This window comes from Cryptomeria japonica, chromosome 4, assembly GCF_030272615.1.
Source record: "Cryptomeria japonica chromosome 4, Sugi_1.0, whole genome shotgun sequence".
Lineage (NCBI taxonomy): Eukaryota > Viridiplantae > Streptophyta > Pinopsida > Cupressales > Cupressaceae > Cryptomeria > Cryptomeria japonica.
Window position 1 is genome coordinate 135,299,273 of NC_081408.1, and position 72,089 is coordinate 135,371,361.

Below are 72,089 nucleotides of genomic sequence, written 5' to 3' on the forward strand. Positions count from 1 at the left end.
TTAGAAAGGCCACACCAAAGAAGAAACTGACACCCAAGAAGAAGAAAAGGACAAACAAAGACCTGGCCCCTCTTGATATACTGCTGAATGAAATCACAGAGGAAGGTAAATTGAAGAACATAGAGAAAATATATGACACTCTAACAGCTGATGAGAAAGAACAAGTTGAAAATAGTGTTATATTGCACATGGATATGTACAAGAAATTTTTTATGGAAGTAGTCAATGAAATTCCTGATGAACTATTCAAAAGACTAGAGGCAAGAAGACAGGCAGTGATAGAATTGGATAAGAAAATAAAAATTGAAAAGTTACTTGTTGTATATCCGGTAAACTCTCCACAAGAAATTGATGACCTAATTGCTCAAGCAAATCGGACAGTATTTTCTACTGCACACTGGCACGTTGCTTTAATGGTAGGAAGAGTTAATGAGGTGACAGAGGAAATAGAAAATGGTTGGGATATATTCCTTGTTGAGAAAGAAAAACAAGAAGAGTACAGGAACCCCAAACTTATAAAGGTATACTAGAAAGATAGAGACAAGGGGAAAGGAAAAGTTGGTGGACCACCAAGTATCAAGGTTAGAGACAACTTACCCCCACCTCCTTTAAATACTCCGCCGGTAAAAACAACAACTACTGAAGATCAATCGGCAGCTGAGAGTATGGATGTAGAGGATGGAAATCCTAATACTGAAGTTTTATATACTATGGATGTTGATACTCAGAAGATCAACATAGTGGTAGACAAAGATACAACAGATAAGACAGATATGGTTAGTGAGCCTCCGGTAGCTAAGGAAACTGATAACTTACAGGAGAAACCGGTAGAAGATAAAGAACTAAAGGTAGAGATTCAGACTGAAATAGAGAAAGAAACAAAGAAAAAGGCTCTAGAACAGCAACAGAAATAGGTACATAAGGAAACAGTGCCACCAGCAACTAGCGAAAAACCATTGCTTAAAGAAATGCAGACACAAACAGACCTACCAGAGGTCAAAACAAGCTTGGTTACTTCCACCGGTACTCAGATTGTTGAAACATCATCAAGCTTCAAATCAACCAATGTGACTGAGGTACTACTTGATTCTATCAAGAAAATAACCAACTGTAGCTCACAGGCTTACAAAGCAATTGATGATACCATACCAATTTTGAAGGTAATTGCTCCTAACTGTAATATAGATAACAAAGATTCTTTAGGACAATTGGATACACTGTGTAAATATATCTCAGAAAACATTGAGAAAATAAAAGAAGAGTCAGTGAAGGATAAAGTAGAAGTTGAAAAACAGAAATTCTTTGATGAGCAAATAAAGAAGTGTAATAGAGATTTTGACACACTTCTACCGGAATTATGTAATTTTTTGAAAGAGTACAAAAATTTGTACAAGGATACCTGTAAAACAAACTTTTTGACTATAGATATAGACAAGAAAATGAGCAAGGTACAGGATGAGATCAATAAACTTGCAGATAGTTTTGTCAACTCACCTGATACACTATCAGTTTTTGAGGAGAAGATAACAAATTTTGAGGAAGAACTACTTAAATTGGAAAGAGAGAAAGAAAGGATAATAAATAAGGCAAAACATTTGAGATCTAAACTAAGTCCAAGATTGGACTATCTAGCATCTCTGCGGAAGGAAATTTCTGAGGCACTAATGCAGGGAAGCAAAACACCAGCAGAGCATTTGCAGCATCTCACCGGTACAATGAAGAGAACAGAGATAGCAATAAAGGATAGCAAGAAGTTTATGGATAGTATAAACTTGATTTTGGGAGATATTTTTCAAAATTATAACTACCCTGCTACAAGGTTGAAACCACAAACTCTACTGACATCTTGACAACCTTTGTCATTGATGCCAAAGGGGGAGTAGTGGGACGAGAAAATTCAAATCACAGGATAGGAATCATATGCTCAGGGGGAGCTCTCATATTTTTGGTAACATTTTTGGACTACACATTTTTGGATACTTTTTGAAATTTCTCATGAGTGTTGCCATCAATGCCAAAGGGGGAGATTGTTGGCATATGCACACTCCAATGAGACATTGTATGTGATTGAAGTTTTTGTCAACGATGGCAACCTTGCAATCTTATGGCACCGGCAAGGCATTATACCGGCAAAGCATTACACCGACAAGTTAGTACACCGGCATCAGCAGATCACACTCTACACCGGCACTCAGGACACCGACACCGGCACAGAAGAAAGGAAGTATACCGGCACAGGTTATATTATATTTTGTTTATTATTGTAAAAATGTATAAGCCGACTTGGCAAATTGTAAAATGACTCTTATATATAAAAGAGATCATTGTAGACATTTGAGATATGTGATGTAGAAGCATTAAGGAAAATACTAGGCAGACCTAATGTGCGAAATATAGGTCAAGGGGTATATGTAAAGAACAGAGCAAGAACTGGTACTGAATCAAGCATTGAAGATTCTATTGTAAAGCAGTACAAGATATTGGATTTGTATAATCCTTATTGTAAGTCAGTGAGACTTCCCATTGAGCAGTGAGCTCTAGGCAGTTGGCCTTCCTGCATGTGCAGGCCCCTATTGTAAGTAATATTCTCTTATTGGCCAGTGAATGAATATTGTGGGTCACAAATCCCACCGAGGTTTTTCCCACACTAGGTTTCCTCGTTAAAATCTTGTGTTATGGTGTGCTTTTCATGTCGATGTTCTTGATTCTGTTTATTGCATTATTTCTTGCATACCGGTACACTGTTATATTATGTTCTGCATGTTTTAAGCTAAGAAATTATAACTACCGGTCAGATACTGATTCACCCCTCCCTCTCAATATCTGTGGGACCCCTAACAGGTTGTTGGTTCGGATATGTTTTTGGTTATTACAGTTATGCTTTGTGCTGCAGGTTGGGTTGAGTATTTTTGTGTTGGTTGTGGTATTTTGTTTTGGGTAGTTATCTATGCTCTCTGGCAACGAATATGCATTTCAGAGTGGTCTGGAAAGGTTTTGGTGTTCTCTAGATATGTTGTAGAGTGTTTTGTGGTTTAGTAGATTTTGTTTCATGGCATACATAGTATTCTTAGTATGTTTCTCATATAATTTATTTGTTTGTCAAGAGAGATTTGTTGCATTAGGTTCAGGGTATTTAGTTATGATGTGACTCGTTATGTCTGATTAAGTTATCATAGTTGTATCATATTCTTTTGATTTGGATATGAGTTGGAAGTTATATTGGGATGTAGTTATGGGTCTCACCTTTGTGTGTGAAGATCTGCATGGAGTATTCTACATCAGAAGGTGTTTTGTGGTCGGCTTATTGTTGTATCTACACATTAAGTTTGGTAGTGAATTTGGATAATGTATTAGCGTGTGTGGTTCATTGAATTAATCTTATAAAAATATCTTATAATGTGTACTGGTTTCCTATTTCTCTTGGAGTGGACAATTTTTAGTTGTATTGGTTCGGGTGGCTTATTTTGTATAATATTGCTTATTCTATTTTGGTCGACCCTCATTTAGGTTTTCAATGTTTTATCTCATATTTAAGGAGTGTGGATAGATGATTTGAGTACGTGTGAAAAAATGAATTGTGCATAAAGAGTTTGTGAATAATAAGCAAGCAAATTTGAGATTGTGAATGTACGAAAGTCGGTTTGAGAAGAGATTTGAAGATGATATATTTAGGAAGACAGTGTGTTGCAATAGCAGAGGCTTTTAGAGATGTTTGTCATGATGTTGGTCGTTTGATCCAATTGTTCGAGGATAATTTCATGTTCAGGAGAATCCTTTTCATTTCAATTTAGTTATTTCCTTTGTTGTTGATTGACAATGAGTCTCTTGGCAGCAATTTGTATCTTGCCTTGAAGAAATGATCTTCAACAAAGAAAATCATGATTTTGTGTCTTACCTAAGGTTGTGCGCCTTAGTCAACAAGTCCATAGCAGTGATCTCTTTTCCAGGAAGCCATATTCATTGTAAATTATTTTTTATTAAGGAACAAATGGGTTTTGAAGGGACCCAAAACCCTTTTTACAAAAAGATAATCTATATATGCATATTAAAGAAAGAAACCAAAATATGGCAAAAAACAAAAAACCAGAGACCAGACAACAAACAAAAGATAACCCAGTTCAAATTATTGAGAGCCTCCGCAACCTCTGCCTCCAGCTGAGTCATGTTAAGAGCAATATTTTTTAGATCCTAGATGTCTTGGTTGGTGGTTTTCTTTTTTAAATTGGCTCTAGTCCTTTTTGGAGGACCAGTGTTCTCATCCTGCAACTTCTCAAGCGAATCCACATCAACCACCATCCCTTCCTGGTGAAGGCCTTCCAGTTTCCCAACTATAGTATTGATGCTTTTCGCCAAGCTCTTAACCACTTTATGGTTGTAGGTCACAAGGGATATGAGGTTGTGATTGACTATTTGGAACTTATTTTCCAATTGTTTTAGTTTGTCATCATAATCCTTCTTAAGTTTCTCTTCAATCTTAATAATCTTGTTGTCACAATCTTTCTTGAGATCATTATAGTGCTAACAGTCTTTTGCATGGACTCAACAAAAGATTTCATTTGCTCCACACTCCATTGTTTGGCACAACAATTATCTTATTTACTGCTAATAGCACAGAACTTAACATTGATCTCTTTGATTTCATTAAATATCCATTTCTGCATTCTGAAATGATCAACCACGAATCATGGGCTATGGCAAGAACGTCATCTAGATTTTCTCTGTCTAAATTAAGATAAGGGTATTCCACATTGAGGTCCTTAGGAAAGGAAGTTTTCTCATTCCTATTAGTAGCAAGTGCTGATTTATCAAGTAGAGAATGATAGGACGGTTTGGATTCAGAATTAGTAGCTTAAACATGGGAATTTCTTCTCCTCTTAGAGATTTGGCCTGGTTTATTTTTCTCCTCTGGCTCAGATTCAAAACCTTCTCATTCTATGTCCCACTCCTCTTCATCAAAAGAGTGACTCCCAAACTCATCTACTTTAATACCGTATGAGATATCAGGGGTTCTAGATGAAGGAGAGGGTTGCAACTTTATATGTTCAAAAATTAACAACAACAAGCCTCCATGAAGGACTGGATTTTTCTTGTTTTTCCTATGTTCTTTAATGTTAGTATTAATAGAAGCTTGCAAAAATAAAAGAAATGAAATCTGCACTTTATGTCGAAAATGATTCAGTAGAACAAAATGGTACCCAAAAGACCTAGTGTAACTACCATCTAGGGTAATATAGTTCATGATAATTGTAACCACAAAGCACCAAACAGGTTTGATATTACCCATATCATAGCTGCTCTTGGAGACTTTGGCCAATTTCTTCCTTTCTTTGTCATCTTTGCGAAATTTCTTGACCACTACATCCAACAGCTGCCTATCCTTATAAAGCTTGGCTCCTTTGGTGGATAAACCAGTAACCTCTGCCACAAGTTTTTCATCAATCTCAAAGTCCCTACCAAACATCTGAATGTGTCAGTTAATCAAGGTATTTATCGAAGGGCATTAATCTGAGTCATATTTTCTGAGATTCTGCAATGGAAACTGCATCCTCCATCTCTACTCCATTGGTGGTTGAAGTGAAGGACAGGACTATTTCTGTATTCAAGAAACAACCATACAAGTCCATGGAAGATGACCCGGTAGGTGCATTTTCCTTCGTTCCTTATGGTGTTTTGCATGTATATGATATTTGTTTATATATTCATTGTGAAATTGAGGATATTGGGTCAGAAGATATTTTGGATCTGTACACAAATAAGATCATGGATGATGTCGGAAACCCTAAGCCAGAATTTGCACAGCTGGTAAGGAAGTGTTTTACTCAATTTGTGAAATTTTTGTCTTTCGACGAGAAGGAATCGGTTCGAAATGTGTTGAGCAGGGTTCATGCTGAGTTTATATGGTTGGACAAGCCATACAAGATCATTGCAGAAGCAATCAAAGAAGTTACCTGTTTACACCAAACTAGTAAGAAGCCAAGGTTACAGAAGGTTACAAACCCTACCGTAAATAAACTAATTGTTGCAAAATTTGACAGACGATTAATGAAAATCAGTACCATAGGGGAAGATGATGTCAAGTTTGTTGCTATGGTGATTCGGTACAAGGTGTATCAGTCAAACAAATTGAATTCAGTCTCTAGCATAGCTATTCATGTCGCTTACAAGATGTTGAAGGAAGATGGTCATTATGACCTATGCAGTGTGTTGTTTGAAGAATTGTTGATCAACTTGAAGAAGATCAAACAAGACAAAAAGCATGTTTTCAATTTTAGATCACTGATTATCTGCCTTGCCCTATATTTCATGAATCAAATTCCCAGAACTGGTAGAGTCCAGCTAGCTTATGACAAATCGGTGGTGTAGTAGATCAAGCAAGGATTGGATAGTCTTGGCAATCAAGGCAATCAAAATGTTTCTTTGTTGGCCTTTTTCAAGACATTTCGAGAGAAGATGAAACGGAGAGTGTGAATCCCCAAGGAAATTGATAAAAAGTATTAGGGGGAAACATGTTTTATAGTGAATAAGGATGAATGCTTGATGGAGGTGGTCCAGCCCCACACTGTTTGGATAATGTCTATGGGATATGAGATGGATGAAGCTATTTTCGAAGCACATTGATAGGAAGGATCTCACAAAAGAGTTGCACCTTGATTAGTAGGTGGGTAAAAGATGTTATAGTGGGCTTCCATACTTGTTCACACCCTTCTCTTCTCTAGTATCAAGTCAAACAACTAAACTCCTTTGGAATGCTCCCTATCAACTTGCTTGCTCCTATTACTCAAAAGCATGGTTGGGATTCACTAGAGTAAATCCAACCATCAAATTGTCAAAATATCCAACATTCACTTGCAGGGGTCTAAGATGATGTTGAGAAGGTGTTTCAATTCCCTTCATGTGGTTCTCTTATTGGTTTCTCTCCATTTCCCCATCGCTTTCTCTTGTTCCTATTTTCTAGGCCTAGTAGCCCTAAGAGCCCCTTTTAGCCCTACCTTCACAATCTTTGCCCAATTACTCAAAAATATTCCAAAGAACCCACTAAGATATTTTGTGATTCGAATGCCCTTTTGGACACTCTTTGAGAATCAGGAGGTAAGGTTGTCCGATACGTCCGTACAGGTATGGACCCCAAAATGGCTCTTTTTGAGGGTTTAAGGGTTTAAGAGTCTTGTCCATTAGGGTTTGTTGATTTCCACACCCTGTCACACCTTTCTTCTACTAAGACTCCATTAGGCTTCCTTCTTCTATTCCAACCACTTGGCACAACCACATTTGATCTTCCCTACAAGCAATGATAAAAATAACAGTCATAATCCCTAGCCGAGCTATGGCAGAGCTCGCCTAGGATATGATGGAAAATGGCTTCAAAGAAACTTCCATGACATTAAAAATAATATGTACATTTTACACAGGCTCCATGACTTTAATCCCAAGGGCCATTGACCAAACACAATGGGATTTCAAGTTGGAGCCATAGCTAGGGTCTTAATCCCTTACTCAGACCGAGAGCAATGCAGTTGAAGAAAATTTGTAAACAAGCACTAAACCTACACTAAGAAAGATTAAAATAACTTCCTAAGCACCACAAAAATATATACTAAACCACCATGAAAGGACAGTACCAAGATCAAACCATCTGGTACGAACTGCTATAACCAAAATTACAAATCTTATGCAAAAATCTAAAAAATTGCCTTCAAGTATTATTCAAAAAAATTCTCATGGATCTTCCAACCCATTTTAAATTATTTCAAAAGAATTTTATATTCCTCCTTGCGCATAACCAACCACCCATCGGTTTCTTAACCACCGATTTGATCAATTTTTGAAAAGTTGCAAAAAGTTGTCAAGCAACAATGACAACTTTTGCTCCATTTTGCATTTAAGCAACTTATGCATTTTTACTCACTCTAAACCCCCTAGGATGGTTCCCTAACATCAAAACCACATTTCCAAAAACTTTATGAGGCCTTACAAAGATTTTTACCCTATTTTGCAAAATGATGCCATTTTTGGCTTACAAGGGTACATTGGCCAAAACTGAGAAAACAAGCAAACCTTGGTGACAAACACACTTCAAATAACTCCAAAACACACTTGTGGACCTATCAATAGTCAATTATTCATTCATTGATCCCAAACATGATCAATCACTCCAAAATTTTGAAAAAGCATTAATAAAACTAGGTAAAACTAAGTGCTCCTACACCATACTCCCCCAATGAGAAAGAAGTCAAGTGACTCCTTTAGGAAAAAGAGAGAGGTAAACTCCAAGCTTAGGAAATTCTACTTCAGGTACCCAAGTGGCCTTAGATTCTGGAAGATGTTGCCACTTGACCAAATGTTCCATATAGGCGGTATGCTTAGTCTTCTTGAGGATTCTTGAATCCAATACCTTCTCGGCTTGTAGCATAGATGTAGGTGGTAAAGGCAAGTTTGAAAGTGATTGAGAGACCTCTGAGACTCTACTTCATTCCCCTAGAAGTGTGCCTTTGTATTGCACCAGGTTTGCAACATTAAAAATAGGAGATAAAGCCATGTCCCCGAGTAGATCAAGTTTGTAGGCACTTTGCCCATACTTAGCCAGGTTCTTACAAGGTCCAATCCTCCTCATTTGAAGCTTGATAGGGACACCTTTCTGAAGCCTTTCTTTTCTCAAATGCACCATTACTAAGTCACCAACAGAAAATTGAACATCCCTCCTCTTTTCATCCACTTAGTCCTTGATTCTTTGAGAGTTGTCTAGTAAAGCTTGCCTAACATTCTCATGAATCTCTTTCATGGACTGATCCATGTCAACAACATGTCCTCTCTTTTGTTCCATATTCCCCATATCTCCAAGCTCCAACACACCTCTTGGATGAATCCCGTGCACTACTTCAAAAGGACTCTTACTGGTTGATCTATTCAAGCTATCATTGTAAGCAAATTCAGATTGATGGATGATCTGATCCCAAGATTGTCCATACTCCTTTGTTAAAAATATGAGAAGGTTCCCAAGTGTTCTATTTACCACCTCTATTTGGCCATCTTTTTGGGGATGGTAGGCTGAGCTAAAAGACAAGTTAGTACCCAATCTCTGCCATAAAGTTTTCCAAAAATAACCAATGAATTTGGTATCTTTATCTGAAACTATGCTGATTGGTAAGCCATGAATCCTAATGACTTCCTTGAAAAGCAAATGAGAAATATAACTAGCATCATGAGTCACCTTACATGGAATGAAATGGGCCATTTTACTAGATCTATCTACCAGAACATAGATGCTATCAAATCCTGATTTGGTCTTGGGTAAACCAACAACAAAATCCATACTTACACACTCCCATGGCCAGTTTGGTATAGGTAAAGGTTGATAGAGTCCAGTATTAGATGAGGTTCCCTTTTCCCTTTGACAAACAACACATTGCTCAACATATTTTCTGATATCCCTTTGCATCTTTGGCCAATAGTAGAATCTTTGAACAAGTTCCAAAGTTGTATTCAACCCAAAATATCCACTTAAACAACCATTGTGCTTCTCTTGCAACAAATTTTCTCTCATGGACCCTCTTGGCACACAAATTTGTCCTCCTTTAAATAAAAGACCATCTTGCAAAGTAAAATATGCATACTCACCATGAAAGTGATTCCTAAACTCTTGACAAACCTTGTAGATGGCAGCAAAATCTTCATCATCTTGGTATAGCCCTTTGAAACTATCAACTCCAATGCTCTTGAGTTGCACTTCTTGAACCGTTAGCAACCTTCTACTCAATGCATCAGCAACCTTACTACATTAACCTTTCTTATGTTTAATGGTAAAAGTATAGGAATGAAAATATTCTACCCATTTGATATGCCTATGATTCAATTTTTCTTGGGAGTTGAGAAAATTAAGAGCTTAATTATCAATATAGACTACAAATTCCTTAGGTAATAAATAATGCCTCCACTTCCTAATTGATTGAACAAGTGCATATAACTCTAAATCATAGGAAGAATAACTTTTCTTGTCTTCATTGATCTTTTCACTAAAAAATGCAACTAGTCTATTGTCTTGACTTAGAACCGCTCCAACTACTATGTTTCTTGCATCACATTCTATGGTGAAGAGCTTGTCAAAGCTTGGAAGAACAAGGACAGGTTGAGTAGCCACCTTTGTCTTCAAAAAATCAAATTCTTTTTGTGCCTCTTTTGTCCATTCAAACTTAGTCTTTACACCTCCTTTGATTGTATCAAGCATAGGTGCACATATCTCACTAAACCCTATGGTGAACTTCCTATAAAATTGTGCCAAACCATGAAAACTCCTCACTTCACTTATTGTTTTAGGTATAGGCCAACTGATTATGACTTCCACCTTTGAGGTATCCATCTTCAAATCACCACTTGAGATTACAAACCCAAGATATACCAACTCCTGTTTCATGAACTCACATTTCTCCAAATTGATAGTTAGTTGCCCATCACATAATTGCTTCAATACAATCTCAATATGCTTAAGATGTTCATCTTTAAACTTACTAAAAATCAAGATGTCATCTAAATAAACAACAAGAAATTTACCAATGTAATCCTTGAGTACTTCATTCATGAGTCTCATGAATGTGCTAGGGGCGTTTGTGAGTCCAAATGGCAAAACAAGCCATTCATAAAGTCCTTATGTGGTTTTGAATGTTGTCTTCCATTCATCTCCCTCCTTGATTCTGATTTGGTGGTAACCACTCTTGAGGTATATCTTGGTAAAATACTTATCACCCCCTAAACAATCCATCAAATCTTCAATTCTTGGAATGGGAAACCTATACCTAATAGTAATCTAGTTAATGGCTCTTGAATTGATGCAAAGTTTCCAAGTACCCCCCTTCTTTAGTGCCAAAATGGTGGGAACTGCACATGGGTTGATGCTCTTCATTATTAGACCATTGTCCAAGAGTTCTTGGATTTATTTAGCTACTTCTTTATTCTTCTCTAGTGTCATTTTGTAGGCTACTTTATTAGGCAATGAGGCTTCGAGTATGAAGACAATTTGGTGACTTATGGCACGTTGAGGATGCAAGGTTGCAGGTGCTCCATCACTTATGATTTCCTTGAACTGATTTAGTATCTATTGCACTTCATCAGGAATACATACCTTCTTGTCCTTGTTTTCCTCTTTTGGTTTCATAACAAGTGCAAACCCCACTCCTTCTCCTTCTTTGAGAGTGTTTATGAACTCCTTCTCACCAACTAGTAGTACATTGGAACCTTTAGATATGCTCTCTTCTTGATCTCCTATGGACTAAATTTTATAGGTAACTCCATCTTTTTGAAAGGTATAAGAATTCTTTTCTCCATGGTGTATTGCTTTTCTATCAAATTGCCAAGGCCTACCTAGGAGTAGGTGGCATGCATCCATTGGCAAGATGTCACACAAAATATTGTCTTTGTAGCCTCCTATAGTGAACTCCACCCAAGTTTGTTCATTCACCAAAACATGTTGCCCCTTGTTGAGCCAAGTAACCCTATAAGGATTGCTATGTGGAATTCTTTGTAGGTTGAGTTTGCTTACTACTTCTTCTGACACTATGTTATCAGTGGAACCTGAATCCACCACCACTCTACACACTTTACCCATGATCTTGCACTTTATCCTAAACAAGGATCTTCTTTGAATAGGTTCCTCCTTAACTGGTTCTTTGATCAAAACTCTTCTTATCATAAGATTCTCTCCAACCTCAGAATCTAAGCTTACTTTTGACGTCTTCACATTTATTGCATCTTCTTGAACATAACTTACTCTCCTTTCACCTCCTTGGGATGAAGAAGCCTTCTTAGGACATCTATAGGTCGGGTGTCCAAGTTGATGGCAATTGTAGCACTTCATTATGGTGAAATAGGACCCTCTTCCTGATCCACTAGATCTTCCTCTATTAAAGTTGATAGATCCCCTTCCTCTATAGCTTCTCTTGCTATTGGAATCCCCACTTTTCTCTACCAACTTGGATTCCCCTTGGGATCTTTGGTCTACACCTCGTCCACCATAGCTACCTCTATGACCTCAACCATTTATTCCCCTACCTCTGCCTCTATTGCTTTGCTCTTATTTCTTTTTACTCCTCTTCCACCTTGAGTGCCAATTGATAGCACTTATGGACAGTAATAGGACACAACAAACTTATCTCTTCTTGGATATTCCACCGCAAACCATTCAAGTACCTGGCTACCTTGATGCTTTCATCTTCCACCACCTTGGATCTCAAACACAACTTCTAAAATTATTCAGTGTAGCTGCTTCACTGATCCCATCACATTCAAAGTGATTCTCTAACCCTTCAATCCACTCCATGACCACTTCTGGTTCCATTTTCCCACAAAATAGTGGCACTCCTATTAGGATTCCCAAAGATACTGAGAGGAGGGGGTGAATCAGTATCTAACCGGTTAACAGATTTTATGACCTTATTAAATATTTTGCATTCCAAAACAATGTACCGGTAAACAAGAATAAATGCAGTAAATATGAACAGTAAAGACAACATAGAAAGCACACCATAACACAAGATGTTTAATGAGGAAACTCGGTGTGGGAAAAAACTCGGTGGGATTTGTGACCCACAATATTCACTCACTGGCCAATGAATGGATATTACTTACAAGAGGTGTCTGCACATGCAGGAAGGCCAACTGCCTAGAGCTCACTGCTCAATTACAATAGGAAGTCTCACTGACTTACAAAATGGACTATGAGAATCCAATATAATGTATTGCTACAAAAAGCATCTGCTATGTCAGGTTCAATACCAGTTTAAGCTCATACAATAACCATAAACCCTTCTACAAAGTCTGCCTTAATATTCGCTCTACATATCCATCATATCTATCCTCTATGTTGTGTCGCTCAAAATGATCTACAAGACCTCATACTTATATATGAGTCTTATTACAATATGTCATGTTGGCTTACAAAAAGATATTACAATTAAATACAAAATACAATAATCAAAATCTTGTCGGCTAGGATGCCAGTAAACATTATTGTTGTTGTCGGTGAACTATCTACTAGTGTAGAGTTTGTCGGTGCGGTGCCATAAGATTGAAAGGTTGTCATCAATGACAATACCTTCAATCACCTACAATTTCTCATTGGAGTGTGCAATGCCAACAATCTCCCCCTTTGGCATTGATGGCAACACTCATGAGAAAAATTAAAAAAGTGTCCCCAAAATTGAAGTCCAAAAATCTTACCAAAACTGTGTGCTCCCCCTGAGCAAATGATCTCTTCTACAAGTCATTTTGCTTAGTTCTACTACTCCCCCTTTGACATCAATGACAAAGGTTGTCAAAATGTCAATGAGTGTAGTGCTCAGCTAGAACCTTGTAACCAGTTGGTTACAATCTGAAATAGGTCTACTAATACCAAATTCAGGCTCTAAGTGAACCTGTCACTGTCCTTCAATGCTATCTTTGTTCTTTGAATTGTATCGGTGAGGTGATGCATTTTCCCTTTCAGTGTCTTTTGTCCCTGAATAAGTGCCTCTGAGATCTCTTTCCTCAAAGAGATGAGGTTATCCAGTTTAGGACTGAGTCTACATTTAAGATCTTTTGCCTTGCCTTTTATTCTTTCCTTTTCCTTCTCCAACTTCTCAAGTTTCTCTTCAAACCCAGCTATCTCTTATTCTATAACTGGTATTGATTCAGATGAACCAATGATATTGTCAACTATATCATCAATTTCTTTTTGCACTTTATTGATCTCCTTATCGATATCCACTGTCAAAAGATTAGTCTTACATGTATCTCTATACAGTTCTTTGAACTTTGTAATTGTGTTGTTCAATGCCGGTAAGAGGGTATCAATATGTTTCGTGCACTTCTTTATTGTGTCTCCAAAAAATTTATGTTTTTCCTTGTCCATTTTCTCTTTAAATGTCTCTTCATTTATTTGTTCAGTAGTCAGTATGTTGCCAGTGATATACTTAGACAAAGTGTCTAATTGACTCAAAGAATCCTTATTATCTACATTACACTTGGGTGCAATCAATTTAAGAATGGGTAATGTGTCATCTATAGCCTTATAATCCAATGCATTACAATTATTAATCTTCTTAATGGAATCCAAAAGTACTTCAGTCACATTTGTTGGTCTGAATTTAGTCATGGAAGTACCAGATGACTGACCAATTACCTTAACAATCTCCATGCTGCCGGTGTGAGTAACCACTTTGCTTGCCTCGACCTCTGGTGGGTCAATTTGTGTTTGCATTTCTATCAGCAAGGGTTTAGGCTTCTCAGTTGTTGTCGGTGGCACTGTCTCTGTATGTACCTGTGACTCAACCTTTTTCTCTGCCTGTTTCTCAACTTGTATCTTTGTCCTCTCTTCTGCCAATTTTTCTGATGGTTTCTCTGTGGTATCCACTGTCAGTTTCTCTTTCTGCATCTCTGCATTGTCCACTACCAGTGACTTAGTAGGTTTCTTTGTTTTCTCTGCAGTCGGTTTCTCAGTCTCTGTTGGTTTTTCAATGTTTGTATCAATGGTGTTGTAAGTAACCATTTCACTAACCCCAATCTCAATGTGTTCCATTGTTTGTTCTACATGTGTCTCTACCTCAATATTTTCAGCCGGTGGCTTAGTAGCCACATTTTTTTTTTCACCAGTGGTCTCCTTATCAACCACAATATTGACCTCCTGAGTATCAATGTTCATTGTGTACAGGATTTCTGATTCAGGATTTGTATCCTCATGTGAAGTCTCCACATCCTCAGTAGTTGGTGTGTTGTCAATTAGTACCGGTGGAGTATCAGAAGGTGGTGGAAGGTTATCTATCACTTTTATATTTGGTAGTCCACCTACCTTGCCTTTACCTTTGTCCTTATCCTTTTGGTATACCTTGAATGTTTTTTGTCTATTTCGTTCTTCTTGTTTTTGTTTCTCCACAAATAAAATGTCCCATTTATCTGTTGTCTCTTCTATGATCTCATTAACCCTGCCGGCCATTAGACTTACATGTCGGTGAAGATATCCAACAGTTGTTTACCTACTGGTATGTCATAATCAAAGTCTTTCCTGCCTACATCGGGGACTTATTTTGTACTATATAGCATTAGGCATACAAGAAGATTTCCAAATCTGAAAGTACCTTTCTTATCTCCTTTAATTTTCTTCAGACTATCAATTAATTAATCCTTCAACCATTCACAAACATCTATCTTAGCATCATTGTTAACCATATCATATGCACTCTTGATACATAGACTGGAAACTGAGTTCAGTCGGTTAGCATGTGTGGTTTTGTATCCTAAGATCATGCTAATGAATCTAACATTGTCATCCTTTGCATCATTAACTCTCAAGGATCTACTGTCATGGGTTGCACCAGTTAAAGTTATCATTGTGTTATTAGGAACCTTCTTGGTTTTATATGGCCTGCTACCAGTGGAATGTAAGCCAGTCACAGCCTTAACTTCTTCTCTAGTGATCTTATGGATAGAGTCTAACCAAAAGAATTCTCCATGGACTCTATTGAGTACAATCCTCACTACCTCCTTGGGAAATTCCGGAATTTCAAGGATTTCCACAAAACCTAGGGTTTCAATAACCTTATGTTCTGGTTTTATAATTCCATTTTCATCACAAATAGCATCCTTATACATTTTCATGATTTCATCTGAACCTAGTTCCTCAATATGGCAATGTATGTAAATTCTTGGGTCTTCTGCATATGCAACTCCTTTAGGGATTTTAGAAAATGCACCTAGGGTATCATCATTTTTTGCTACTTCGGGAATAATCTTGAATACGGGCCTAGGGCGTTTGACCACTTCAATAACAGTAGAGTTTGCAATGAATTCGGGAGCAAAGGAGGAAGCCATTGATAAATACCTTAATCTGCCTTTTAGGTTTGGATGTTTGAAAGATTTTGCTTCACTTCTCATTGTGGATGCCTTCGCTCGGGTTTTTCGTGCTCTTAGGAAATTTGAATGCTCAGTGAATGAAAAAGAGTGAAAAACACTAACTTATAATGTCTTTTCCTTCAACTACCACAATAAATGCCTGTCGGTTAAGTGAAACTTAACACATCTACCGGTAAAGAAGAAGTTCATCTTCTCACCATAAACCGAGGGTAAACTTGCATGATTTTCAATTTGATGTCATACCCCCAAAAGGTTTCTTTTCAGTTAGATGAAGAATCTCCTACAGGTGGAGTGATACTTTGTTCTATCGGTGAAGGAATAGTCTCATCAACATTCTGATCTCTCTTTCTAATCCATTGTTTTGAAAATTCTTGCTTTACCTCATCTACCTTCTCTTTGCCTTTCAAACTGGGTCCTTTGTTATTTGCCAATGAAGTCTTACTTCTTCAAAATTTTGCAATATGTCTAATTTTGTTACAAGCATAACAAGTCACATTGTTCTTCTTAATAGCCTTTCCATATCCTATGCCAATTTGTGTTCTGCATTGATTAGATAAGTGTCCAAATCTTCCACAAACATAACATCTTACATTTATTCTGCAATTTTCTGAATTGTGACCAATTTGTTGCATTTGGAACATTGACCAGTGGGTGCATTAGTATTCTGATATTTTCTGGATCTACACTAATTTTCTCTATGACCATACTTGTTACAGTTAAAGCATTTCCCATTAAATTTGTAGGCATTAGGTTGTCTTACTGGTTTGCTGTGATCATGATTGTTTACAGTACCGGAGCTTTCACCAACTTCAAAACCAAGTCCATTAGTGTCTCCATTAGGTTTCTGACTTTTTAGCATATCATCAAGTTCTTCTGAACTTTTCTTGAATTTCTCTTTGTGTTGATTTTCAGTAGCCAACTCATTTTCAAGAAAATCCTTCTGTCTCATAAGTTCAGTTTTATCATGTTCCATGTGAATCACATATGTCTTTAACATATCATTTTCATGACTGAGTCTTAGATTTTCAGTTCCAACATCATTGAATCTCCTAGTCAAGTATTATTCAAAAAAATTCTCATGGATCTTCCAACCCGTTTACAATGATTTCAAAAGAATTTTATATTCCTCCTTTCTCATAACCAACCATCCATCAGTTTCTTAACCACCGATTTGATCAATTTTTGAAAAGTTGCTCCAAAAGTTGCAAAAAGTTGTCAAGCAACAATGACAACTTTTGCTCCATTTTGCATTTTTGCAATGTATGCATTTTTACTCACTCTAAACCCCCTAGGATGGTTCTCTAACATCAAACTCACATGTCCAAAAACCTTATGAGGCCTTAAAAAGAGTTTTACACTATTTTTCAAAATGATGTCATTTTTGGCTTACAAGGGTACATTGGCCAAAGCTGAGAAAACAAGCAAACCTTGGTGACAAACACACTTCAAATAACTCCAAAATACACTTGTGGACCTATCAACGGTCCATTATTCATTCATTGATCCCAAACAAGATTAATCACTCCAAAATTTTCAAAATGCATCAATACAACTAGGTAAAACTAGGTGCTCCTGCACCACATATGCACAACATTTTCTCAACTCTTCGGAAGATAGTGAGGAGAGATTTGGTACCTGAAAAGAAAATTCAATGGAGTTACACTCCAAATTTACAGAACCGGCAAGGAAGAGGAAGGTGGCTAAGATAGTAGAGGACATTCTCGTTGAGGAGGGTCATCCCCGGGAGAATGTGAGGGTTGCTAGGGAAGCAAGGGATGCAGTAGAGAAGGAAGAAAAACTGAAATTTCCTCTTGCCAAGATAAAGGTTACAAGACCCTTTATCGCTCAGGTAACGACACCTGGTACTCAAGTTGAAACCTCTGGTACACTTGCAAAGGGCAAAGGTATTCTGAAGAGAAAGCAGAAAGCACAAAGGGAACATGTGGTGGTTACTCTAGTGGAATCAAAAATTCAATCTAATTTTGATATTCACAAGGCACCTTAGAAGGGTGAATTTGCTAGGATAACCCGGAAGCCCCAATTCGGTGATGTGAAGGGTGAGAAGTAGAAGAAGAAAGTAAGCTTTCAACCTTAATCGACGGGCCAATCCAAGAAAGGAAAGAAGACAAAGTCTAATATTGATGAAGCCATTGAATCCGGTAAGATGAAAACTTTAAAAGAAGAGTATTGCATTATTCTTCCATTATCCACTCAAGAATTGATTGATGAGATTATAAAGGATGGTAATTTAAAGAATATATATGTATATTATGTAAATATGGATGATAAAGATTAGAGACGGATAGAAGAAGCAGTAATTTTGTATATGGATGTATTTAACAAGACATTAATTGAGTTAGAGAAATATCTACCCAAAGATTTGTACGGTTTTATTGATGCTAGAAGAAAGTCAGCAAGTCAGATGGATAGGGAAATAAAGGTAAGTGAGTTGGTTAATCATTGCACCAGCATCACCATAGAACAAATTGATAGATTGATTTCATTGGCAAATAAAAAGGAATTTCAGAGTAAACACAAGGTGTACAGTTTGATGGTTGGAAGAGTTGAAGAAATAAGGAGACACACCAACAAGATTTGGAAAAAGTTTATAACTGAGAACTAGCTTGTAGATAATGACTCTCAAAATAAAGCCACTCAGTTAGATAACCCTCTGGCAGTAACTATAAATAAAGATGAAGATACGCAGGATGGTGGTGATTAGCAATTTTTGGATTTTGTTGTTGATGAGGCTACAAACAATAATGACAAACTAGAAGAAGTTGTGGATGGTTCACCAAGTGGGGACATCGGTGCACAAGAGGGACCCAAGGAAGATAAATCCGGACATTTGGATGCTAAAAAGAAAGATGATGAGAAACAGACTGAACCAAATAAGGACAAGGATAAGGATAAGGGCAAGGGTTTGGAAACTTCGGTATTAGTGGCAATTGATATTGCTAAAACACTGAGCCTAGGGAGTTTTCCTCAATATAACATCAATTTTGATAAACCTTTTGCTCAAATTTCTCCGACTGAGAGGTTGATAGTTTTTGCTTCTCTTCAGGCGCAAGCCAGTCAAGAGTTATCCCAATCTGAGTCAAAGGAGAAGAAGCTAATTGAGAAAGCGGTGAAATTTTTGGGTCAGATGATACCGAAGTGCAACTTGATGCAAGCACTAGCTCATCCGGTAAGCTAAACAATTTAATTGATCATATCCCCAACAAATTTGATGCTTTGTCTAAGGCATCTTCCCTGCAAGACATGGAGAAGTTTAAGGATGCCAAAACTCAAACATTTTTGCAAATGATAAATAATGATAAGGCACAGTTAGATAAGGAGTTAAAACTAGTTGATGAGGCATTAGGAGAAGGCGGTAAAATATATGTCTTGTCTAATTTTGACTAATTTATAATTGACATAGACAAGCAAATAGAGAACTTGAAAGGACAACTATTTAGATCTCTTAGGCCTATGATCCCACAGCAAATCTAACCGGCAATATAGAGGGACAAATTTTTAATATCACTGAGCAGATCAAAAATTTTGAGGAGGAGAGGATGATCCAGCGAACAGGTGAACTCCAAAACCTAATTGGTCCCCAGCTGGACACCCTATTGTATCATCAAATGGATTGTATGCAGAATATGTCTCAGGATACTCCTACAGACATTGTTGCAATAGAATTTCACGCATATGTTTTGAATGGTTTTGTTTCAATTTTGGAGAAGTTGCAGGTAGGTTGGAACACTTACCTAGGGTTCCTTAAGTTAGCTTATGCAAATATATTGAAGCATGAATAGAGTTAATCCTCCAGTGAATGTATATATATGTACAACAATTTTGATGGACACCCTATCTTTGGCATTGTTGTCAAAGGGGGAGAGATGGGGTGAAAAATGTATAGAGGAGAGAGGAGATGAGGTCAAAAGTGTACAGTGTATAGACTGATTCTTTGTATGGAGTGTACAACCCAGTGTAATGTAGGCTTATGGATTGTTGGTCTAAGAGGGAGTCTTGGAACTCTTGTATTCTTTTATTCTTTCATCCAATAGTACAGATTTCAACACTTAGTCATTTTTCACGAGAGTTGTCATCAATGTCAAATGGGGAGATTGTTGGCAATTGACACTCATCAAGTGATTTCAGGAGATTTTTGGTGGTTGATTAGTTGTTTAGAGTTGTCATTGATGTCAACTCTTCATGATGATTCGATCTGGTAATCATGACTTAGCTTATCAAAAAGATGGAGGTAACTGGTAGATAGTTAACCGATAGAACAAGGTAAAACAGGGTATTTTGGTAATGTGTTGATCTGAAATCATCTCTATTGTTTACGTGTTTGTGGTGATTATTCTTGTGATCTCATTGTTTGGTAGGACCTATTGGAAGCGTGTCATTGTAATACTTTATCCAGTGCTATGGTGTATTTGAGATTGGAGTCGACTTCATCTACACGTTACATCTCTTGAAGTCAACTTGAAGGAAATTGTTTTTGTGGTGAAACCGGATATATAAGATCATTGTAGCAGTTAATTTTTATGATGTGTTGTTGTGTTAAGTGTTTGGTGATCAGTTTTGGTGTGATTGAGCACAGTTTCATGTGTACATTTTTCTTTCAGATCAACTGATAACTGACTGAGACCGGAACAGAGTAATCGACAGAGCAGAGACAGTCAGTGATACAAAGCCTAATCGAAACTCAATTTTGCATTGTCAGATTCTTTTGAAGAGTTCATTTCATTGTAAACTCACTTTGTAATCAAATTGTAAGTCAGTGAGACTTCCCTGAAGGTTGTAGCCTTTCGAGCAATTGCAATTGAACAGTGAGCTCTAGGCAGTGAGTCTGAATGCAAGTGCATTCCCCATCTATGTAATATTTATGTTCCCCTGGCCATAGTATATGAATATTGTGGGTTCCAGCCCCACCATGGTTTTTCCCTTTCTGGGTTTTCATGTAAAAATTCTCGTGTTGTGGATTTGTGCTTTTGTTGTTGCATGTTTATGTTCATATTTGTTATGCATTGTTAACCGATGGATAAAGAATAAGTTTGCAGTTTTAATTACTAGTAGATCCTTGGTTCAGCCCCCCTTCTCAGTGATCCCTGATTCCAAAATTGGTTATATTTAATCTGTTTTGAAGTTCCAGACTAATTAACTCACCCCTTCCCCCTCCTCTTTGTTATGTTGTGTGTTCAACATTGAGAATATTGTTGAAGTGCTTAGTCTCCCATCCATAAAGGATATGCTTCCCCGATGTTCTTTGACAGAAGAACTCTTAATTTTGCACCAAAGTAGAGGTCGCAATTTGAAACTGACATGTGTAATTGACAACATGATATATGTAACATACATTTACATGATAAAATGCTAATATTTTAATATCATGATATGAAAGATAGTAAAAAACAATTATTTAATAAAACTACTAATGATTTCAAACTTTGACCAAACCTATCTTTTAAATCAACTATCGACAAACAAATTATGAATAAAAACTAACTTTTATTTATTAATTCATATTTGACACCCATCCTTATATAGTATTTACATACTATAATGCATGCCCCTCCAAAACCCATCTTGGCTAGGCGGTCGTTTAACTATTTATATCACTAGTATTTCCTATCATACTATATTTAAAGTTTGAACATTAATTCAAATGATCTTATCACGTGAACTCTTTAAGCAATTTGGAAGAAAACAATCAAATAAATAAATTACTAATTTACCCAAATAAATTATTGACAATACACTGGAAAGTTTGAAAGCAGATAAGGTTTGGATAGGGTACACGACCCTCAAAATACGAAGATTCTAAAGAGGAGCACAGATTTTCCTATTGGTAAGTAAAGTTTTACACAATTGGACAGTACTGGTAGAATAGAGTATTTTTTAGTGATTGGCATCAGCCATCAACTCATGCAACATAAATTATAAACTCTTCAAGGTTCATATTTCAACAATAGTGAAGATAACAAGTTGGCTATTGACTGTATATATTATGATGTAGATAAGGCTCAAAATCAGTTTCATAATTGGCGTGGCAGAAGACTATCTATTAGATTTTAATCATGACTTTCAAAACAGAGCTATTATATATTTGAAAGTCTCAGCGATAGTGAATAAATAATCATGATTGACGATGTATGCAAGCTATGTAACAGAGGACTTTCAAAACAAAGTTATTTATATATTTGAAAGTCTTAGCAGTAGTGAATAAATAATCATGATTGACGAGACATGCAAGCTATGTAATAGAGAACTTTCAAAACAGAGTTATTATATATCCAAACATTTCAACAATAATAAATAAATAACCATGATATGAAGAAGCATGCAAACTATGCTACAGAATATACTCAAAAAGTCTCAGCAACAGTGAATAAATAATCATAATTGACGAGGCATACAAACTATGTAACAGAGAACTTCAGCACAGAATTATTATATACTAGAAAGTCTCAGCAATAATGAATAAAATCATATTATTTTTAGATGGAGCATCTCCAAAGGAGATAGATTACGTAATAAGAATGTGGGAAGAGCGCAAATTAGATAATGGTTTGTAAATCTGTAAGTAGATACGTTGGGGATACGTCATCTATTGGCAAATTAGAATCTCAAAAATATATATAAACAGGAAAAGTTGATAACCACTGCAAAATAGAAATGTGCACTAGTGGCTTCAAAGCCTAATCTATAATATTAACTCTAGGTTCGAATGAATACCCAAAAGTTTATTTATTTCCTATAATCAATGCATGCGGATTGGTTTATCACATAATCTTATGATTATTGTTTGATACGTTCAGGATGAAATTTTTAAAAGGGTCGAAAGTAAAAGAAACTAGAAAATGTTTTCATGTTTTCAACTGGAAAAGATAATCTATCTGAATGAAACATCAAGTGAATTTTGGGATAAAGTATTAATCTTCGCGTGCATACAGAGAAATATACAAAGGTTGCCGTTGAAATCACCGTGGTAATGTGTGTGCAAGTCGTAGCATGCAGGATTAAACTATACAAAATCCTACACAGAGTATGCAAATAAAATCTAAGTTTATAGGCTAAGCTCATAATGATGAGTTTCACTTTTTGGTTTCAATTAAATTAGCATTTTTCATTGAGATTATCATTTTCTGATATTTATAGTAGTTACACTGTTAAGAATCTAAAAGATGATGTAAATTATTTATTTGTAAAATTTTGTATATAGATCTTAAATACATATTTTTGAGAAATTTATAGATAAATTGTGAATCTTTTTACATAACTTCTAATAACTTGTTTGATGGTTCATCTTGATTATTTTACTTTGTGTTTGATAATTACCAGCACATTGATTTTTGAGTTGGAGATGTCTCCTTGACATTCAGGTTGCCGATGGTTCTTTAGAGCAATCACGGGTTTTCAATTCGGTTTGTGTGCTATCTGCATTTTCGCTGGCATTATAATTTTTTTAAAGGCTTTCTTAATAATTTGTTTTTATAGAAAAGAATATTTTTCAAAAGTGGTGTTTCTGTAGAATACATAACTGTTTTTAATAAAAATGATACCATTATGATTTTAAAAACATAGATTTGTCACACCAATATATAACGCATGGATATTTTTTCATAATATTTCGATGCATATATTTTTTAATTAATTTTTTAAGTCAAAATAAATATAATTTGATAGAGGTACATGTTGTAATACATAAATTTATTTGAATGCATTTGAAATATCTTTTTTTTTGGTTAAAATAAGGATACCAATACTTAAGGAACATATATTTTTAGTTTTTTTCTTTATTTACCTATTTTCCCACCTATATGAAACAAATATCTTAATATTTGACAAAAAAAAAACTACATTCACAAGAAAATAAAAATAAATATAATAATTAAATTAAATATATTCATAAATAAACTTTTTAGAAAACTTATAATACCTACCATTTTAATTAATTAAACTAATTTCCTCTTATAAAAGAGAGATGTTCTCACACAAATAGACCAAAAAATAACAAATATACTTAGAATATATAATTCCAAGTACATATCCTGTAGACAATGGCAACAAGAACATATAAAGCTCTTTTTGTATTTTGATTTAGGATTAACTATTCAGACATTACATGAACAAATTAACACATTCTCATAAAACACTTACACTTGACATTATTACAATAGCCTGACCCGACAAATTTTAAAATCCTTGTACACTGGCTCAAAATTCCCTTTCATAGTATCAAGGGAGAGAAGCTTAAAATCCATGTACACATGTCACATTTTCATTTAAAAATCATTTTAGAAAAGGAATATGTCAAAAGGCATATTAGCTCCAGTAGAGGATAAAATAGTGTTTCATACTCACTACAGAATGAACTGAAACTGTTGGAACTATTGGAGATGCACACTTTTTTCGAGGAAGATACCATCTTCAAAACTAATAATGTATTGACACCCAAAATTGTTATATGGCCACCTCAACACACTCATGACTTCAAGTATTGATGATGTGGCAAAATGCTTGTCAGCTGAGACTAATTTAAATGCAAATTAAATTGACTTTTGCTTCACTTTATTTTGAATTTCAAAAACACCTTGTGAAAGAAAATAGTAAACCTTAGCCACATGATCAACATAAACATCTCCAAGGATCTATTCTATTCCTAATGTGGCATCAAGCATTTCATAATGCATCTTGAACTGGTCATCCAAAAAATGAGCTCAACTTATCAATATTTGATTCTCCATTCGCATTGATTTATGAGAACATGGGGGGAGTATATTAGTTTCCTCCGCCTTACTTTAAACACTATCCTTTATAATTCCATCCCCTTCCAAAATTTGTACAATATAGAAGACTTTCAAAATTAGTCCTCTGTTGCATTACATTCATCAGTGAAGTTGACTATGAAGTTGTTTCAACAAAATTGAGATCTCATGTGGATCAAAGATTTATCTAGTGGAATTGACTTGGAACAATGAGCCCATGGTTCTTACCGAAGGGTGTTCTGAAAAAATTTGGGCTAATAAAGGAATCTTCTCTTAACGATATTTTTTAAACTAATGCTCTGAAGAGTTGGGATCAACTGAAAATGGAATATAATATCTGAGCCCCAAAAAAGGATTTTCTCAATTTTGAATAAGGCTTTCAGGAGCGTTGTTCCTTCTAAGGCTCTAAACAAGGATTCAGATTTCATTGGCATGGTACTAACTTTCATCAAATTTCTGCTTAAAATTTATAATTTGTGGACTAATGTGAGAGCAATGTTTGTTTGGCTTAATAAATGTCGGTTTTTTTCTTGATCTTATAAAACTTGGTCTCCTAGGTTGGGAAATATATGATCTATTTCTTTTCTGTGGAATTTAATAGTTATTGGCTTGTTTTTATCAAGTAAGTTTTTTGGTTCATTTGAAAAAAGAGAAATGGGAAAAGATGTCTTAACTCATCTTTTTATATCTATCGTCTCATTAGTTTTAACTATCCTAGACATTGTCAATAGTAGCATGTTGTGATGGTTAAGTTGATGTGTTGTTGTTCTTGCCATCAAGATTCAAATCCCACCGGTTCATAGCTCCGGATTAAAAGCATTTACCCATAAAAAAAAACTATCCTAGACATTCCTATAAACAGAATTAAAGGTCTCACAATTTTGTACAAATCAGAGACCAAAAGTACTCACTTCTTCCCTCATGATAGAGATAAACATGAGGAGCTTACTATCTTGAAGGAATTCATGACCAAACATAACTTCTTCCCTCATGATAGAGATAAACCTGACGAGCTTACTATCTTAAAGGAATTCATAGCCAAACATAAAATTCAAAGGCTACTGGAGGTGGACAAGCTTAGATCTAAGTATAGTGTTCAAATTAATTACTAGCCTGTGGTGAAAAATATAGATCCTGTTAATACGACTGAGCCTCCAATTGGTACATACGAATGTGAAAACTGTTAGGCTAGCAAAAATGTGAAAGGCTGTTGGGAATGATTGGTCCTACATGTTTTGAATCTAGCCTTTGTTATGTATCCAAATTGCTAATTTAGTAGCTACAAAATGTTACGTATCTAAATTACAGCTTTTGTTTTGATATGGGGCTTCCTTTGTTCCAACTTCAGCTTCTTAGCTTCTTATATAGTAACGTTGGACTGCTAGAACTCTACTCAGCTTCTTAGCTTCTTATATAGTAACGTTGGACTGCTAGAACTCTTCTCATAATGTATTGTTTCTATTTTATGCAATATTTTAATATAAAAAATTTAGAATAATATTATTTTCAATGCAAAACTTGAAAATAAATTTTGTGTTTTCTAAATGAATATTAAAATAATATATAATTTAAACTATCATAAATGTCTTTAAACTTGTTAATTTTTAATCTTAAACCCACCAAATGCAAACATGATGATTCATACATCTCACTAAATTTAATCTATTGTTCCAATAAATTGGTACTTACCAAAGTTCTTAACCAATAAGATTGATGCTAATTCATTTTTTAAGATGAACTCTATAACAAAAAAAATAAAAAATTATTTGACTAAAAGTGAAACATTTAATCACTTTTTTAAAATACCTCTAGATTATCGTTCAATGGTAGGAACTAATAATTAATACTTTTGGAAAAGTCAGGGAAAGGATTTAGTTACTTACTGTGCAAAGCTCTTACCTATGATTAATGTTTCAGATCTACATCATCAAATATGATACGACGTCAATATTCAAAAAGATCTCAAAACAAAAATTAGACCATTAGTTGTGTCATTAAATTATAATAGCTGTACATGAAGTCATGTTTTATTGATGTGTCAAAATGACATCACATGATTTATTACTTTTTTAATCTAAAAAATATATTTGATTTAATTGTATATACACATCATCAACACTCAACTTTAAAATCTCTTAAAAAAATATTATACTATTTTTTTTCAAAAATAAATTTAACTACTAATTTCAAAAAAAATTGATAATTTGTTTTACCTGGACCAAGTATTCAATGCTCATGGGTTCCTTTTGGTCTTGAAACCTAGTTCAGAAGTAACAAACTTGTATAGAGCTTTCAGAGCATGCAATTGAAGACTTGTGGGTCTATGTGTAATCTGTCTGGTGATGTCTCAGTCAGGTCTTGATGGATTTGTAGTGCAAATGGGCAAGAGAACTTTTAACAATCCAAACCCTAGCTTAAAGAAAACAAGAAACTTAGTCAAATTTGTAATCGGTTTGTCTATATGTACCAGTCAATTAGGTCTTGATGGATTTGTACAACAAGTGGGCAAGAGAACTTTTAATAATCCAAACCCTAGCTTTAAAAAACCAATAAACTTAGTCAAATTTGTAATTGGTATGTCTATTTGTACTAGTAAATTAGGTCTTGATGGATTTGTAGTCCAAGTGGCCAACAGAAAACTTTGAACAATCCAAACCCTAGCTTAAAGAAAACAAGAAACTTGGTCAAATTTGCAAGTGGTATGCTGTTACTAGATTTTCAGGTCATTGTCTTTCCAAAAAATTTGTAAAATTTGACATCCCAATCCAGTCTCTAAATTTGTAAGAATTGACTATGCTTCCTGTGACAACTAGAATTCAGCTTTGCAGTACGGATCAATTGACATGAAGCTATCTACTCAGCATCCTGTAGGTGCAGTATGGATCTGTTTAGATTCACTCTTAACGCAGTTGGAGTGAATGTACACTGCTTAACAATTGGTGCCTTCATCTGTGACGTCTGCCCAACTATACCTGCATCCGTACACATCCAGAGGCAGAGTATTTAACTCTGTCCTATATTTTGATGGGGCCATCTGTCTAACAAAATTTAGAACTGGTCAAATTCCTCTAGTTAAGGAGTCACAAGATTCAAACAATCAGAGATGTAGAAGAACCCTATAAAGTTTTAAGTCAAATATATTGAGCTTACATAAGCTAGAGAGCCATCATCAAGATGTCCTTAAGAGCTATATAGTCAACACAAGTAGTACAACTACTTATTACAAATTATAGCAAATAGTGCCATCATCAAGATGTCCTTAAGAGTTATAAAGTCAACACAAGTAGTACAACTACTTATTACAAATTATAGCAAATCATTGCATAATGTCTCAAACCAAAAACAGAAAAAAGAAATGCGTACATCAGCAGTTTATCTAGAATAACTGGCGTTCAGATGTCCACTCATTTATGGTCTTATTCCACTCCCATGAAATTATCGGCACCCCTTCCCAATAAATGATTATATTAAGGAAGCAAAGCAGCGCCCCAAGAGGGAGTACACATTATTTCTGCAATTAAAGAATTTCTTGTTAGTCAAGGTTTAGCTTACTAAGGAAAACTGTATATATGAAATTCTGAAATCCTAGCTAATCTTTTTCAATATTAAATTCTGAAAAGGGGGAAAAACAACATTGTATAAACATTTGGAGAATATTTCAGATAAAGAATTAACAAAAAATACCCAACTGATAAATATTATACAAATCGATTGCTTGCCAATAAGAAATAAAGAGAATATTTGGGTTCTTACCCCCACTTAATCATCAAGCCAGTCCAAACTAAATTGTGCTTCAGCAATCTCCACGTTAAGTCCTGGAATTGAAATGGCCTTGGCCTTAAACCACTGGTTTCCAATCTTATCATCACAGATAACATGCTTTAAAGAGCTTAGTTTACAAACACTTCTAGGCAACTTCCTCAAGCGAGAACATTCTCTCATGTCGAACTCCCTCAGCTTCTTGAGTTGTCCTATTTCCTCTGGAAGTTCTTTCAAGCCCTCACATACTGAGATATCTAAATATTCCAAGTTCACAAGATTCCCAATTGATGCTGGAAGGTCTTTCAATCCAGGTAATGCCGATAACCTTAGCATTCTTAGAGAGCTCATGCGTCCAAGATCATATGGTATCTTCTGAACCAAGTGGCAGTTGGTAATAGACCATGTCTGAGCGTAGGGCATATGGCAGATACCATGGGGTAACTCCTCCAAATCACTACAGTGATCTAGGTTAAAATCTTGCAGGTTGGTGTTGTTGAATGTAGAAATTTCTCCCAGCCCTTCACATAAGCTCAAAGATAGCTTCTCTAAGTTCTGTAGTCCTTCAATGCTCCTTTTTAAAGCAAGCGGTGAAGTCAGCCTCTCCAAGCGGACACTCTTGAGTTGAGTGAGCAAAGATAAGGCATCTAAACCTTTCAATGTTGCCCTCTTTGAACTGTAATTGAATATCATAAGATATTTCAGATTTTTCATGGTTTTCATGAATGGGGGAAGATAGTATTCACTTGCAGTAAAGATTAACACCAGCGCCTCAGTCTTGGGAAAATCAATCTCATACCACTGACTTTCATCCATAGGACCTGTATTGATTAAATCAGAAATGAAATCCAATTAGAACATTCTATATTGACCATGAATAGTTGCTGCCTAGTTAAGTCCTCGTCATATAAAAATTAAATCTGATGAGATGCAAAAATGTAAATCATAAAAACACAGTACACCTATGCTTGACAAGCAGACAAATTTAAGATGTCACAAGTGATGTTTTACATTCATGTGTAAGCACAAATAACAAACACAAGTAATCCAGAAAGTTAGTGTTCATCACAATAGCCTTAGCTCCATTCTGCACAGGTCCAAACACCTTGCCACACAGGAAGACAAGAAGTAACCCCTTCTTTCAGCAGGAGGTGGCTAAAAGTAGCTTGTATTGTGGGAGAGACCCTGTCTGCAGGGAGTCCATGCCATGCCTCTGCCATGATACCCTTCTCACCCATCCTTAAAATAAAGTAAAAATAAATCAAATCTGATCAGAAAATTGTCTTATTTATAAGAGAGACAATTTTCTAACATTTTGCCGACCTTAATGGAAATGAAAACAAAATAATTAAAAAAGTACAAATCAACCTAGACAGTCAAAAATGGGAAGGAAACGAATTTGTCCCATCGATGCATAGGCTGGAGTATACATAGAGATCAATAAGGAACATGCTAAAAGTTTATGCATATGTGTGTGTTAAGGAGCGATTTCACTTAAGACAGCAAATTCATAAAGTCAACAACAGCGATTGATTAAGTGAAGGGGCAAAGGGTATGTTTTAAGAGACGCCACTCCCAAGAGAGTTGTGACCATGGGAAAAGACATAACTCTTCAATACACATTGTCAAATTGAGGAGATATATACAGCAGGTCAATACTCAAAGGCTGGCATAAAAGAAGGATCAGAAATTCTAATATATATACTCTGCATACAGGGAGGAAAGGAAAAAGAAGAAACATTTACTAGATAATCAGAAAATCAGACCTGGTCGAATAGAAATAAAATAAGCATTCAATATTTATTTATTTTATTTTATTTTTTTAAGCAAGACAGCTTAGGGAGCAGCACCCTTTCTATTAAAACCAAATAGACATTACATAGAGATAGGAGCTAAGCACTCAGTTATACAGATATAAAATCCCATTACCTACTTCTAGCACCCTAGCAACCATCTCCTCAGGCATGATATCCACATTCTCCCCCATGAACGCCTCAAATTTGTCCAGGCTGTATTCCTTGACCACCCCTGCCTTAAATAGAGCCCATGCCTTCTGTGTTTTCAACTTTTTTCCCTCAGCATTAAGACTGAAATAACCCAGCATACACGCTGAATCTGGGACTGCCTTGACACCATCCATGGCTCTCATCACCACCTGAGATAGGTCCTCCCGCACCATTCTCCACACTCTCCCAATGGCCGAAGTGGGTAGCCAAGAACCTACACAATCAGGTCAAATAGACTCTCCATAACCACCCCGTCATGAACATGACCATCACTCCAGAATTCAGTCCCCAGAATCTGGATTACCGTCTCCTTTTCCTTATCATTCGCCTTGTTAAAAAGGTGGTTGACTTGTTCCTCCGGCGACTCCCTCAGCCCAGCCTGCTTGATGCACAGACACTTCAAACCAAAATCCTCAGCCATTTTTGACAACTCTGCTATTTCTTTTGTGCCTTGAGTACACCTCTTCTCCTTTTATAAACAAATTGCCACGATCTAGAATCATCTCTACGGATTTCAATCCCATCCACCACTAAGAACTAAGGCTTCGCTCTGTCCCAAACCACTTCTAATACAATACTAAATCTGCACAAAATCTTACCATACCAAGAAACTGTCGCCAAAACACTATTCTCCGATATCGATGTCAAAAAACCAGGCACGGACACACTTTCACCCCTGCCACCTGTGCATTGGATAAGATAGGTCTTATCCAATCCCTTCCCAAGGATGTACCTCTCTATCCTCTCCCAAAATAGTACTTTAACTCATTCTGCAAAGACATCTCTCCAACTGATGCAGAGCATCTATTACAAACCATAAAACCTTCAAGGGTATTACTTACCCAAAACTAATACAAGACCTTCAACTTGACTCAAGAGGCATATAACAAGATTAACCACTCTTCTCAACTCCAAAATTCACAATCTGATCATTAAATGACAATACAAATGATATTCATCCATTCTACAAGGCAATCACAACATAACCTTTGCACAAGGACTGTCTACCAAGTACTTCCACCATACGCAACCAATCAACCCCAAACCACTTTCAAAGGTTAGATTCCATCCCTACAGACCTTCATTCAAATTTCAGATCATAACATTCACCACAACATGAGAGAACAGATTCTTTATTGCCATGGAATACCCTAGTTCAGGGTTTCATCATTAGAAAACAATTTTCACAAAAACAATCACAAATTCTTCAATTCTTAACCAAATTAAGTCAGACAAAAAGCATTGGAAAGAGGATTCAGAAACCTTTCCAATGCATACAGCCTTTCTTCATTATGATTCCTCGTGTGGCCATACCAAATGCTGCAACAGGACTATTCCTACCTTTACCAGTCTGCTTTTCACAACGAACTGTAACAAAGAGTCATTAATAACTTTTTAAATATTGATAATGAAGGTAATTGCTCCAGCCAGACTTTAGATTGCCTAGTTACAAAACTTTTCTCAAATTTATAGTCAGATCCAACGGTTAAAGCAAAAGTTATTAGGATTTTTCCAAAATGGGTAACCCTTGGCAGGGTTTTGACAATTTTTGGAAAAACAAACATATCTTGCCAAATACTCCACAAAAATGCATAACAAAGGATTCATCTGAAAGCTATTTTATTAGTCCATCATTCAAAAACATCAACATATCAAAATTACACTAAATGTGAGCCTCCATGGCTCTGTGACAGTCACAGATTCCTTAAAACCTTACGACAGTTTGAGGGTTTGATGGATAACCTTTGTCAAATCCCCTCCAAACTGCTCATCACCCCATAATTTGACCAAACATTGAATTATAAGCCTTTTCCAATCCCTCTAACTGCCTAACCAACTCTAGAACCGAACCATTACATTCTTGCAACCTTCTTTTGCACTTTCTTGTAAAGTTGCTAGGTTGCAACTTTTACAATTTTTGACAAATTACTACTAAACTTGACCCTAGCATTCATGGACACCCCTAACATGTTATGATGGATTAAATTTGACCAATTACAACATTTCAAACCTTTTTTGGTTGTTCTTCACCCTTTGACCATAGTTGACCCTATCAGGACCTTTTAGGTCTCTTGGAACAAATTGGCTCATCAAGCCTTACAAAGTGAATCATTTGGATACCAATGGTCCTTAAGACCTTGCAAATCATTAATAAAACATTACAAATAAAGACAAATGCAATTTGACCTCATCATACATCTCCATGGCTAGGTGGTCCTACACCATCAACTCAACAGTGTCTCTGCCACTTTTGATTTCTTCATTGGGCAGCCAGTCAGCTGCCCTGTTTCGTTCCCAATAGGAATGATTAAAATGGTACTCTGAGAATTTATTCAACTTCTCTTCAATCACTAGTAACAATCGTTTGAGTTTCCAACTACTGAAAATAGAATGCATCACTCCATTTAACACCACTTGAGAATCCTCTTCAATAAGTATGTTCGACACACGCTTCTCCACACACATCCCCAACCCTTTATCTGATGCAAACAGCTCTGCCTCATTATTGGTAGCTACTCCCATCGATCCCATCACCGCTAATAGATAGCATTCTACCCGAATCATCCCTCAAAATTGCACCATACCCTGCCATTCCCGAATTCCATTTATTGGCTCCGTCAAAATTCAATTTAAACCAGACCAGAGATGGCGCCCGTCATTGAACGCCCATCTTGGTAGACCACTTATCTACAATGCTGCAAAATACTGAAACCTTCAAGCCCCATTTTTCCTCCATCACTCTGTCCCATTTGGAAAAGTTCTTAAACTGTTTCCCTTGCAACTTTCCAAGGGACCTCTAACGAATGCCTAACCAAGCATTTCTTGTCAAGGGCTGAGAGGCCCCTAACATTCCAAGTAAGGATCCTCATAGGCCTCCAAGGAAGGATTTACCTCCCTTGGATCTTCTCAAAAATTTGATTACACTAACGATACCTTTCTCCTTTGCCTTGTCTTCACACTTTTGTTTGTTACTCCTCCCTCTGCACACTTTTGTTTGTTACTCCTCCCTCTACTTCCTTTTGGATCTCCCCAACAAAGCATTAGCCGATTGGCTAATGCTTCTCAGATCAATAATAACCAAGTCATCTTCATTATCACACTCCTCTTCTGACCTCATGTCGTAATCGACCTACGTGTCTAACAAGCCCATTTGAGCATCCTGAGCTTTGCTTGAAGCCTTGCCTCAGTTTGTGTCCATGATTATGGTAGAGTAGCCATCCCTATTTGAATTGTCTCTGCCAACCTCCCCATCCTTGGCTCCAATTGATTCTTTGATGACCAAAGCCCCTGAAGGGACTATTGTCTCCTTCCTCTGAGGTGTAACTACCTTCTCAACAATCTCCTATCTCTTAGGCTTTGGAACCCATCTCCTTGCTGGCCTAACAAAGATTTTGCATTCCTTTATCATATGATTCCTACTACCACAGCGGCCACAATATCAATTTATGTCTTCCACTTCAATCTGTTGCATCCATTTCCTTCCTGCCAAATTCAAACAAATCTTGGAAGGAACCCTTTTAACCGCTGCAATTTTGATACTGGCGTACAAATAGGAGTCGTTATCCACTAGCCCCTCATCAATTTCCAATAAGGTTCCCAACGTTCTACCAATTCTCTCCAAACTACTCACCCCAATAATCTATCAATAGATTGTACAAATGAATCCAAATAGGACTGTCATACGGAGCCAAAGGAACCAGGTCAAAATTGGTAAACCACGGTTGCATGTATAAAGGATGATTATCAACAAACCAGTTCCCATGGAGGAGAATCTTCTCCTCCTCTATTTCTACAAAAATGACGATGAAGAATCCCCTTGGAATGAATTTAACTACCACCTTGGACTTCCAATTCTCTTCGATCCAAGATTTTATCCGTCTTCTCTTGTATTTCGGCCCAACAATCCCGTAGATAACCGCCAGTTCCTCCCAAAGGTCAATGTCTTCTTCTATTTCATCTAATAAATCAATCTCGACCAATTCTACTTCCGCCTCCGTTTGGGCTTTCGACTTGAAACCAAAAGTTGTTCCTCCATGAACATTGCCTGCGAATCCGTCATTGTCTCCTAACGGTTTTCTTTGACGCTCTCTCATCCTCACAATAATGGTCCTTACTACTTTCCCATAATAAAAATAAAATAAGCATTCAATATTAATAAGCACATAAGCCAATAAAAGACAGAATTTTGGCTTACTATTGTCAGCCTAAAATTAATAAGATGATGTGTGTAGAAGTGAACTAAAGAATGGAACCAATCATATATGGGTTAATAAGGAGACACAAGTAGTGAGCGCAGAGACAAGTAACCCTTCTAAGTAGACCACCCCGTGTTGGATGGACGTGTTCCTGCCAGTTGTGGACCAAGGGGTGTTGTATCACGCCCTTGGGCTTATTTGAGACGAATGTTCAAGGGTCTATTGTACTCTCCTCTTCAACCCTACTATGGTTGGTTGGTGGAAATAAACTATAAATTAGATCTACATAGGAAATGTTATTTATTTTAATTGCTTATTTACTTCAAGTTTCAATAGCTATCACATGTTTTAATTATAAAATATTGTTTGTAAACAAATTTTGTTGCAGAATTGTTACTTCGGGCAAAAATCGGGTATACCCTAATTAGGGGACATTACAATGGATATCAGAACTTTAATCATGCCGACCTACGAGACAAGTCTACTTAACCGCCATACAATTAGGGTTGACTATTGAACCCTTTCTTAAGTAAATCAACAAATAAAATCAAATAGGCCAATGTTGCACATCTATTAGTGTGTGCCTTTCACCAGAATGCTTCTTGTCTTACATGTATCTCGGTATATGCTTCATGCCTTATATGTATTTGCATGTATGCTCCATGCCTTGCGTTTTTTTATACATATACTTCATTCATTAAGTGTATTTGTGTCTACATTTCATGCCTTGGGTGTGTTTAATTATGTATAATGCCTTACATGTATTCATGTGCATGATTTATGCCTTACGTGTATTTATGTGTATACTTCATGCTTTACGGGGATGCTTCATACCATACATATATTTATGCCTTACATGTACTCATATGTATACTTCACGCTTTACATGGATGCCTCTACCTTACGTGTATTCATGATTTACACCTTACGTGTATTCGTGTGTATGATCCATGTCTTATGTGTATTCGTGCATATACTTCATGCTTTACATTTTTTATTCTTGCCTGTGTTTTCAGCATGTTTATTCCATGTGTATTTTATGTGTACTTTTCTCATGCATACTTCATACCATAGGTACATTTGTGTGTTTGCTTCATCATTGATGTGTTTACAGCATGCTTACTCCATAAGTACCTTTCTCATATATAGCTTGTTTCTTACATATGCTTCGCTTCATGCCTTACATGTTTTACGCCTTACATGTATTTATGTGTACGCTTTATGCCTTGTGTGTCTTTAAGTGTATGCTCCATGCCTTACATGTATTATGACTATGCCTTGCATCTTATGCTTCATATCTTATGTATTTATGCCTTGTGCATCAGATTATATGTTTGCTTCATAATGTTTTACTCCATGCTTAACAATTATGAAAATACCAAATCAATCTAGACTCTGTAAGAGCTTTCAAATATTGCCATAAATGATAAAACCTACTTTTATCGAGAAAGTTAATAAGCAGCTTTAGGTTGATATCTCATGGTGTATTACAAAAGCCAATAAGTAAGATGCCTCAACCTTCCCTGATGTTTCCAGGACAATGATGCAAATGTTACATCCACTGCAAACACAAGGTCATTGTAAGATTTATTTGTGTCTAGTAGGAGCAGCAAATGTTGACACTCATAACTCTGATTCTGTAACAACCAAGACTTGCACTCAGAACTAGGTAACCAAGATGTAACACTGCGTCCAAACACAGTCAAATATGTATGAAGATTTGCCTTCAAACTCTGATATAGCGAAAAAATGGAAATATTAGTGCAAATTCAATCAAGAACCCGGCCATTAGCATTTTGGGCTCAATAAGTTGCACATAAGAAGTTACGAAATTTAAAAATCCCAATTCATAGATTTGCAAGCTTATAGAATTTTTTGTCATAAAAAGCATCTACTATAGGGAAAATATTGGGCATTACCAGACTCTTGTACCACAAGGTTCCTAGTACTCCTCCTCATAGCAAGACATCTCAGTCTCTAAGTCAGATGGTAATTCAGTCATGTTCCAAATATCAACATGAAATTTGATTAAGCATCTTTCATGTTCTGTAAAGTCTAAACGACACAGCCTCTATACATTTTTTAGAAAGTTAACTCGCCAATTGTCATAAGATGTTTTGACCTAAACATAATCATCCCACAACTTATGGAACAAGAAACCTAGACATCTCTGTACACCAATCATGAACAGTGCATAATGGTGTGGTAAACGTTATTTAGGGTACAATATGTTCCACTACCACGGACATAATCCATACATGTGATACTCTTTGTTCTGGAAGCTCTTCCATTTTCTAACTCTAAATAGTACTTATCATTTCCCAAATCTGCTTCCCATTATCACACGTGGTGAAACCACACTGGAATCATGTTCAAGATTAAAACAAGTATTAGAACCTAATAAAGTACAGAACCAAATTACACACAGTGATCTGTCACTATGTCAAGCTTCTTCTTTACGAATATAAAGGTACAGCTATCACACAAACAATCAGGATTCAATATGCATATTCCTAACATCATAAGATCTCCATTTTAATTGTATTACCATTTCATAACATCATAAGACCTCTATTTTGTATTACCATTTCACCCTAAACAGCTATGGTCTATCATCAATAAAGAGAAACTCTTTGATTGGTCTATTTTGTAAAATCATAGATACGTATCATGCTTCTAATCTTCATCTTAATATATGTTGAGCTCACCCTTGCTTTAACACAAGGGGACATCCATAAAATTGTGCAGACTTTGGTGATGCCAAAGGGGGAACCGATTTTCAGATGGATTGCCTTCTTGTCCTTCCTCTCTAAAGATGAGAGATAACTTATTCAAAATTAGGAACCTTGCCAACTCTTGATTATGTCGTTGAGAGTTATTAACAAAAAACATATCCTAGTTCAAAATTGCAACTTGAGATAATATCAGAGTTGCGCAGCAGAAGCTAATTATATCATATGAAGGATCTTGTTACATCCCTCTTTACATGGATGAATTTATTTTATTGTAGAGATTTGTATTGCTAACATTGCAATTGATATAAACATTAGAGAGATGAATAATATTGACATGAATATTTATATTAATTATTGTCTAATATGTTTTTATTTAAATTGTGGATTCGTGAATGGCTAAGATTCAGCCTTACGTGGATGTGGGATAGCTAATGCCCTCAGAAGGGAGGGAGAGTATCATCAAGGAGAGTATTGTAGACCTTAGAAGAGGACTAAATTGCTATTGATGCCCGGAACCATGAGATAAGTTGGCCTAGGTTAGCGGTTGTTGTTTCCTTGACCAGGAAGTCGAGTTGTGACCTTGTCAGTTTACAACCATCTTAGAAATATATCAAGGAATAGGAACTAAAATTATATCTTGTGATAAATTAATAAAATAAAATAATAATAAATACATTTTATTTCTTTTTGTATAAAATGTGTGTATATGCATTCGAGTAATTTTGCAATTAATGCATTATATACAAATAAGTATACACACACACATATATAGTGGAGACTATAATCAAATTGCAATTCTTATTATCAAGAGGGGGTTGCGGGTGTAACGCCACCACACCACCCTTTGTAACAGTCAAGACTCAGTATATGTGTTGGGAGTGAATACTATAAATTCATATTCTAATTTGAGGAGGGGTTACTTACACTCTCTCTCGACTCAATCTTTCATTATTATTATTGACAAGTGATACCGAAGTAACACGAAAACCAATGCATTTAGCAAGGGGACATTGGAGGACAAGACTAAGGGTCTCCTCTAGAAGAATCGACACTAGACTAGGAACAGGCATGTAGCCTTGACTTTTATTTTGTTTTTAATGATAATTTCAAACGGAGATGTTTGCCATTGAAATCTTTCATTCTTCATTTGGAAATGATTATACAGTCCGATCCTTGTTCTGTTGTATCATGTTTAGAATGTCTCAGTGTGAACAGTATGAATCAATCACTATTTTGATAATATAATGCCTTATTGAGATCAACATGTTTAATCTATGCATATAGAAATAATCAAAACCATGCCATAGAAGACCAGCATGGTCGAGCTTGTTGCATTATTTATTCAAAAAAAAATCTTGGTCGTCTAGTATCGAACTTCATATGAAATCATTCTATTATACTTAAATTTTGTCATGGAGTGGGAAAAGAGACGAAGTCTTAGAGGACATTTTCTTTTCCATCAAGGTTTCATGTTGTTTAAAAGAATTTTTTAATCGATGCCACTATGAGTTCATATGAATTCTGTCGAGAGTCGTTGGCTCTTAATGTTCTAATACATCTAAAGACAACTATGTCATTATAATTGTCTAAGTTATCGGTTCGGGTTCGGGTTCGAAGAACTAGTACGGCAAAATTTTGAAAAGGGGTTTGGGTTCTTTAGTACAAAAACATGTAAATTATATACATACATACATACATATATATATATATATATGCACCCTATAAGCATGAATTAAGATTAGCATGTCACATAGCATCATATAAACAACAAAACCAACAAAAACTTATAATCATAGCATCATGATCACACCATAATAGCATCATATACATCAGTTTAATATCAAAATGACAAAACATTCAAGTATCATTGTTTCACCTTTCAACAATTTAAAGTTTAATCATCAAATGGATTCTCTAATTCATCATCCTCATCCTCCTACTCCTCATCCTCCTCATCATTGACATTAGATGAACCAATGCCAATGCCACTCGCACTATAAGTTTGCTCGCTATCCAAGTCATCAAATGCAACAAGCTGAGAAGTGAAAGCATCGAAATCAGTATGCTCTAGCTCTATATCCCCACATCTTGGTTTCCCCTTGCTTGTAGTCATGTTGCTTGTGTGAAATAAGTTGTGTTGCATGGGTACCCGAACCCAACCGCCCAGAACGCGTACCGGAGACTAGTACGCGTCTCCCACATCGGAGACTCCACATCAACGAACCCTCCCATCTCCACCCTAAATAACACACGCAAAAGTCAAAAAGTTTGACACGATGCATGGGCAGAAGCAAAACCACCGACGTGAGCTCCATTTTCAGACATTTGTATGACATTTTGATTTGACTCATTTCACATTTGTGTACTTAAACTTCAAAGTTAATGTTAATTCTTGTTTTGAAAGTTCAATGTCATTATATTTTCAGTTTTTCTATAAATTATTATATTATATTTTTAAAAAAAATTGGTGTCTCCAAGTTACGTCGTCTCCTATTTTGAAAAAATAGTCATACCGGTACTGGTACCAATCTCCAGCATCTCTGAGTACCCCTGTACCCATGCAACCTTGGAAATAAGCCAAGTTAATGTTTTAAAACTCACTTGTAGAGTTATATTTTAATTGTTTATGTGGTGGATTTCACTAAAAAAAAAAAACACCATTTTTGGGCTGTCAGACCCCCTTTATGTGGTGGATTTCACCAAAAATAAAATAAAAACCACCATTTTTGGGCTATCAAACCCCCGAGTTCAACCTGGGTCCTCCCGGGTTCGACCTGATCCGAACCAAGCCTATGAATCATGAACCCTATCCGGACCACAGGCAAACCGAACCAATACCAGGGGTCTAAGGGGGTAAACCCTGCAACTTAGATAATTGTCTATTGGTCAAGAACCATACCAATTTAATCATAAATATCTTTCAGTTTATGAGATAAATAAAAGATTGAATTTATTAACCAATGCACTGCCATTTACTCAAACTAAAGAGCCTAGAAAGCCAGTAGGGGATTGATTGTGTTCAGCTAAATGCAAATGTTGTTCAGCTGATTATGAAGGTTGTTATCAAAGTATTAAATCGGTTGTTATAGCTGTATAGCACTCTTGAGGTTAGGGTGAATAAATCTTCAGTAACTATAGAGCAGCTAGCTTGTGGTGGGTTGCGTTTACCCCAAGGTCGGTAAAGACCATTAATGTCGTAGGAAATGAAATATTAGTTGTCCAATAACCAGAGAGTCAGTTGGCTCAGGTGATCAAAATAAGTCAAGGGTACTGAATATTGATAGCGCGATATTTGTTCTTGCAAAACATCAAACCTTGGCCAAGGTGATGCAATGCTATACATGTGTCTGTTAGTTCACATGAATCAAATACACCCCTAGTCAGAAAGGTCATACTAGTTAGGAGGTACCTATAGTGTGTGACCGACTAGTGTCGTGCAGATTCTAAACACCAGGCTCAAAAGGCAACTACTCCTAATTCTTGGTCTACAACCTCGTGAAGGGTAGGGCCACTTCCAATAGGAAGGTGCACGGGGGGTCGTCAAGTCTGTGGTTGGAGGTATAGCCCTTGATGATGCTCTCCCTCTCCACAGCTATGCCAAGACTTGTAAGAGTATTTACCAACTATAATGAGTGATTGACCAGTAATCTCTAACCCTTTCTCTTCTTATGAATTTAAAATGCTAAATGTTAGATTTAGTTATGAAAGATTACATTCTTGCATTTCCTTATTCAATTTGAAGTTAGTTGAAGGTAGTTGCACTAAAATTCAATTAGTTCATTAAACATTTCCATTTCAGCTGAAGTAGTTAGTTTCTTCTTTTCAAAAAGAAATATATATCATGTTTGCTTGTAAAAAAATTAGACTCTTTTCTTGTTTATAAGTTTTGGCATGTTACATATGGTATCAAAGCTACCAAGTTCAACATTGAACGTAGGGCTCGCCACCTAGAAAAAAATTAGGAAGAAAATTGAAACAAAACATTTTGGTGATGCCAAGATGTGGATTCAAACCACTAACCGAAAAAGGGTCTACAACCCGGTACATGTTCGTCTATGGAAAACATGACTAAAATATGAATACTCATGCTACTCACCTCCTTTAGACATTGGGACCATAGCCGAAGCTATGAAACAACTCCAAAAGGAGAGACATGAGTGGACAGCTTCGAGAAAAGATGTAGTAAAAGCAGCTATTATTGCTGAAATGAAACCAAAACTTGTTACACCACCTGAGAACCTATTTGTGAAGAACATTGTGATAGAAGGGCTTACAGACCATCGCGTACCAACCCCGGATATAGACTTGTTCCTTACTCTAAATTTGATGATCAAGAAGAGCCCATCACTGATGAGGATAGTGGGTCCTAGAAGGAGTCTTATTCTCTAATAACTACCTTTTGGAAATGTAAATTTTGGCTTGAGCAATATAAGCTAAATTTTTGTTGTGTAAACAATTTGAACTTAATTATGTATCTTAGCTTTATAAAAATAACATGATGTTAAAACATATAAGCATATATAATTAGTTAAATGAACTGATAAGAGCACCTTAATTATATCAGGGAATAGAACTTGAGTATGGACAACTCTAGGAATGACTATGGGGAATCTAAGGATGCCAACAACCCCATAGCAAAACTGAATCAACTCTTAAGCATGATGAATGAAACCCCAAACCGACTTATGAACCTGGAAAGGAAGGTTGAGGGTCAACATGAAACTTGGGAAGATGAAACTCAATCTAGAGGGAACTTCAATAGACAAGGACAAACTATGCATAGCGAGCAACAAGAAGAGCATTTTGAAAACCAAAATCTCAACATTAAGTAGGATCAGTTGGCAACTAAATTATCCAATGACATGAAAAGGAAGAAACAACCTATATTTGAAGGCTCTATGTCCGAAGATGCCATTGAGGCATGGTTGACGAATATGGAAAAATATTTTGAGATCCAAAATTACTCCAACAACTCAAAGGCGGCCTAGGGAGCTTATCAATTATCAAAAGAGGCCACTACATGGTAGGAGAATGAAAAAGTTGAATAGGACTTGAAGATAACTGAAATTACCTAGGAGCAATTGGAGGAATTTTCAAACAAAGATGGCTTCCACAACTGTTTTATGACCAAAAATTGTTAGATTTTCAAAACCTAGGGCAAGGAGAGCTCTCAGTTAACAAATACTGGGAAAAGTATACTAGGCTACTTAAGTATGGTTCACAGTTCCAACAAGATGAGAACCATTGAGTCGGGAAATTTATTTTGGGACTCGACTATCGTATTGGAGGGGCCATAGACATGCTTGCACCTTGCACTATAGATGAGGCATACAAAAAAGCAGTCAAGCAAGAGCACAGAACGAATAAGGATGATGTCGTTAGATGTACAATTGTCATTGCACCAAAAAATCAACCTGTTAATGCCCAATACAACCACTAGACTTATAGAATCCACAAAAGAAAAACAAGCCATGTCAAAAACCCAAGCGTTACGTTGCACAACGCAAGGAGACCAAGGGCGCACACCTTGTAACAATCCACCCCCCCAACGCAAGCAAGGGGGTTTGAACCTGTGACCTAGGCTCTGATACCACTTGTTATAATACGGTTGTCATTGCACCAAAAGATCGACCTGTTAATGCTCAATACAACCACTAGACTTATAGAATCAACAGAAGGCGGTTAAGCCATGTCACAAACCCAAGCGATGTGTTGCACAACACAAAAAGACCCAAGACACACACCTTGCTACAGATGCCTATAGAGATGAAGAATGGAAGAAAGTCAATTGGACCCAATCCTTTAAGAAGAAGGGATACAAAGGAAATAAACAAGGTTCTAGAAAGGAGAAAAAGGGATTCAATAATTACAAAGAGGAGATAATTCAGACAAAGGAACAGAAAGGAAGGGACCACCAATTGGATATTTCCCTTGTGGTGGAGATCATTATGCTAATCAATGTCTAGCTAAGAACAAAGGAACCCCTTACCCACCCAACAAGCAACTTTCCAGCAGAAAAAACACTACTATCTCAAAAAGAGTTAAAAAACAATCAATAGCTTCAAAAATTAAAAAGCAACACCATTTTCTAGTGCTTTCCAAGGCTGAAATAAAATAGTAGATATAAAGCAATTCCAAATTCTAGGAATGCAAGCATATCATTCAGCCATATCCCAAAAAGAACAATTCTACACAAAAAAAGCCTAGATGGAAAGGGGGAAAAAGACCACTAACCCACTTTTGTGTCTCCTCAACACAAGGACAAGTCCAAAAGAGATGCTTACAAATGTCTTCCCTATGGTAGGCTAAGCATTTAGGATGAGTGAGGCCAATGTGGATTAGACTTTCATCTAGTGGCAATTGATGCACCAAACACCAAGGAAATGAGGAAGTTTTGGCTCAAGCATGGCTGCCAAAACCTTGACATTTTACAAAGCCAAGTGCAAGGGAGGATTTTAAGCTCCAACAATTGTTAAACTTGCAAAGAATCAAAGACAGAGAACTGAAAAGTTCACACGAAAGGCCTGGGTTAAATTTTCTAAATGTTGTGTTGAAACTCCACTGCAATCATTACACCAATCTAAAGGAGATTGAAGCCCCATGTTGTCAAGCATGACATGAATAAGAAGCTCTTGTACCCTGTATGTGAAGAATTAGAGGCAAATAATAAACAAGTTGAAGTTTTTGTCATTATGCAATCCTAGAGATCCAATCTCAAGAAAGAAACCAAGCCCCAAATGGTGTAGCGAAAAACATTGCAGATTTTGACACCAAGGATCTCTACCAAAGGTACGTTGAAGGAATTTATATGACAGGGCCATCAAAGATTGTCGTAATTGAAGGACGATCCAATTCTAATGCCATCCCCAACCCATTTTCGAAACAGCTTCACAATCTCAAACACCTTCCAGGTGCTTTTCTCGAACAAATGAATATTGAACCTTGACTTGAGCATTAGTAATGGGAAGAGAATGAAAATCAATACCCTACCAATAATTTAACCATAAGGAGAGCCAGCCACAATGCAATGTCCAAGAAGGAAACTTGAGGCCTTCAATCTCTCAATGGCACAAACTTGCTTGGCACATAGCATAATGTTTTTTTTTGTGAACACCAATAATTCGCATGCTTCATTTACCCTAAGGAAGGTAATAGATATCCCATGCAACCGTATGGAAGTCATGGGTTTGTTTGGCATTGGTCTACAAAGAATCCCACAAGACCTTTGCAATTCTATCATTGAAACTTTGGATAGAACCTAACAACAAGAATAAAAACATGAGTAGCCGCAAAAATTTTAGTACAAATCCAAAACTTGTCTACAAGGTATAGAGGTCAGGCAATCCAAAGGCAATGTGATCCATAAGAAAATCTTCTTCTCAACCCACCGCAAGACATACTACCACTGCCATAGGATGCCCATAGTGCCATAGAGTGGCAGTTGTATTCTCAAGAAAAAGGGAATGCCTAGAAATTTGAACATCTCACTTTTGAACTAGCCACTTCCAATTGTAGATTTTAAGAGAATCCAGCAATGAAAAAAGACTTTGTATGTAACGTTAAATCTTGCTCCACTATGGATTCAAGCTAAAAGTTAATCAAAATTCCTCTAAGCAAGTGTGACAAAAGAGTTGTTTGCAAAATGCCCATCGATGAGCTGCTGGAAAGAGGGGGGGAAAAATTCTGGACTAAACCCTGAGAAGCTTTATAAGCCTAGCGATAACTAAATGCATCCATAGGAGAAGCAGACACCCCTAGGTGATGGACCATAAAGAGTTGAAACATAAAAATTAATTACAAAAATCAGTAAGAGAATTTGCAATTTATAATTTTAATATAAACAATGAGTGAAGGAAGCTGAAATTAATACACATTCATAATACTCTCCAACATTTTGTATCAGCAATAACAAATCTTAGTATGTGTTCACCACTAACTTCAGCATCTTGAGAGAGAGACGTACTCCACTATTAGAGGTTGTAGGATCATAATTCTGCATTTTCGATGTCTCAATGTCAGTCAAATTGTAAACAATCTGAGCAAACTCTGGGATTATTTCTACATTTATTATTTTCAAATATGATAAAACTTGTTGCCATTTACAACTAAAAACATGGTACTAAGCTCCAGCATTACTCATGAAACAATTTAAAACAAATATACCAATAACAACCAAATTTTGAATGGGCCATCTTATAATATCACTAAGAAGCTTCAGCATGTTCCCAAGTAAGTGATTCACTGAGTGTTAACTTGAAATGAAGGTTGACAGCAAATTGCAATGTCAATGTACATGTATCAAAAAACTGACCGTCTTCACCTAGATCATCATATTTACTTTTTGAATCAGTTGATTGGTAACCATAGTAGCATTACTTAGACTGAGGACTCACTCAGCAAACCAAAAGTATAAAATGAAAATCAGTTACTTAAGATTTAATCAAGAAAAACTAGGGAAACTAAAAATGTTGAAATATTCATGAAAATAAAAAAGGGGGAAATACACAAATGCTTTTATATCTGACACATGCCAAAACAAGAATCTGGTTTTGGTTTTTTTTAAATGAGTGAAATGTCCTTGGAGGCACCCGTCCAAGCAGGGGCATCCTGGAGACAATCCCTATGGGCTCTTAAATACAAAGGCCAGCAGGGGTACATTTCATCCCTATCCCACCACACCTAATACATTCTTGTTTGGAGGAACAGCCCAAAAACCTGAGGGGCACATCAACAGGATACATTGGTTTAAGTAGATTAGAAATTTAATCAACCAATTAATTGCCTCACTTGACTTTTCCCTACCATTTATTTCCTTTCCATTTCTTACTCAGATACTCTTCTATTTTCTTCTTTATTCCTCGTTTTCTTCTTGTCTTTTTCTTTTTTCATTTTCTTTTAAAGATGTTCTTCTCTTTTCTGCTTATTTCATCTTTTTCTCTTTTCCTTTTTCTTTCTTCTATTCTTTTAAGGCATTCTGTTTTTTTATCTTTTCTTTCTTCTTCTTTTTCTTTTATTATTTTGAAGATATTCTCTTATCTCTACCCATTTTCCTACCTTCACCTCTCTTTCCTTACATTAAGAGGGCCATATGTTCCTCCTTTTACTCTTTATTGCAATTTATGAGTTCTACAACTCTAAAACTTTTCCCAAGCATTGAATTGTAATTTTTTTTCCCTGATGATGGATACAATACATTGGTGTTTAAACATGCTAAACTATTTGATCTAGAAGCATCCAGCAAAAAAAAAATTGAGAAAAACCACTCTCCAAGAATAAAAAGTATATGGGTAGCATTTCTTTAAAAAAAATTGATAATATAACAATCCATTTATGACATCATATAACAAACCAGTGTGAATGGAGACAATTTGAGCATCAAACGGTCTATCGTTAAGCAACTCCCATTTCCCTGGTAAATTATGCTCCTTCCTAGGCATAAGTAATCTCTTCCTGTTGATTATATAGTCTTGGCTTCCCAGATATATGGCCAAATCTCGCATTACATCGTGCTGGGAAAAGTAGAGCTCCGAGGCATTTCCATAAGAGAGTTCCGCTCTATTCCTGTCAATTGGAACAACCATGTCAAGCCAACATTAAATAATTAATAACAAGAAATTCAATACGTAAAAGGATTCACAATTACCCAGGATTGGTGGTCAAATTCAACAGATTTCTCCTTGCAAGATCTAATAAGATGGCAAAGGCATCCTGCCACTCCAGCTTCCGAACATAAATCCAAATGTGCAACAGTGCATCAACACAGATTTTTTTGTCCTCTGGAAATGCCCCCAAGTCTAAGAAACATTCCCTTGCTATGTCATCCAAGAAACTAATACTGGTCTCCAAATATCTCACTAACCCATCTTTGTGATAATCTGATATTGGTTCCCCCTTGGAGAGTTTATTCTTTGCACTCTCCCAAGCCACACGAGGTTCCCCACGCAAAGAGCTTCCAATCACCTTTAACGCGAGTGGTAAGCCCTTACATTCTTCTTGCACCTGTCATTCATGATATGTAAATTAAATAATGCTCATGGGAATGCCATTTTAAAGAACAACAAAAATCCACATACAATTTAAGCCATAGCATTTGATGATTAACTGATTTCTGAGTGATGTAAAATTATATTCTTTAAGCCCTAGAATAATCTATCCACTTCTTGTTCACCATTTACTCCAGTTTACTTCTATTTCTTCGCTATGTGACTTTTAGGCACAGCGATTCAAGTTTGCAGCGACAAGAGGTCAACAAATTCTTGATTATTCTTTAGGTTGGTTGAATGCTGATTTCAAATGCCATCACTAAAATTGCTTGAGGTAGAAATTAGATCTGCAGAGACTTCTAATTGGTATCTATATCCCTGTAGTGGGCTGACCATGCAGCAAAGGAGTTGGTCAAAGCAAGAAGTTCTTGCCAAAACCAGGTGATATAATCCCAGCATATCAGTTTATCTGATAAGCTCTCTATTGTTACTTTCACATGGTTCAATTTTAACCTGTTCTTTTACAGTTCAAGGCACAGAACTTCAGAGATGCAAGAACCATTGCTAATTTTTTAATGTTGTGGTCCAAAAATGTTAAGAATAAAAATCATATTTAATCACACTCCAAACTATTTGTCATGGAGAGTCGTGTATCCTGCAAGAGATGCATCTATCCACATAAGTTATCTATTGAAAAAAGTTTGGATCCCTAAGTTTTAGCAATTGTGTAAATCTATTCAAGCTCTCCAATTTCAACAATTGGTATTATCAGAGCCTAGTTGTTGCACAAAAAAATTGTTAAAGGATGAATGGTAGTTACAAACCACTGATAATGTAGAAGAATAAAAAACAAGATATGTTAAGTCATGTACAATGCAAAAGACTCGTTTGCAAGAGAAAGTAGTATGGAGGTCTTAAAATAGCCAAGCAATGTATGGTGTTGATTCATTTTCAAGAGCTTGAAGGGCGTTTACATAGTCCCATTAAAAATGTTTAACAAAATTTGAGCCTCTAAGATAGTTTAAAGTTGTCAGGTGGATACTTATTGTGAGAGTTTGAAGTGCATTCTAGCATGCCCAGGACCATTCTTTATTGGTCATGCCCAGATTATGAAACACAAAAGAATAGAACAACTGTTGAAATAATTAGCTAGTTCGGACCATATTTTAATGATGTCGTGTGGCAATTAAAATATTATTGTAATAAGGTTAAAGTAATAGGGCTGGGCCCAAATGTAACGTGTGGTTTATATCTAATAGGGCTGGGCCCAAATGTAACGTGTGGTTCATGCCTAATAGGGCTGGGCCCCAAAAAGGAAACGTGCCTCAACTTACAAGTTATGTAGGCCCCAAATTTGGGCGCCAAAAGTGCAAAGTAAATATGTAAAATAAAGGGAATTTGGCAAAAGCCGACTTGGGAAAACTCGAGCATGAATCCTGTATATAAACAAGATTCATTCTACAAAACTCACATCCTTATCAAGTGCGATCAGCCTTATGCAAGAACAGTCACCGAATCAGGCATGTTAGAGAGCGAATCCATTGGGCAAGGTGGTGCGCTATACTTCAGTGATCTCCCTCTTCAATTGATGTCGATATTCTGCTCTCTCTGAAGACACACTACAGCTACATATGTTAGGTTCAGTCTGCCCTAGATTGGCAACCAAATCAGATAAGTAATCTGATTCATGTAATCTGCTTATCATTAAAGAATCTGATCTGAATCTTTCATGCTGGGTTTTTCCTCCAAGAGGGAGGTTTTCCCAGGGTACTTGTGTCTTGTGTTGTGTGTTTTATTATTATTTCTGCTTATTCTCAATCTGTTTATAACTTAAGTCGCTAGATTAACATCTGATTACCTAATATCAACAACAACTTGTAGAAAAATCACATACATATATCTATTGTCATATATCAGTGGAGCGTGTGTGGTCCCATCTAACTTGTGTGTGCATTGCATACATTCTATCCTCAGCCTTGCCATCAAGAGACAATCTCATGAATTCAATCACTACCATACTTAAAACAATTGAGGGTCATGAATCCACAGAACTACTCCTACTACTTTATTGATTCAAATTCGTTTTGATAATAAAAAATTGGCCACAGTAGTTCTAGGTTGATGCCAATCTAGTGGGAAACAGAGTCACAGCACGTTGAGAAGAGAGCAACATGAAATAAAAGAACTTGGAGTTGTGTGTCTGCATACAATGTAGATTATAAAATTTTGTGACAAAGCATAATTATTAATCCATAACAGAACTGTATATATGAATACATAAAGTAAGAAAGATAATTACAATCCATGTAATGTTTTCAGAATGTTGTTACATTCATCTAACGTAGATTAAATTTGTGCCAGTAAATGTGGTGAAAGAAATCCCTATCTGCAACTAAGAAACTTTCCTGAATACATACTTAGTGCCATGGAGACATTCTATACAACAAAATCTACTTGTAATATTACCCTTCTTCAATTCTGCAGGTCTGAAATCCCTCAACAACTAAACATGGGGTCTATAGCTACCCTAAAACTTCTTTTGCATATGGAGACCACAGCCAAACATCCCCCTTTCGAAATGACCAAGATCTTCATCATAATGGCAACAAAGCGAAGCCCTAATCTACAACACTATAGCACCTTCAAAATCCAGGGCCCAAAAGCAATCTCATTCAAAATGAGCATCCCAAATTGAAAGATGAAATCTGCAATAATTTGTGATAGGTGGGCAGGCATCAAAAATCAAATTGAGTAGCTAGGAGAGCTACCACCATTAATGCGAGTAGGTGGAAAGTTAAAACACGGCACCACATCCATTTGGCATCCAAAAACCATGTTTGAAATACCTTTTGAAATAACATTGGCATCACTTTTCTTTATCACAAGCTCTAGCCAAAAAATTGAACCATGTCAACACCTAGGTGAGGTTTTCAAACCACCCTAAACACCCAACACACAAAACATGTCGTTTCCTTCACATCAGCAAAACACGGTGGCAATAGAACCTCCATTGGCAAACTTCGATGGTTACAAATTCATCTCAAATCTTCACCAAGCTAACGAGAATGAGCCTTCACCTTAGTTTAAAATAGTTTTTGAACAAAATGTCGAGCTTCAACAAGGTTGTGAGAACCTTGTCAAAAACTGACACAAGTTCGCAAACCTCCTTCACTTGTCAACAAGCCTTTAAAAATGTCATCATCTTTCACTCTTCAAAAGGTTCTAAATGTTAACAAAATGGTGTCTCAACCTTACACTTAAATAAATGTCACTATTAATAGTAAGTTTACATTTCAGCACAGATTGGTCTGAGATCTTCCCAAAGCTACGGATTGGCTATAAATAAGCATGTCAATAAATTTTTGTTGCAAAATCATGTCTAAATTTGAAGATATTAAATTTTCATTTTTGAAAGTTCCAAAGTCAATTTTGAAGGCCTTAAAGACATTTTCTAGGCCAGAAAATGGTCACGAGCAGCATAGTGGGGTTATCGCTTTATAGTGCACTTGACAAAAGTTATGGCCTCTAGAAGTTGGGTCTCCTGAAATGGGAAATATAAAAAACGTGTTAGACACATAAATGAGCTATAAAAGGGAGTTACATGTGTAGGTGTTTTTTGACACATCATAGGACATCTCATATATTGGAGATAAGTTGGGATATTTTTTGAGTGGTTTTAGTTCATGGTTTTGTAATACTGTTTCACAGTTTCATGTATTGTATCTCCTATATATTAGGTGTGTGAGATGGAGGTTGTGTGTAAGAGTCTTATAACTGTTGAGTTACCTTCGGTTCTCTAGCTGGTGATACTCCTATGAGAAGCTTGCTCTTCAAGTATATTGTATTCCAATGTTGATTTCTGAATAATATATTAGGTGGCTTTTGGAGTGTGGGGTTTGAAAGGGTTTTCCCCACATAAATCATTGTGTTGTGGTAGGCATCTTATTTATATTTATTTTTGTTAAATTTTTGTCACTATTGTAAAAATCTGAAAAGTTTTGCATAACCCTCCTTTCATGGTTAGCATTGGAAGTTGTTTCGATACCTAAACTTCCTTACATTGAAAACCTTGTCAGACTTCAATGAGGTTGTGAGAACATTGACAAGAGCTAACATAGGTTTTCAAAACATATTCCAAACTCCAACAAGCACTAAAGATTAGAGAAAGTTCATCGACCTCCAACAAGGTTGTGAATTCCTTGGCAAGAGTTGATAAAGGTTTTAGAAGCATACCAACTCACCAATGCACAATGACTTTAAAGATTTTCAATTGGCCCCATAAGGTTAAGAAACCAATGTTGGACTCTAACAGGGTCGTGAGAAAAACCTTGTTGGCTGACTTAAAAGATCAATTGAAACCATAAGGTTAGGAAAACAACATCGTGCTCCAACAAGGTCGTGAGAAATACCTTGTTGGTGTTGTTTGTAACTAGGTAAAAATGGGTTCGGATTGCCTTAAGGCAACATCCAAACCCATATAGGACTGGGTCCTATCCTAAAGGTGTAACGTGCCCCCAAGTTGGGCCCAGCCCTATACCTCCACGCCACAATAAATAAATTGGCGCCAAAAGAGGGAGGCCGACTTGGATTTAATAAAGGCTAAGGACTCATATAAATAAAGGTTAAAATGCAAATACAAACACATTTCAGTTATCCATGAAATCAGCGAATTAGCTCTGCAAACAAGAGGTGTGAAATCACCAAAGAAGGTTGTGCAAATTTGTCCAAGGATTGGGCGAACTTATTCAAGAGGATATAGGGCATTTTGGTGCAGTTTTGAAGCATGTAAAAGGGCAGATCTGATATATAAAGATCAGATTCAGAAAAGCAAGCTAAGTATTGTATTTGTGCAATAAGAGTGAATACATAATCTGACCTGTGGCTCTTTAATGCTGGGTTTTTCCTCCTTGGAGGTTTTCCCAAGGTATTTGTGTTTGTCTCTTGGTTCCTTGTTTCATTCTTGAATTTACTTGATTATAGTTTACTAAATTACAAATCTGATTAATAAACTAGGGCATAATCAAATGATACAAATCTGATTAATAAACTAGGGCATGATTAAATGTTACAAATCTGATTACTGATCTAGGGCACGAATTTAAACAGTTGGCTCCCAACAAAGGTTTCAAAACCTTCTCAAAGTGGAGACACAAATTTAACATGAGAGAAACTGAAGAGTTTAGAAAACCTTTGTCAGACTCTAACAAGGTTGTGAAACCTTCATCAAACTTCGACGAGGTTATGAAAACCTTGTCAACTTCAAGCAACAGTTTTAAAAGTCTAGTGAAGGGCCCACAAATAACAAAACACTTAGTCAAATTCAATTTTTTCTAATTTGGGTAAATGACTAAAGTGGAAAAAGGGAAACAACAAAAGCTATAAAAGGGAGTTACATGTGTTGTGTTCATAGGAAATCTCATATTGGAGATAAGTTGGGATATTTTTTGAGTGGTTTTAGTTCATGGTTTTGTAATACTGTTTGACGGGTTCATGTATTGTATCTCCTATATATTAGGTGTGTGAGATGGAGGTTGTGTGTGAGAGTCTTATAACTATTGAGTTACCTTTGGATCTCTAGCTGGTGATGCTCCTATGAGAAGCTTGCTCTTCAAGTATATTGTATTCCGATGTTGATTTTTGAATAATATATTAGGTGGCTTTTGGAGTGTGGGGTTTGAAAGGGTTTTCCCCACGTAAATCAATGTGTTGTGGTAGGCATGTTATTTATATTTATTTTTGATAAATTTTTGTCACTATAGTAAAAATCTGAAAAGTTTGGCATAACCCTCCTCTCATGGTTAGCATTGGAAGTTGTTTCGATACCTAAACTTCCTTACATTGAAAACCTTGTCAGTCTTCAATGAGGTTGTGAGAACCTTGACAAGAGCTAACATAGGTTTTCAAAACCTACTCCAAACTCCAACAAGCACTAAAGATTAGAGAAAGTTCATCGACCTCCAACAAGGTTGTGAATTCCTTGGCAAGAGTTGATAAAGGTTTTAGAAGCATACCAACTCACCAATGCACAATGACTTTAAAGATTTTCAATTGGTCCCATAAGGTTAAGAAACCAATGTTGGACTCTAATAGGGTCGTGAGAAAAACCTTGTTGGCTGACTTAAAAGATCAATTGAAACCATAAGGTTAGGAAAACAACATCGTGCTCCAACAAGGTCGTGAGAAATACCTTGTTAGCTCCCAACAAAGATTTCAAAACCTTCTCAAAGTGGAGACACAAATTTAACATGAAAGAAACTAAAGAGTTTAGAAAACCTTTGTCAGACTCTAACAAGGTTGTGAAACCTTCATCAAACTTCGACAAGGTTATGAAAACCTTGTCAACTTCAAGCAACAGTTTTAAAAGTTTAGTGAAGGGCCCACAAATAAGAAAACACTTAGCCAAATTCATTTTTTTCTAATTTGGGTAAATGACTGAAGTGGAAAAAAGGAAACAACAAAAGTGGAGGCCCACATAAATTAGCTTAGATTGGTTATAAACCTAAACCAAAAAAGACTAAAAAAGAAGGGACTCAAGTGAAAAACAACACGACAAAATTGAGTCCCAACAATAGAGTTGATTGCAAAGATAGTTGCTAAATCTAAAAAGATGTAGCAGTGATTGAAAAGAAGGTTGGTAAATCTAAAAAGTTGTAGCGTTGATCGCAATGATCATTGTTGAATCTAAAAAGTTGTAGCATTGATCAAAAAAATTATTGTTGAATCTTAAAAGTTGTAGCATTGATTGTAGAGATCATTGATAAATCTCAAAAGTTGCACAATCAATCACAAAGATTGTTGTTGTATCTGAAAAGTAGTGTTGATCATAGAGATTGTTACTAGATCTATGAAATTTTTTATCGCAATGATCATTGCAAATGACTTCACCTCCTTTATTGATAGAACTATGAAAGACATCTTGTAATAAATTATGATAAAATGAGGTAGTCAAGGGTGTGTTCAAAACAAGGATAAGTTTGTATACTTCCAAGAAAGCAATGTTGTTAAACATTCTTTATTTGTACATGGGTAGCTAATAAACCTATTTATAGGTGGCCCTCATCATCCATTTAGGTTGTGTGATAAACTAAAATTTAAGGGGGTGTCAAACATAAAAACTATATTTAATAACTCCCAAAAACATTTGTTAAGTAGTCACGTCTCATGCAAGAGACACATCTATCCACATATGTTATCTATTTAAAGATCTTTGCCTTTGGAACTATAAGTTTAGCAATTTTGTAGATCTATTCAAGCTCTCCAATTTCAACAAAATATACCACTAATCAATTTATTTCTAATTCAAATTAGATCAAGATTCAATTACTAGGTATGTCAAGCAACACCTCTATTAGACTAAGCTATGCTATCAAGTTCTCTGTTTGAAAGCCCATGCCTGCTCTGAAACAACTCAATAGCTGGAGCAGGAGCAGCGATGGGAGTGCCCAAGGATCACCACAAGATTCTTGTGGGTATGTGTGTCACGTATCCACGGAGAACCCAAGATGGTTGAGGCACTCCCGACAGTTCCCAAGTGCTCCTACAAAGAAATCAACTCCCAACGCAATGTCAGGTGAGGTGACAATGGTTGTTGATACAATTCATTCCAATTAATCTTGAGCACAATAACTGGCCATAGAAGAAAAAATAAATGAAATTCATAACAGTGGATTTTCTACACTCTTAGTTTGAGCTCCAACTACCATACAAAATAAAAATCATAAACTTTACAAATATCTAAGGTGTGAATTAATCCTAGGGAGTTTGGAATGCATTCTAGGAGCACGTTACACAGCAGAAATGATTTTGAGAGGGAAACAAGCACAAAGGTAAATAATAGAAATATTTCTTTACGAGGTTTTATAACTCTTTTTAATTATACTTCAAAGTATTTGATAGGGTCATCAAGTGCTTTCCATAACCCAATCTCTATTTTTGTGCAGAGGCAACAAATGGCATGGGGGGGTCATATATGTTAGGGTACCATTGAGCTAATCTTAAAGACCTATAGTTTGAGCTCCAACTACCATACAAAATAAAAACCATAAACTTTACAAATGTCTAAGGTGTGAATTAATCCTAGGTAGTTTGGAGTGCATTCTAGGAGCACGTTGGTGAGTGTAAACAGCATTCAATAGAAATGTTTTTGAGAGGGAAACAAGCACAAAGGTAAATAATAGAAATGTTAAGGTAAATAATAGAAATATTTCTTAACAAGGTTTTATAACTCTTTTTAATTATACTTCAAAGTATTTGATAGGGTCATCAAGTGTTTTCCATAACCCAACCTCTATTTTTGTGCAGAGACTACAAATGGCATGGGGGTCATATATATGTTAGGATACCATTAAGCTAATCTTAAAGACAGGAAAGGTTTGTAAAAGTGAATGTAAAATAGTACAAGAGATTTTAAGGCATGGGAAAATTCAAAACTAGAAATATATGAAGAATACTATACTCATAATTAATTTGTCAAAAACAACACATAAAACTTTAATAGACACTACTAAAATACAAAAAACACAAGTAGAGCAAAGGATTAAAAATAGGGTAAAAGAAAGGAGAATGTGAGCTCAAGGCTTCATGTTTTAAGTAGAGACAATGCAAATTGAGGTCGAAACTCATCCAACAAACAAAGAGGAAAATGGCAAAGATAACCAAGAACACAAGGATTTATGTAACCCCAGAACAACACCACTAATGTGGACATCAGAATTATATGTTAGTGAGCTACTAATCATGAAAAAAGGACTCCAAATCTTGGAAAAAAGGAATCAATATGAACACATCAAGTTGAAATAAGTCATGAAATCCAATTGGAAACTAGTAAGAGAAAATAAATTGCTCAAAGAACAAGTAAACAGCGTGTTAAACACCATAGAAAATTGCTTGAAGGACTATTAATTGGCATTTAGATATACAGTCGTACCCAAGGAAAAAAATTTGCCATAAGGGCATACCATAACCCCGTACCCATACCCAATCTCAGACCAGAACCGGCAATTTAGATTGTAGGCATGAAGTTCCAGTTCTGAATTGTGTGGATTTGCTAGTTGTTTATGAACATCAGAGTAGGAGTACCATCCCTTTCAGTGAGTGCGTACCCCTTTCGACAAGTGCGAGCTCTCCGAGTAAAAGTCCAATTGGCATTAAATTTCCAGTGTTACTTTGGGAAGTAATAACAACAAGAGCTTGTACAGCAAAAGTCAATAAGACGTGTAAAGGGCAATTCTACTCAATTCAACAACTCAGAATACCTGCAAATTTCACAATAACCTAACCTGATTCAAATTAGATCGACCAAATCTGGTTGTCAAATTCCATTTCAGGTTAGCGCCTATATTATCTTAGGCATAAAGTTCCAGTCACAAATACTGTGGACTTCGCTAGTTGTTTATGAATTTCACGGTAGGAACACTATCCCTTCCATTAAGTTCCTACGCCTTACAACAAGTGCAAGTTCTGCGAGTAAAAGACCAATTAAGCATTTAATATTCATTGTAATTATATTTTTGGATGCAATAACAAGAAGTGCAATTTCAACAATACTTTGTACAGCAAAGTCAAGAGACAAGTAAAAGGCAATTTTGCTCAATTCATAAACTCGGAAAATCTGCAACAGTTCAAAATAAACTATACCTGTTTGACTAGATTTGCATCCGCGGTACTTGGAATTGATGTCTGTCCGAAAGCCCAAAAACAGAATAGGGACAGAGCGTCTTCTTGGTTCAACATTGGCAGTTTATATAGTAAAGTGTAGGAGCTTCTGGGGATAGTGAAACTATCTCGGGTTGTTATAAGAGTCTTGTATCCTGGCCTTTCAAATAGTAATTTTTCCACATTTGCTCTGGACCATACATCATCCAATACCACCAGAATTGACCTAGATTGCATCCGAAGCTGTTGTCCAAGCTGTCTACGTGCATCTTCCACATTCTGAAACTCGGGCCTTTTCGTGCCAACTATATTATCCCACATCGTCTCTAAAATTCCTTTCAGATTGGGGGACTGTGAAACAGTGATGAAAAGCACGTTTTGGAAATAACCTGATAATAATGAACAAACAAATATGTTTTAGAAGATAATTCTAATTGGAGATAAAACTTATACCCGAGCATTCATGCCGGCATAATTTCTGAACAAAACCACTTAAGATGATGGATACCACCCAAAGACATCTCTGGAGCAGATAAAGGATTGAATTTATATGATACATATGGTACAGACCACTCAAAAGCAAGACACAAACAAATGGGAGGGAATACCTCACATACAGAGGAAAAACCCTTTTAATCTTGATAGTTATGTTGACCTAAAAATTTGAAACAGGGGGGCCTTCTCATTGGTAAAGCCAAGTTTAAAACCAAAAAAAACTCAGGGAAACACCATTTCACCTTTGATTTGAGGGTCATTGCAGAGATTCAACGCGAGAGTTGTTTTCCCACCACCCCCCATACACTGCACACCAACGACCGACGCCTCACTCTGGAACAAAAATCCCTTCAAATCCCCAATACATTTTTCCAACCCCACCCAAAAATGAGATTTCCCAGGGGTACTGTCCTTGTGAAAGTGTATGGAATCATCGACCATTTCATCGGAGGCAAACAAGTCAAGTGACGCCATTTCTTGAAGCATCATGGAATTCTGACAGGGGTCATTTGTAAGCAGTGAAGCATGTTTGAGGATAGACTCATTCATGCCCCTGTTTATCTCTGCGGCATCCAATGGGCAATTTCTTTTAATGTCTGCCATAAGCCTTCTGGCATCGAGCAGTATGTGGGCAGGCATGCACGCCAGAAAGCCATTGATATCCTCCTCCAGCTTCAAGATCTGCAAGGTATACCTATAATGAAGAAGCAGGTTAAAAGAGCTGGTATCCTCACATCTTTTAACCAAATCGACACCTCTTATGAGAATTCTGTAGAACTGCTCAAAGATGGGATTTTGCTGGTCTTTGGGCAAGTTCTTGTCGAATACACATAGTTCGCGAATAGCTGGGACTAGAGGTTTGAGCACGGCATTGAGTCTGTCGGACAGAATCCTGCTAATTATCTGCATGATACTTTCGCAGCTGAATTTTTTTAGTTCTCGACCTTCGAACACCTTGTATAGAAGAGAGCGTTATTTCCCATCTACTGATGGAAAAATTCCTGATCAGAAGTTTCTTCCTGAAGAAGTATCAAGGGAAATTATCAGCTACTGAAACGCAAAGCGTTGTGTAACCAAGTGGCAAGGCTGTTGGATTTATAACCACATCGTGTAGGGTTCGAATTATCTCAGTGTTATATAGGAATTTAAATATTTCCCATTTTTATTATTGTCATTAATGTTTTAGTAAATCTCTACAATATTAAATATTACTTTTAATATTTCAGTAAATAAGTACAAACATTTTTATTGTCTTCGATATTTTAGTAAATCGCTACAAGATAAAATATCATTTTAAATATTTCAGTAAATAAGTACAAAGTTATTTAATCCTAAATGATCTCTTCTAAGTAATTATTGAATAGAGATTTTAGTAGATCTCTTAATAAATAAGTATTAGATTATTTAATTTTTATGATTTTTTTTTAATTATTATTAAGTAGATTAATATTAAAGAGTTCAATCAAGTAATATAAGAAATCTATATAAAAATTATTTATTAAGGATGGTTAAAATTAAAATTATACAAAAAAAAAATTAGAAATGTTATACAATGTAAATATTTTTATAGAATATTTTTTAAAAATTAACAAAACATATGATAGAATGTGTTGGAGCTTCATTATTAAAATGTTACAAAATTCAAAAGCATGCTCAAATTTTGTTCAAATATGTCAATGTCCATATTCTTTTTCATTATCTATGAGGCTATGGCAAACTCTTTTGAGCTACAATGCTCTATGGATGTCCTTAATCTTCTTTTTCATATATTCTTACAACCGATGCTTTGGGATATCTTTTCCAATGGGTCTATCCAATCAAGCTTATCAAAAGAATTTATATTCTTCAAAATAAGGTGGTGATTGATTCCCACTTTGTTGATAATAGTATGTTGGAACAATATTATGGTGTTCCAACGTACCTCTGAAGATGAATTGAGCATACCTTAGACATTTTAAATTTGTATTGTTCTATTTCTGGTTATCAACTAGCTTATAACAAAACTGAATTTCTAATTACTCAGCTTGGCCATATCCTGTTGTTATGTGGTGATTGATCATGCTAGTATTGTACACTTGTAATGTATTCTTGTTGAGGTTCGGGACTGTGTCAGGCCCTGAGTGGAGGTTCGGAGGTGGCAACCCATGAGAAAAAATAAATTGACATTTAAAAAAAAAAAATGGCATGAAAAAAACCTTAAAAAGGTCGACTTTGTAGGTTGCCCTAAAAGGTACATGTTATAAGCGACTGGAATGTAAAAAAAGGCATCGTAATGGTGTTGTATTGTGTTAGCAAATAATAAGAAAAGGTTGGACGATTGTGTTCTGTGGATGTAACCCATCTTGGGTGAACAACATTAAATCTTTGTGTTATTTGTGTTGTGTACTTTTCTTCATCTTTGTGCATTTGAATCTGCATATAATTGTTAATTTGTAATTGTTAATTTGTATTTGCTCTGGATTTGTTTCAACCCTAACATATCCCTCAATGGATCCTAAAATGTGAAGACTAATTAAACATGGGGAGATAATTAGATATCTTAGCATTCCTTTCAGTTTGGGAGTCTCTATTTCTACAATTTAGAGTTCGTTTTTTAAATAGACTAGAGGATAAGTTGTATAACTTGGGTAATAAATTTTTATCCTTACCTAGAAGATTCATGTTACAAATAAGATCCTCATTGCAACCCATGTGTTGACTCATCTTTTTGGATGTCCTCCAAGCAAGGTTATGAAGAGCTAAATAAAATATACACAATTTTTTGTAGTTTGAGTGGGATGGTACAGTTGGGTTCATTGCTTCTTCTTGATCTCATTGCATTTTACCAAGACATAAAGCTGGCCTAAGGTTTATAGGTCCAAAAACTCAAACAATTTGTCTTGTTGCAAAATGGATTATTAGAGCTAGTAGTGGAAATGAACCATGAAAAATTTTAGTTTGCTAATGAATAATGGAAGCTCTAATGTAGAAAAAGTGGCAAGCTATTAATTGGTTAGACAAAATGCTCGTGTTTCATTTCTTCAAAATCAAAGCTTCATTTCCTCCTCAATCCATATGGAAAGCTTGGCAAAGATTTGTGAACTTTTGGAATAGAATGACTCTTCCTTACAACATAGTTTTAGTTTTACTTCAACATTACTATGGTAGAATAAACATGTTAGTTATTATCATAATTAACCATTGGTTATTAACTTTTCAAGACATGCTCATTACTTGTTCAAAAAATGTGTTTAACAATTAAAAATATTTGAAATTTTAATATACTTGACTAGACCTCATGGACTCATATCAAAGACCATTATGAGTTTGTTGTGCCCAACATCAAAATTAAAAATTACACTTTAAACATTAAACAATAAAATATTCCGATTGGAAATAAAAATACCATTAAATTTTCTCTAAGCTAAATGTGCATCTAACAACACTATACGTCACCAATAGCATGCCACCCAATAGGTAGGGAGAAGGAATTTCAAACAATGTGGGTAGAGAGTAATTTCAAACAATGTGGGTACAAAGTCCTCTTGACTTCATACCCGAACAATGATAGATAATACTAGAAGGATTAAGTATCAACATGCCACCTTTAACAAAATAATTAAATATTTACTCCAAAGGGCAAACTAGACATGATATGAATTTGATCAAATGTCATGATGTGATTAGTAACGTGATTAAATAAATCACTATATAATTAATATAAGGGGACCATTACCATAATCTCATTTTCTAAAGTACTCCAATTAAGTTTAATTGTTGATTAATTAGGCTAAACCAATGAAGTATACTTTAATTTATATAATCCAATAGAATATGAATTCCACTTTAAAAAAACCACAATGATTTATTTAATAATTATTATTTATTACATATTTACCTATTATACTATATTTTAAATAACTTGGATGGACATATATTTCACTATAAAAATTAATAACCACAATGTTTTATTATTAATAATTATTGCATAATTTTTGTATTTCTTAACATAAATCACCGGCAATATTTGAATTACTATCATTTTTCTAATATTTTTTTCTTTAAAAGGGTCTATATAGTGTTTAAATGAAATAGGATTAAAAGCTACCTTTAAATGAATGGATACTCAAGTTATTTTTAAAATAACAACTTTTGTGAGGGTGCTAGCACCATAGACCTCCACCGTGATTTTAATCACTCAATTAACAATATCAAATAGAACTAAATAGTCAATCAAAATTTAATGATCTCTACAACAAATCTCAACTGTTAGATGGAAAAGATTTGAACCATTAGATTTAGTGGTTGCTACAATCCTAAAATCCTTATACTCAAAATATCCCCATTTGCTGTTTTTCAAATGTGCAAGAGAGGAAGGTTTGAAGAAGAGGAACGAGAAAACCAAATGGTCATTGAATACCAAAGATTTAGGATAGGTCTAGATTTATTTTTCTTCTCTATTTGTTTACATATAATTGTAGTGTTCTATTTTGTCTCCAGCTAAGTAATGTTGGACATGATTGATTCATTGTGGGTATAAGTTTAATGGAAAATTATTTTAATTTTTTTATAGCATATATGAAAATGAGAGAAGGGTGTTGCCTCACCCCCGTCCAACCTTTTCCTTAACAAAGATCGAGGAAGTTATGCATGGTTTGGATTTTGAGAAGAACACTAGAATTGATGACCTTCTAGTGGATTTTTATCATGCACTTTGGCTTCATATTCAAGAGTATTTCTAGAATGTTTACCTCAAGGGAATTGAGGGGTTATTAGTAATTATCATTACTCAAGGATTGATCAAGCTCATTCCCAAAGTAAAAAGAAGACAATACATCATCAACTTGCTTGATATGTCATATAAGAGCATTAATAAAGACTTGGTCAAAATAATCAAACCCATTATTCAAGAGACTATCAAGCCAAATTTTATATTGGATAATTTGGTGCTACCTCGGGATACATCTAAATGGATCCAAAAAATAACTCAAGATGTTCCCACAAACAAACTTGATTTCAATAAGGTTTGTGATTAGATTTGACGGTCTTTGAACCTTAAGATGCTACATTGAATGAGATTTTACCCTGAATTTTGTGTCCATGTTTGAATGTTGTTTATGGATACAAATGTAAGATTTCAACTAATGGATTTCTTCCCCATCAATTTTCCTTTCAAAAATCAATCCACCAAGGTTGCTTGCTTGCTCTAATCCTTTACATTTTTGTGGTTGATGTTGTTAGATATTGTTTCCATCACACATAAATTAACCTCCATGTCTAAGGCATCTCCCTTCCTAGTAATGCGAAAAACATTAAATCCCACTTCACTAATGATAGCATGATTTTATCCAAATCTATACTAAAAAAGTGAACAATATGTTAGATATTTTGTAATGCTTAAGTGTTATCTCGAGACTCTAACTTGTAGTGCATAAATGAATTTCTAATGGCATGTCCCAACCCTCATCTGCCACAAATGTATAAAGAGTGAAAGAGGCAAAAACATGAAACAATTATAAGATACCTTGCAATCACTTTTAAAATTGTTGTCCATTTGAAAGATCGTAGAGTATTCTTTAAGAAAAATAAGAAAACAAAATATATTCTTGGACAGACCATTTTCTATTTACGAGTTGTCATACATAGGTGGTAAATAAAATCCTTCTGGTCAACCAAGTTTATATCCCAACTTATCTTTTGCCTTCTAAAGCATCCTATAATCAATTAATGCAACTCATCTAAAATCAGTATGGTCGAAAGGGGGAAACAAGTGTAGAATGTCCAACATTCCTAGTCACAATGTATCCTCTAGAAGGATAAGGGTGGCTTGAGTAGTATTGATCCTTACGTGTAAGGGTTTTTTTTCTTTCAACCAAGTGGCTATTGAGAGCTATGGAAGGGAATGCTCATTGTTGTGTGGAAGATTTTTTATGATGTCTTCCTTGTTCACTACTTCCATGAATGCAATAAGGTGGTGAATTGATAGCTCATGTCATAGTTCCATTTTCAACTCTTATCTTGTATAGTGTTGAGTCTTGAGTGAGTCTTGAAGCTCTTTTGATGCTTTGCCTCCATAATCAACTTGTTTTTCTCTTTCCTGTTGTTGATTAGGTATTGATAGATTTAGGGTCACATCACCCTCGTGATGCCTCTTTTCCAACATTGTAGCATTCTTGTTTAATTTCCTAAGAACCTCATTTAATAATCACCCCATTTTATTTCTTTGTTGATCTTCCAGAGGGTGGCAAATATTTGGTGAGATTATTATAGGATGGGTTGTTTTTATTTGTCATTTGTAAAACTCTTCAAAAACTACCTTACATTATCAATATGTTTGATGGTAGGTTCAATTGTGGTTGGAGGTTTATGGTGGAATATTTTCTTCGTTATGTGCTCTCTTGAGAAATATATATGTATAGTTCTAGTTTTAGTGGGTACATTGGCTTTTGATGTTATGACTCATAAACATTCAATGCCATATATTTGTTTTATCAAGCAACTATTTTTGACAAGTTCTTCAAGGCAATTATAAATTGTTTAGATCTCAAAGCCATGTTTTGGTGAAATAAATCCTAGGAAGGATGGCTTAAGTAAGCATAAGTCTAGTTAAAGCAAAGGCCCTATTTATGAGGATTTATCGTAAGAATTAGGAGAAACAATGTTATACGATTTTGTGAGGAATTAAATTTATTGTTTCACGCTCTCAAAAATTTTGTTTCTTGGATTGGATTAGGAGGATACTAATAGCTCTTTATTAATGCCTCGTGGTAGTTTTAATCAATTGGCTGCTATGATTGTTATCAAGGTTTGATGTAAAGAGTTTCTTTTAATATTCCACCAACTCAAGGGTGTTCATGTTTTTTATGTTGACCTCAAGAAACAAGTAGAAAATGATGTAGTATGAGAAACAACACCAAACCACACTCTTAAAGTCACCCAACTAGTACCAATGAATACTCTGCAAAATTAAGAAGACGCCACTAAAATCTTCAACACAATTTATTCTTCTATTCCAAATTCCCCAAATGAGTTTCATAAACTCTCACGGATCAGATTACAGAGATATTGGAACATCATATGTTGATGAATGTAACAAGGATTCTAAAATCCAAATGATCAACAAAAATAAAATCTAAACAAACAATAACAACTACAAAAGTTGGCTCCAACAAAACACTCTCATTTTCAAGCCTCTAACCTTTGAAACCTGCAACAAAACTTTGCAAACTCTCAGAAAACTTTTTGCTACAAGCACTTTCAATAAACTACAAATACATGCATTCCATCTCTCCCAACAAATAACCATGCCCAAACTTTCATCCTTCCAAAGATCTAGAAGTTCCTTCTTTTCTTTCCAAAGAAAACTCTTTTTCCCAACACCATCCCTTTCGCTCCCAAAGATGCTACCACCACCTCTCTCTGGAGCCACACAAATTACCTCTCTCTGGAGCCACACAAATTACCTCTCTCTGGAGCCAAACAAATTTTCCCTTTTACTTAGGGTTGTTGCCTACTCTCTCTTCCCTCTGTTGCAACTCTATCTTTTCTCCTTTAATAGTTCCAACCCCGTTCATTACACAACTCTTCTATATTTAATGGGATAATGTTTTTTTTTCCATAATTGGATTGATTCTACTCATGATGTCACCTCCACTGCCTTCTAGCCATTTCATTCTGTAGACGTCATTTTGCAATATTTTCACATATTGAGTTTTATCAGCCCACTTTTCCCGCATACACATTCCACCACCTATCCATTGCTTAATGGGAATATTGAATGGTGGCATTAAGAATACTAAGGGTCTTGACAATGTATTTTTAATTAAAATAGAAAACTTTAATCTTTTTAATCCTTTCATGTTCTTTGACTGGAATTATGTTCCTTTGCTTGATTTCTCACTTTCCCTCTTTCTAACTTTGTTAATTAATACCTTCTAAAATCAACACAATACACTTCATTTATCATTCTTTGAATTATGTCATTACTCTTCCTTTATATCGGTTACTAGCTCTACATTTTTAACTACCACAAAATGACTCTTCACATTAATAGTCAATGGCTATCTGTATCCCATTTTGGCATAGTAGGAAAGATGCACATGCATCAGAAAATCTTCCAATCACATACTTAAAGGGCATCTTATAGGTTACTAGTACTCGCACACACTTCATTTGCTAGATAGCAATTTGAGTTGGGTTGTATGTTGGTCATCAGTCATGCATTACACTTATTTCTTGTGACTTGCTTCAAGTGTTGGGGATCATGTGACTCGATCTAAGGGAGAGTGGGTGGTTTTTGTTCCTACTAGCAACTCCTCTTTTGGTAGGGTGAGTGATTAAGGTGTTATAAAAAATGGATCAAATTCTATTCTAATGTTGCATGCATTTAATTTTTTCCCACCTCTTCTTTGGTATGTTGTTCTAAGTTTTGCGTTAGGTTGTTTTTAGTGACTTCTTTTAGGTCTTTCCCCTTAATTCAATTACTTTATTATGACTTCAATGTCACATTTATTCTTAATCAATTCAAGGGTGAGGGCCTTATAAACACTCTCTTTAATACTATTTAAAATCACAATCAATAATAAAATATAAAATGTAAAATTAAGTGACATTATATAATCTATTAAAATTCATATGATATCCAAAATTATGTTTTTAAAATCTCAAATGTAAAATTAAATGACATTAAATAATCTATTAAAAATCATATGATATCCAAACTTGTATTTTATTTTATTAATATTGATAATACAAAGTAAATTGTGGTACAATAGAGATATTAGAGTTTTACCAGTAGGTCATGGTATCCTCCAAATATACAGATACATCAGAGAACATGTACATATTAGGACAAAACACCTCCCTACCCAAGAAAGTACATGACAAAATATACCCTTACACAATATACAAGTCTATATAACTATAAAGTCATGTACAAAATCTACCTATCTATATAACTAGGAAGTATATACAAAAAACTGTCCATCTAAATACAACTACCATGAGACGGTTATGTGCTAAATCCAAGCGATCCATACTGAATGACCTTCCATCCATACCATCCTTCAATCATCCAACATTCTGGCAAACTGGACCATCTGCTAGTGAACCAATTGACCATTACCTCTGATTTCTTCCATAAGAGCATCTAAGGCGTTGACAAAGGGTGTTCATTCAGCATTCATCCTTCCCAGGTGTAGCCATGAGAGAGTTCAAAGATGAAAATTCGTATGTGCCCGTCTGTAAGAAATCTACGAAACTTCTCCTTATTTGGCCTAATAACCATGGTAACCTACGAGAAAACAGAGTGAAAAGTGAGTCTTTGAAGAGACTCAGTAAGGGCCCTTTCTTGCCCTTGGAATTTTTCTAAGTTCCTAATTTTTCATAAATACCAAAGAATTTCACCAGATAGCAGATTCTAGAATAGGTTAGTGTCTTTCTTAATACCTTTAATACACCTAGTAATAACATCAAGTATGCAACTATGTATCGGAAGAGTAAAACCAAACATAAGCCATACTTCCTTAGCAACAATACAATAAAAAAAAATGTGTCTACTGGATTCCTTAACTTTACATATAGAGCACAATTCTTCTTTACTATAATCAAATCTTATAGGCAGCTTATCAAGCATTAGCAACCATCTGAATGTTTTTTTCCTGGGAGTTAGTGGAGAGCTCTAGAGAGCCTTAAAGATATTACTCCATTGAACATGTGAGAGATCTGAATACCAATTAGCATTAACATGATTAAGAATATTGTCATTATAAGAGAGAGTTTTATAGATAGAAATAGGTTTCAAATTACCAAGCGGCCTACCATCAATCCATGAGAAGGAAAGAAACTTGTCTTCATTCACATCACATGTTTTAGGAAGCTACAAGAGATCATAGGCATTGCACATTATGTTATAATTCCTTTTATTAGATATGGGAAGTCGATACTTACTGGAGAGATCATCCCATGAGATGAGAGCACCATTAGCTATAATGTCTTTAAGACAACAAATACCTTTGTTGGCCCATTTTTTGGCCGAACACCCTTGAGTGAGATTGAGAGGCTTACCATTGTGGGTTAAGTTCCACCAGATTGATCTTTCCCCACATACTTGGTTACCTCAGCTAGTCCAACTATTGCCAATGCTAAATCTAATGGTTTCCCATGCTTTCCAAATAGTTTTAAAGACAACAAAGTCTACAGTAGAGACTAAGAAATATCCAACTAATAGATCACTAATAGGGAGGAACCTCCAAGATTTATCCTTCTTGGGGACACCCAATCTGATATTATTATGAATGAGTACTTTCCAAGGTTCATTACCTTCGAGTGCATGAAAAATCCATTTGGCAGCAAGTGCAATCCCTTGCACTTTCAGATCCTTAAGACCCAAACCTCCAATAGATTTATCCATACAACACTGCTCCCATTTGACAAAGTGAGATTTCTAGTGACCTCTACCATCCGACCACAAAAAATCCCTAATGGTTTTTTCCAGCTCATTAATTTGGTAGTTACTAAACATCCATACAGATGCATAGTAGATACTGTAGGAAGACAAAATCTTTTGACACACTTGCATTCTACCTGCTACTGAGAGATAGTGTTTGTTCCATTTGGTAAGTTTGGAGTCAATATTGCCTTTAACCCATGCCCACATATCCTTAAGGCAAGGCGATATTGCAAAAGGAATCCCCAGATATCTGGCAATTGTGTTTGGTCCTCCCCATTGAAACCCATAGGTGGGGAGCCAATTTGGAGGTCGCTCAGTCCATCCAAGCATAGTATATTTGGTTTGAGATATGTTTGCCCCTGAGGCATCACAAAATAGAGCGACTTTGGAAGATAAAGCATTCAATTTCTCCTTGGATAATTCAAAGAAGAGTGCAGTGTCGTTTGCAAACTAGATGTTAAGCAGCTCGGATTTATTTGGAAGGGAAATTCCTCTAACCTTAGGGGAGAGAGAGTTGTCCCTGAGTAGGTAAAACAGAGCGTCAGAGGATATTACAAAGAGGGCAGGGGCTAGAGGGCACCCCTGCCGAATAGATCTACTGAGCTTGAAGGGTTGTGAGATTGACCCATTCGCTTCCACCTGAGCATGGGCATCCCTAAGAAGAACCTGAATATAATGGCAAAATACCTCAGGGAATCCAAAGGCTTTAAGCATAGTGGAGATAAAGTTCCATTCAATCCTATCGTAGGCCTTTTCAAAGTCCAACAAGAACATGGCCACCTTTTGATCCAATAGTCTAGCCCATTCCATAGCCTCCCAACTGGTAATAAGATTTTCCAAGATGTATCTCTCTTTAATAAATCTGGTTTGGGTGGAACAGATAAACTTGGGCAGGATATTTTCTAGTCTAATAGCAAGCATCTTTTCAAGTATCTTATAGGAAACATTAAGTAGTGTAATAGGGCACCAATTTTTTATAAGAGCCTTGTCCCCTTATTTGGGAATAAGCTTGATAAGTCCTCTATTAATGTCATCTCTCAGAGACCCTGACTTGGTGGCTTCATTATAGACCTCAAGTAAGTCATCAACAATCTAGGAGATATTGGCCTTATAAAATTCAATGGTAAGTCCATCTTGTCTAGGGGCTTTATCATTATATAGAGAGTTGATGGCTCTTTTGATCTCTTCAATCGAGAAGGGTCTAGTAAGAGTCCTCCCTTCTTCGGGAGATAAAATCTTGGTAATAAGAGCCTGACATTTGTCCCTAGCAATCATGGAAGCAGGAGAGCCTCTAAGGAGAACAACAACTTGTAAAAGTTGAGGAATTCACTCATGATTTCCTCATCAATAGAAACTTCCTTGTCGTCCACCCAAAGTTTGTTAATTTTTTCCCTACATTGTTTTTGTTTCAGAAGGTTAAAGAACTTAGAGCCTTTGTCCCCTTGAGATAACCATAACATCCAAGCTATAGTTCGAGCTCCCAAGGCTCTATCATGTTGACGTTTTATGAGCTTATCTCTAGCCACCGCCACCAAGTGGGTAAGGTGAGAGTTGTTAGGATCATTTTGAATGTCTTGCTCCGCCTTGTGGGGACTAGAGGATAAGATAAGCTCTACCTGTCTGACATCCTTGGCCTTCTTCTTACCAATGGTACAAAGAATCTTCTGCCAACTAGTTACTGAGGTATTCCACCTATGAATATTAGAAGCATCTTGAGAGTTCCACTTATTGAACAACCCCACAATATGGATAGCAGCTAAGACATCATGATCTTTAAGAAGCTTATTGCTAAGAATGATTTTGCCATCACTCTTGTTAATGAGCTTTCTCGAGTTCCTAAGGGCAATATCTACAAAAATGGAGTGATGGCCAGAAAGGGAGGAGGGCCAAACAACCACTGGGAAAGCTTGTTGATCCGGGATAAAAGAAAATACATCTTTGTTGGTGTAGAATCTGTCTAGTTTGGAAAAGATCCTACTGCCAACTTTTTTATAATTGCACCAGGTAAACCAAATGCCCTTATAGACTTGTTTTAAGCATTCCAAAGGATCAAACAGTCTCATAATGCTTTTCATTCTATCCCAATGAAGCTTCACCCCCCCTTTCCAATCAACAATGGCTCCTCCTGATTTGTCTTCCTTATGCTCAATCATATTGAAATCTCCCCCCAGGATCCACGGAATATCAGGGAGTGATGCAATCCATTGCCATAGGTCAGATCTATCCCCATAGCCATTGGGGGTGTAAATGGTGCACAACTCAAATGAAGAGTCACCGTGTTGGAAGGTAACCCAAATCGCTCTATTGCATGGGGAAATTCCCAAGCAAAAGATAAAGCTTCTCCACGTAGGGTTAACAAGAATAGCAACTCCCCCTTTGCCTTTCACATGCTTAGTGAAGAATTTGGGGGAGTCCCTCCAAAAAAAGTTAAGATTGACCTCCAATGAAAAACTAACGACTTTGACCTCCTGGAGCAGGGCAAAATCCAAATCCTTATGCTGATTGAGCATTCTTCTCACCACATATTTCCTGTCTAGGGATTCTAGCCCCCAGATATTCCAAGATAGGCACTTCATGGATGACAAAAAGTTAATTATCATTCTTGTCAGCCTTAAAGTAGCTAAAGCACTTGGGGAAGCTAGCCTTCCGGTTAGATTTTTTTATGCAGGGGAGAGAACTTGTTTTTAGAGCCTAATGGCCTGCCTCTTTTCCTCCCAGTGAGTGCTTCTGTCTCAGATATTTCCTCATTTAGATTATCATTATCCTTCATCCCCTCATCACTAATAACCGACAAGTTGGATCTCAAATCAGTCTCAACCTCAGACTCATGAATGTCAACTGAGGAGGCTTCTTCAGGGGAATCACCTAGGGTTGTTTCAAATGGGCAAATATATTTAGGATTGTCAATCGTTGGAGCAGCCAGGATAACCTCATAGAAGATATTATCATCATAAATTAGGGACTTCGGTTTCATAGGGATAAAATCCGAGGAGGCAATGACAATAGAGGAAGGGGGACAATCTCCACACCTAGGGGGATCATCACTGCCAGTCTGAATTAAGGCCGAATTGGATAAATTATCCAAGGCTTGGAATTGAGTAGAAGTAGGAGCAAACCGAGGATCGTAGGGGGCAGAGGGGGTTGCATCTCTTCTTCTGTTATCACCACCTCCAAGATCAATCCCTTCAAAAGTCCTAACAATTGACTTGACATGAGAGTCCTTGTTAGGGTTGTTCACTACTAGAGTCTTAGGCGGGGGTCTACATCCATCATCTTCCATGCATGTCTCAACAATATATGATTTCTGATGTCCTCTAGCCCTGATTTTTTCCAGAGCCAATTGTTGGGCATTCTTCTTTTTTGTCCTCTTGTTCTTTCTAGAGACCACTTGGAAGCCAGAGCCCTCAAATCCCTCCATTTGGGAGATGGCAGCAGAAACAACTGAGTGGGGGGGATCTGCATTAAAGGAGCCGAAGTCTACATCTTTTTCAATAACAGGGGGGTTAACCGGTTGAAATTTCGGGAGACTAGCCATCGCATTATTAATGACCTTACTGAGAGAGTCCATTTTATCTCGAATAGGCGGCGATTCTTCAATCTTGGAGGAAGAATTGGGGGGGGGGGGGGGGGGTGCAAAATTGTCTTTATTAGCGGTAGTTCTAGGAGGGTTACCATTATTTTTATTTTTAGCTGAGAGAATAGGACATGATCGTCTGATGTGACCTTCCTGTTTACACGAGAAACACGAGTTCAACCCCCCTAGGGTTTCTAAAACACAAGTGAAGGTGTCGCCTTAAAGTTTAATTTCGAGAAATATAGGGATATCAATGCCATGATTAATGGATACTAAGACTCTGGCATCCAGGTGGGGGACAAGATTTGAAGAATGATCAACCCTAACCACATTGTCGATAGATTCAAGAATTTGAGATATGAAATTCCAAAAAATGGGGCATAAATTTTAAATTAGGAGCCAACGAGGGCAGGAAATAGCCATAATTTCTTCATTAATTGCATCAAAGGACCATTTGAGGGCTTTGAAGGTGGTTTGCCCAACGACCTAGAACTGTTTATGGAGGACCTCTGACTGTGATTTATTATCCTTAAAGAAAATAACAAATAAACCCTTCCGAATCATTCCACATAAAGAAAAATTAAGCCCTGGCTTTCTAACCCACACATTTTTCATCCAATCAT

General features: G+C 36.1%; 1 protein-coding gene across 1 annotated transcript; it reads right to left on the bottom strand.

The window, feature by feature from the left end:
* Positions 1 to 27,739: 27,739 nt before the first annotated feature.
* Positions 27,740 to 58,563, bottom strand: LOC131051654 (putative disease resistance protein At5g47280). The gene is made up of 6 exons (XM_059219629.1): positions 57,706 to 58,563; positions 56,951 to 57,357; positions 46,975 to 47,330; positions 46,681 to 46,892; positions 28,389 to 29,215; positions 27,740 to 28,146 (listed from the first exon to the last, which is right to left on the bottom strand). Exons 1-5 carry the CDS (start codon positions 58,370 to 58,372, stop codon positions 28,395 to 28,397), a joined length of 2,463 nt encoding a protein of 820 aa, XP_059075612.1. The 5' UTR covers positions 58,373 to 58,563; the 3' UTR covers positions 27,740 to 28,146; positions 28,389 to 28,394.
* Positions 58,564 to 72,089: the final 13,526 nt, after the last annotated feature.

Coding starts and splice junctions, on each gene's coding strand:
- LOC131051654 (XM_059219629.1), bottom strand. CDS start 58,372: ATGCAGATAATTAGCAGGATTCTGTCCGACAGACTCAATGCCGTGCTC. Junction 57,358..57,705: donor CAATGACCCTCAAATCAAAG/GTGAAATGGTGT, acceptor CATTATTATCAG/GTTATTTCCAAAACGTGCTT. Junction 47,331..56,950: donor ATGCAAATCTAGTCAAACAG/GTATAGTTTATT, acceptor CATGAATGACAG/GTGCAAGAAGAATGTAAGGG.